Below are 72089 nucleotides of genomic sequence, written 5' to 3'. Positions count from 1 at the left end.
TTGAGCATGTATTGACTAGTTCTTACCCTATTTGAATAGTTTTGGATCGTTCGGCTCCAATTTGGAGGTTTGAGCGCGTTCTTGAATCGCGATATAGGCTTCGGAGCGAGGTGAGTCTCCTTTCTAACCTTGTAAGAGGGAATTCTCCCCATAGTTGAATTAAATTAATATGTGCTGCTATTTGTGGGGGCTACGTACACACGAGGTGACGAGAATCCGTGCATAGCTACTATTATGCTATGTCCGGGTAGTCTAGGATCCAAAAGCATGCTTTACTTGCAATGTTTGATATCTCGTTGTCTATTTAATAGTGGTTAAAACATATCGAATGTGTAAATGAATATCAAAAAGACTAGTCATCGTCTCCTTGATTTTTAAAAGCGAAATTTGCCTTTTTCTTGGATAATTGCTCCTTGATGAACTCTTGATTGACTGTTTGGATGTATTTGTATATTGTGGAGCGGGCCGAACGCCTCGGCAGATTAAATAGATGCATCTATGGTTCGCGCCATTCGACCCTCTAGCTGTGCACAGTTTAAATATTGTTGGATCGGGCCGTACGACCTCGGCATGATTTGCACATGCTTGTATTGCTTGCCTTGAAATTTATTGAAGTTGATATTGTTTCTTCCTGGCTTGAGAATATATGTAGAAATGATGAAAAGGAATTTGGGAATTTCCTATAAAAGAAAGAATTGTTTACTTGCTTCATTCTATTGAATTACAATCATGTTTATAAAAAATGCTCGACTTATTATATTATTGACGTATCATTACTGGACCACTAGTAAGTGTCGAAGTATACGTCTCGTCACTACTTCTTCGAGATTAGACGGGATACTTACTGAGTACACGTTGTTTTCGTACTCATGCTACACTTGCTGTGCATTTTTGTTGCACAGGCACAGGTATTTCTAGTGGCATACTGGGCGTAGCAGTGTGGATGATACGAAGACTAGATGAGCTGTATTTCTAGAGGCGGCCCGCAGCCAGTATAGTCTCGTTCAATGTATTCCATTTACTTTCTGTACAATTTGTATTCCGGATATTTATTGTACTTTATTCGATTCTCTTAGTAATTGCTCGTGCACTTGTGACACCGGGTTCTGGGATGTCTATGGAATTATTCAGTATATTGACATTGTTAAGAATGTTATTATTTATTCAGTGGAACATATTCTTTATTGTTTAAATGTATAAAAGAAGTAAATCCAGAAATATCTAAAAACAAGAAGTTACTAGTTATTTAGTGTTGGCTTGCCTGACAATGGTGTCCGGCGCCATCACGATCTTGTACGACGTGAAGCGCTTATTATAAATCAGTAATTGAGAAATTTTAAAGGTACTACAGCGGTGGTGCGGGATACTTCTCCTGGCGTAGTTGATTTGACTATTGTCATCTCCTTGTGGAAAGATATTCTGTCATTTCAGCTCAGTAGTCGTACTTCTGAGAGCTCTGAGGGTAGGCACAAGTTGCCATGATGCTTATGAACGGTTGTCGCGCAGTATTGATGTGATGGTAGGATGCTTGCCTACGTGTCAGGGAAGTGAATGACTTGAAGGGAGGTTTACTCAGTGCATGATTTGGAGATTCGGTATTTTATTTCCGGCAGGGGAAAGGCAATCGGGCTAAGAATGTTCAGATTTGGGTTGATGGAGTAACGAGGCTTGGTATTTGCGAGCGTGGTGGAATTTTTCATCTATGATGAGGTGTCGTTGTCCTTGTTGAATGTACTAAGTTCGCCGGTGTTAAGACCTTCCATAATTCGCCTTTGGGGTAGGATATTGTAAGATAGCAATAGAGAAGCGGCTGTCAGAGATCGCGGGGTGAGGTGGTTCATGACGGTATCGATGTTTATAATGTCGATGGCTCGAGAAGAGATGATCTCCGGAGAGGCTTAAAGTTAGTAGTGGTCTATCGGTTCAAGAGCTAGTGAGTTAGATTTTTTATCTAAGGCATCAGCTGAGCAGCCAAGGATGAGGAAGGACATGTGGGAAGTGTTATGCGGTGGTTAAAATTTCTAGAAGGCTAAGTGTAAGAAGCGGAGGTCGAATAGTTGCTTAAAGAAGAGGGTTTGGCCAATGTGGGAGAGTGCCAGAGCAGCACGTGGATGCAGTGGTAGGATAACTCTACCCTTGAGGAAAGTTTGGAGTGATTTGGGAATTTTTAGTGGACGGTGATTTTTTCTACGAGCTTAATTCGAAATATTAGCTAGCATAACGGCGGAAGATTTGATATGACGGAGAGGAGTTGTTTGATATGAAGAAGGATACAACATAACATTGAATTGGAAGATATTGTCGCACATTTAGTTAATGTCCACGAGGAGTGAATGGTCTTGTGCAGCTGGTGGATAAGCATGGGCTCAGGATGGGTTATTGATGTCGTAGTAATTGTACCTCGTGCAGCATCGTTGGAAGATGTCGGTGCGTAGTCTCCACGTTTGGGGATGTCTCCTATGAGCAGATCAGCGGTCGCGTGGTTGGCAAAGCTTCGGTGAAGGATTCTATTAACTCCCTGGTAATAGGTCTAATATATGAATGTTGCTAGAGATTCAGAGTGTTCATGAAATGAAAGGAATGATTTCGAGGAATCGAGCGGTTTAATTGCGCAAGGTCATGTCAGTAAGAGAAAAAGAATCTTGGTGGGTTCCAAAGTTGTATAATAGTGCCTCCAAGCTATGTGGGAGAGTACCACTGCCTACGGTTGGATTACCTGGTCGCCTATTTGTGAGATTTCTAGTTATCGACATAATTGATGGGTTACCGCAACTAAGCAAAGAGAAAATTAGTAGTAATTTGAGCAAAGGAATTGGAGAATGTGTTCTATAATTGGCATCATCCATTCTTGTTCAAGCTTCGGGAAGACTCAGGAATTACGCTTTGCGTAGAAGTGAAATTGCAAGGAAGGTGATTCGACCGGGTGTTTCTTTAAGAGGGTGGTCATGTGCTAGTGGAGCCTTGCAGTTGATTATATTCGGGACCATGTCAGAGTGGGTGACTCTCAATAACGGTCCTAGTGAATTCAAAGGTCAACAAAGTGCGGTGCCTATGGGTTCAAGCCGCAGTATGGTTAAGAATCAAGCTTTTGTAGCAGCTTATGATAAGAGGCTCAGAATGTTCTATGATGTTTTGACTTGTAGTGTAGCATTTGGATTTGTAACGGAATTATCAGAACGGGGGTATCAGTTGAAGATGCGTATGTGTGTGCAAGGAGTGTATGAAACGATTCATAAGCTTGGAGACAGGGTGGTCTCGTGGAATGGGCTCACTCAAGATGAGTGCGGATTCAGGTTGGTGATGTAAGGAATGGAGCTATTATTATCTCTAAGGCAAGTTATGGATGAATTGGAAGAAGATAGATTGGTTAACCATGGTTGAATTGGCATAGTGATGGTTGTGCGTGAGAGGCTCGACGGCCTCCGTAATTGATATTGTTTGGTAATATACAAGTATTATGGCTTGTTATATGTAGGCGGATCCCGGAATGGGTTGTGGTGGCTTAGGCCACTACTTGAGGATTTGAATGTTCTACAGTTATGAGAATTCACTCGTGTGTTGCTATGTTTCTCTTGGAATGACCTAAGTAAAAAGTTCCCATGTGAGGAAGTGTTTACCATGTTAGTGGTTCAGGAGTTGTGATGAAATTCTTGTACTATCGCATGCTCAATTGTTAGGTGCAGTGAGCGGTATGAAATTTGAAAGTGAGGATCAAGGTTGCGGTTTGGTGTTGACAAGGATGTCACAAGCTCGGATGAGCATGAAAGGGATTTGAATGTTTAGAGTAAGCTGGCATTGTCTTCAGCATCACTTGGGATCGGTGTTTTGTGAAAGAGGCCTCGCATCCTGGTTATGGATTCTTGATCGCTTTTCAGCGTTAGTGCGGCCGGTGGTATGGATGTGTAGACTTATTATCTATTACGGAAGGTCGTAGGAGCGTGCCCCACGGGAAGATTGCATAATCGTGGCATGTAGTCACTGGATTGATTGAAGAATGAAACCAAGTGTGAAGATTGTGGTGATATCGTTAATCTGAGAATTTATGCCTGGAGGGCACTCAGTTTATTGGGTTGTGGACTGTGGAGGATTACTTTGTTTATGATGGTTGTTCTTGTGTGTTATGGGAAGAAGGGGTTATTATGGACCCAGAAAAGATTACTGGCCTAGTTCGGTACGATCAGAATCGGCTTGAGGTATGTGGATGGATTTAAATATGAATATGGGCTCTATATAAGGCTGAACGTGTTCATTTCAGCATAGCTCTCCTTATGGAGGAGTATTCGAACATTGGATGTTATTTCATCGTCTGCCATTTCATGTAATGCTATATTGTGCCGTGTGAGTTGCGAAACGGCTTGGTAAATTTCTTATGTGTTGAGGTTCCGCATAGCGATGGTGTTATGTGAACAGGATGGCTCTTTAGTTTTAGAACATTTATCGCACCTCAGCTAAGCTTGAGTTTGTTAGCTTATGGAGCTATATGTCCCCTCAGGGACGGTATATTGCACTTAGCGTGCTTGTGGCCGATATTCGGTATTGTGTTGTAATGAGAAATTTAGCTCGACGTGTATCTCCTTATGTGAATTTTATGTGTGGATCGGGTGGCACGCCGCCATGGGTATGTTGTTTGGATAGGGTTGCACGCCGCAACAGTGTGATGATGATTACAGTCCCTTATATTCTATTCTGTGTGATTTGTTTCCATCTTCTGAGGAAAGTTTATATTAGCTGCGTGAGTGGAGTAGTCCCTTCCAGGGCTCGTCTTTCTTATGTATCACGTTCAAGTTGGTAGCCTATCGGCACATTGTGGCTTGTAGCCTAAACAGTTCGTACTGGGTGAGACAAGGTTATTGGATCTAGGATAAATGCAATCGGATTGTGTGAAGTATATTAAAGAGCAAAGGTTATTATTTGGTTCAGAATGAGGTAATGTTCTTGTCAGAAGTATAGACTCAATGATTTGTTGACCCGGCAGTTGGTTATGAATTTCTACATGTCTCTTCCGTCGTGGCAATATTGTAGGAGTTCGGACAAGACTTATACATGTCATGCGATGCATTGTGAGCATCAGATTCGGGGAATGTTGGTTATTATGATAAGAGAATGTTATTATGGTCCTGTGTATGACATGGTGCATGGTGAGAATTCAGCAAAGGTATGCAGTTATGTTCTGGTACCTCGTGTACTGATTGATACAGTGTTCATATATTGGAAATAGGCCTAACGGAGAATTTCGGGTGTTGGAATTGGGTTCTAAGCTTAATTGTTTGAATAAAAAAGAATATCTTCAGATTTGATCGAATTATTGTGCTCAACTGAGCTGTGGTAGAACAGGTAGGTGCTCAAGGTGTTAAACAGTAAATTCGGACCACTCCAGTGCAGTTCTCAGCACGTTCGAGGACGAATGTATGTTTAAGTGGGAGAGAATGTAACGACCCGACCGGTCGTTTTGAGCTCTAGCGCGTCGTTCAGCGGTTTGAAGCCCTGAGTAGCTTCATTTCAAGTATTATGACTTGTACGCGTGGTCGAAATTGAGTTCCGGGAAGTTCGGAGTGGATTTTGAGAGAGAATTCTCATTTCGGAAGCTTTAAGTTGAAAGAACTGACTGAGATTGGATTTTTGAGTAATCGACCTCGGAATCAGGATTCGAAGGAGGTTCGTATGATGATCTGGGACTTGAGCGTATGTCTGGACCGGGTTTTGGAAGGCCCGGGAACGTTTCGGCGCCTATTGTGGAAGTTAGCATTTTTGGAAGAATCTCATAAGTTTGGGTTGAAGTGCAATTCAGTGTTATCGATGTCCGTTTGGGATTCCGAGCCTGGGAACAGCTTCGTGTGGTGATTGTGGTATTGGGAGCGCGATCGGAAGTGAATTCGAAGGTTTGTGGGTCATTTTGGAGTCATTTGGCTAAAGATAGAAATTTGAAGGTTTTTGGGAAGTTTGACCGAGAGTTGACTTTTTGATATCGGGGTCGGATTCCGATTCCGGCAGTTGGAGTAGGTCCGTAATGTCGAATATGACTTGTTAAAAATTTGAGGTCAATCGGACGTGATTTGATAGGTTTAAACATTGAAAGTAGAAGTTTGAAATCTTAAAGTTCATTAAGCTTGAATTGGAGTGCGGTTCATAGTTTTTGCGTTGTTTGACTTGATTTGAGACTTCGAGCATGTCCGTGTTATGTTATGGGACTGAGTGGTGTGATTGGACGGGGTCCCGGGGGCCTCGGGTGAGTTTCGGACGTGCGGGAGGAGTTAGAACACACCAGATTTTCTGGTGTTTTTGGCAGCAGTTGCAGGTCTCGCAAATGCGAGAAATAGTTCGCATTTGCGAACGTCGCATTTGCGAGTGAAGCTTCGCATTTGTAAAGAATCCTAGCCTGAGGCAGAGTTCGCATTTGCGACAATTTGGTCGTATTTGCGACCTCAACAGGGTTCGCATTTGTGAGTTCTTGGTCGCATTTGCGACCTATGCAGTTGGATCTCAGGTTTCGCATTTGCGATATTTTGGTCGCATTTGTGACCTTGGAAGGGGAGGCCCATGTTCGCAATTGCGATGGTTGGGTCGCATTTGCGACCGTCGCATTTGCGAACTAGGTGTCGTAAATGCGACATCTGAGGCCTGTGCACAGATATTAATTTCGAGACTTAGACCATTTAGCTCATTTCCTTCATCCTCTTAGGCGATATTTGGAGCTTTTGGAAGAGGTTTTTCACCTAGCACTTTGAGGTAAGTAAATTCTACACAACATGAGTTAAATACATAGATTATGGGTAGATTAACATGTGAAAATTAGGGAAAATCAAGGGTGTAGACGAAAAACCTAGAGTTGATAAAAACAAGATTTAACCACGAAATTTGTGATGGAATGAAATTGAAATTATATATTAATTATCCTTACGTTATGGGTAACAACTTTCTTCAAAAATTTCTGGAATCCGGGCACGTGGGCCTGGGGATGAATTTTAGGAACCTTGCATTTAGGGTTGGGAAATTCGTTTAATAACTAAAATATGAACTTTTGAGCATGTATTGACTAGTTCTTACCCCATTTGAATAGTTTTGGATCGTTCGGCTCCAATTTGGAGGTTTGAGCGCGTTCTTGAATTGGGATATAAGCTTCGGAGCGAGGTGAGTCTCCTTTCTACTCTTGTAAGAGGGAATTGTCCCCATAGGTGAATTAAATGAATATGTGCTGCTATTTGTGGGGGTTACGTACGCACGAGGTGATGAGAGTCCGTGCGTAGCTACTATTATGCTTATGTCCGGGTAGTCTAGGATCCAAAAGCATGCTTTACTTGCAATGTTTGATATCTCGTTGTCTATTTAATAGTGGTTAAAACATATCGAATGTGTAAATGAATATCAAAAAGACTAGTCATCGTCTCCTTGATTTTTAAAAGCGAAATTTGCCTTTTTCATGGATAATTGCTCCTTGATGAACTCTTGATTGACTGTTTGGATGTATTTGTATATTGTGGAGCGGGCCGAACGCCTCGGCAGATTAAATAGATGCATCTTTGGTTCGTGCCATTCGACCCTCTAGCTGTGCACAGTTTAAATATTGTTGGATCGGGCCGTACAACCTCGGCATGATTTGCGCATGCTTGTATTGCTTGCCTTGAAATTTGTTTAAGTTGACATTGTTTCTTCCCGGCTTGAGAATATATTTATAAATGATGAAAAGGAATTTGGGAATTTCCTATAAAAGAAAGAATTGTTTACTTGCTTCATTCTATTGAATTACAATCATGTTTATAAAAAACCCTCGACTTAATATATTATTGACGTATCATTACTAGACCACTAGTAAGTGTCGAAGTCGACCTCTCGTCTCTACTTCTTCGAGATTAGACGGGATACTTACTGAGTACACATTGTTTTCGTACTCATGCTACACTTGTTGTGCATTTTTGTTGCACAGGAACAGGTATTTCTAGTGGCCTACTGGGCATAGCAGCATGGATGATGTGGAGACTAGATGAGCTACATTTCTCGAGGCGACTCGCAGCCAGTATAGTCTCTTTCAGCGTATTGCATTTACTTCTGTCCAGTTTGTATTCCGGCAGTTATTGTACTTTATTCAATTCTCTTAGTAATTGCTCATGCACTTGTGACGCCGGGTTCTGGGATGTTTATGGGATTATTCAGTATATTGACATTGTTAAGAATGTTATTATTTATTCAGTGGAACTTATTCTTTATTGTTTAAATATATAAAAGATGTAAATCCAGAAATATCTAAAAACAAGAAGTTACTAGTTATTTAGTGTTGGCTTGCCTGACAATGGTGTCCGGCGCCATCACGACCCTTAGTGAATTTTGGGTCGTGACAACATGGTATCAGAGCACTAAGTTCCCTTAGGTCTCACGAGTCATGAGCAAGTCTAGTAGAGTCTCGCGGATCGGTACGGAGACGTCTCTACTTATCTTCGGGAGGCTACAGGGCTGTTAGGAGCACTTCCCCTCTTGATTTCCTCATCGTGCGACTTGATTCCTTTGAGGCTTACGCCTTTGTTTCCTTCCCAATCGATCTTGTACGACATGAAGCGCTTATTATAAATCAGGAATTGAGAAATTTTAAAGGTACTGCAGAGGTGGTGCGGGATGCTTCTCCCGGCGTAGTTGATTTGACTATTGTCATCGCCTTGTGGAAAGATATTCTTTCATTTCAGCTTAGTAGTCGTACTTCTGAGAGCTCTGAGGCTAGGCACAAGTTGCCATGATGCTAATGAACGGTTGTCGCGCAGTATTGATGTGATGGTAGGATGCTTGCATACGTGTCGGGGAAGTGAATGACTTGAAGGGAGGTTTACTCAGTGCATGATTTGGAGATTCGATATTTTATTTCCTGCGGGGGAAAGGCAATCGGGCTAAGAATGTTCAGATTTGGGTTGATGGAGTAACGAGGCTTGGTATTTGCGAGCGTGGTGTAATTTTCATCTGTGATGAGGTACCGTTGTCCTTGTTGAATGTACTAAGTTCGCCGGTGTTAAGACCTTCTACAATTCGCCTTTGGGACAGGATATAGTAAGATAGCAATGGAGAAACCGCTGTCATAGATCGCGTGGTGCGGTGGTTCAAGACGGGATCGATGTTTATAATGTCGATGGCTCGAGAAAAGATGATCTCCGGAGAGGTTTAAAGTTAGTAGCGGTCTATTGGTTCAAGAGCTACTGAGTGAGATTTTTTATCTAAGGCATCAGCTGAGCAGCCAAGGATGAGGAAGCACATGTGGGAAGTGTTATACGGTGGTTAAAATTTCTAGAAGGCTAAGTGTAAGAAGCAGAAGTCGAATAGTTGCTTAAAAAAAAGGGTTTGGCCAAAGTGGGAGAGTGGAAGAGCAGCACGTGGATGCAGTGGTAGGATAACTCTACCCTTGAGGAAAGTTTGGAGTGATTTGGGAATTTTTAGTGGATGGTGATTGGGTCTACGAGCTTAATTCGAAATATTGGCTAGCATAACGGCGGGAGATTTGATATGACGGATAGGAGCTGCTTGACATGAAGAAGGATACAACATAACATTGAATTGGAAGATATTGTCGCACATTTAGTTATTGTCCATGAGGAGTGAATGGACTTGTGCAGCTGGTGGATGAGCACGGGCTCAGGATGGGTTATAGATGTCGTAGTAATTGTACCCCGTGCAGCGTTGTTGGAAGATGTCGGCGCTTAGTCTCCACATTTGGGGATGTCTCGTATGAGTTAATCAGCGATCGCATGGTTGGCAAAGCTTCGGCGAAGGATTCTTTTAACTATCCGGTAAGAGGTCTAATATGTGAATGTTGCTAGAGATTCAGAGTGTTCATGAAATTCTAAAGGAAGGATTTCGAGGGATCGGGTGGTTTAATTGGGCAAGGTCATGTCAGTAAGAGATAAAGAATCTTGGTGGGTTCCAAAGTTGTGTAATAGTGGCTTCAAGCTAAGTGGGAGAGTCCCACCGCCTACGGTTGGATTGTCGGTCGCCTACTTGTGAGATTTCTATTTATCGGCATAATTGATGGGTTACCGCGACTAAGGAAAGAGAACATCAGTAGTAATTTGAGCAAGGGAATTGAAGAATGTGTTCTATAATTGGCATCATCGATTCATGTTCAGGCTTCGGGAAGACTCAAGAATTATGCTTTGCGTAGAAGTGAAATTGCAAGGAAAGTGATTCGGCCGGCTGTTTCTTTGAGAGGGTGGTCATATGCTAGCGGAGCCTTGCAGTTGATTATATTTGGGACCATGTCAGAGTATGTGACTCTCAATAACGGTCCTAGTGAATTCAAAGGTCAACAAAGTGCGGTGCCTAAGGGTTCAAGCCGCAGTATGGTTATGAATCAAGCTTTTGTAGCAGCTTATGATAAGAGCCTCAAAATGTTCTATAATGTTTTGACTTGCAGTGTTGCATTTGGATTTGTAAAGAAATTATCAGGACGGGGGTATCAGTTGAAGATGCGTATGTGTGTGCAAGGAGTGTATGAAACGATTCATAGGTTTGGAGACAGGGTGGTCTCGTGGAATGGGGTCACTCAAGATGAGTGTGGATTCGGGTTGGTGATGTAAGGAATGGAGCTATTATTATCTCTAAGGCAAGTTAAGGAAGAATTGGAAGAAGATAGATTGGTTAGCCATGGTTGAATTGGCATAGTGATGGCGGTGCGTGCGAGGCTCGACGGCTGCCGTAATTGATATTGTTTGGAAGTATTCAAGTATTATGGCCTGTTATGTGTAGGCGAATCTCGAAATGGGTTGTGGTGGCTTAGGCCACTACTTGAGGATTTGAATGTTCTACGGTTATGAGAATTCACTCGTGTGTTGCTATGGTTCTCTTGGAATGAGTTAAGTAATAAGTTCCCATGTGAGGAAGTGTTTACCATGTTGGTGGTTCAGGAGTTGTGATGAAATTCTTGTATATCGCATGTTGGCTTGTTAAGTGCAGTGAGCAGTGTGAAATTTGAAAGTGAGGATCAAGGTTGTGGTTTGGTGTTGACAAGGATGTCACAAGCTCGGATGAGCATGAAAGGGATTTGAATGTTTAGAGTAAGCTGGCATTGTCTTCAGCGTCACCTGCGATCGGTGTTTTGTGAAAGAGGCTTTGTATCCTGGTTAGGGATTCTTGATCGCTTTTCAGCACTAGTGCGGCCGGTAGTATGGATGTGCAGACTTGTTATCTATTACAGAAGGTTGTGGGACCGTGCCCCATGGGAAGATTGTATAATCGTGGCATGTGGTCACTGGATTGATTGAAGAATGAAACCAAGTGTGAAGATTGTGATGATATCTTTAATCTGAGAAATTATGCCTGGAGGGCACTCGGTTTATTGGGTTGCGGACTGTGGAGGATTACTTCGGTTATGATGGTTGATCTTGTGTGTTATGGGAAGAAGGGGTTATTATGGACCCAGAAAAGATTACTGGCCTAGTTCGGTACGATCAGAATCGGCTTGAGGTTTGTGGATGGATTTAAATATGAATATGGGCTCTATATCATGCTGAATGTGTTCATTTCAGCATAGCTCTCCTTATGGAGGAGTATTTGAGCGTTGGATGTTATTTCGTCGTCGGCCATTTCATGTAATGCTATATTGTGCCGTGTGAGTTGCGAAACGGCTTGGTAAATTTCTTATGTGTTGAGGTTCCGCGTAGAGATGGTGTTATGTGAACAGGATGGCTTTTTAGCTTCAGAACATTTATCGCACCTCAATTGTGCTTGAGTTTGTTAGCTTATGGCGCTATATGTCCTCTCAGGGATGGTATATTGCACTTAGCGTGCTTGTGGCCGATATTCGGTATTGTGTTGTAATGAGCAATGTAGCTCGACGTGGATCTCCTTTTGTGAATTTTATGTATGGATCGGGTGGCACGCCGCCATGGGTATGTTGTTTGGATCGGGTTGCACGCTGCAACAGTGTGATGATGATTATAGTCCCTTATATTCTATTCTGTGTGTTTGTTTCCATCTTCTGAGGAAAGTTCATATTAGCTGCGTGAGTGGAGTAGTCCCTTCCAGAGCTCGTCTTTCTTATGTATCACGTTCAAATTGGCAGCCTATCGGCACATTGTGGCTTGTTGCCTGAGCAGTTCATACTGGGTGAGACAAGGTTATTGGATCTAGGATCAGTGCAATCGGATTGTGTGAAGTATATTAAAGATCAAAGATTATTATTTGGTTCAGAATGAGGTAATGTTCTTGTCAGAAGAATAGACTCAATGATTTGTTGACCCGGCAGTTGGTCATGAATTTATACATGTCTCTTCCGTCGTGCCAGTATTGTAGGAGTTGGGACAAGACTTATACATGTCATGCGATGCATTGTGAGCATCAGATTTGGGGAATGTCGGTTGTTATGATAAGAGAATGTTATTATGGTCCTGTGTATGACGTAGTGCTTGGTGAGAATTCAGCAAAGGTATGCAGTCATGTTCTGGTACCTCGTGTAGTGATTGATACAGTGTTCATATATTGGAAATAGGCCTAACGGAGAATTTCGGGTGTTGGAATTGGGTTCTAAGCTTAATTGTTTGAATAAAAGAGAATATCTTCAGATTTGATTGAATTATTGTGCTCAACTGAGCTGTGGTAGAACGGGTAGGTGCTCAAGGTGTTAAATAGTGAATTCGGACCACTCCAATGCAGTTCTCAACACGTTCGAGGACGAACGTATGTTTAAGTGGGAGAGAATATAACGACCCGACCGGTCGTTTTGAGCTCTAGCGCGTCGTTCAGCGGTTTGAATCCCTGAGTAGCTTCATTTCAAGTATTATGACTTGTACGCGTGGTCGGAATTGAGTTCCGGGAAGTTCGGAGTGGATTTGGAGAGAGAATTCTCATTTCGGAAGCTTTAAGTTGAAAGAACTGACTGAGATTGGATTTTTGAGTAAACGACCTCGGAATCAGGATTCGAAGGAGGTTCGTATGATGATTTGGGACTTGAGCGTATGTCTGGACCGGGTTTTGGAAGGCCCGGGAACGTTTCGGCGCCTATTGTGGAAGTTAGCATTTTTGGAAAATCTCATAAGTTTGGGTTGAAGTGCATTTCAGTGTTATCGATGTCCGTTTGGGATTCCGAGCCTGGGAATAGCTTCGTGTGGTGATTCTAGAATTGGGAGCGCGATCGGAAGTTAATTCGGAGGTCCGTGGGTCATTTTGGAGTCATTTGGCTAAAGATAGAAATTTGAAGGTTTTTGGGAAGTTTGACCGAGAGTTGACTTTTTGATATCGGGGTCGGATTCCGATTTCGGCAGTTGGAGTAGATCCATAATGTCGAATATGACTTGTTAAAAACTTGAGGTCAATCGGACGTGATTTGATAGATTTAAACATTGAAAGTAGAAGTTTGAAATCTTAAAGTTCATTAAGCTTGAATTGGAGTGTGATTCATAGTTTTTGGCGTTGTTTGACTTGATTTGAGACTTCGAGCATGTCCGTGTTATGTTATGGGACTGAGTGGTATGATTGGATGGGGTCCCGGGGGCCTCGGGTGAGTTTCGGACGTGCGGGAGGAGTTAGAACACACCAGATTTTCTGGTGTTTTTGGCAGCAGTTGCAAGTCTCGCAAATGCGAGAAATTGTTCGCATTTGCGAACGTCGCATTTGCGAGTGAAGCTTCGCATTTGCGAAGGAGCCTAGCCTGAGGCAGAGTTCGCATTTGCAACTATTTGGTCGCATTTGCGACCTCAACAGGGTTCGCATTTGTGAGTTCTTGGTCGCATTTGCGACCTAGGCAGTTGGAGCTCAGGGTTCGCATTTGCGACCTTGGCGGGAGAGGCCCATGTTCGCAATTGCGATGGGTGGGTCGCATTTTCAACCGTCACATTTGCGAACTAGGTGTCGCAAATGCGGCATCTGAGGCCTGTGCACAACTATTAATTTCGAGACTTAGACCATTTAGCTCATTTCCTTCATCCTCTTAGGCGATTTTTGGAGCTTTTGGAAGAGGTTTTTCACCTAGCACTTTGAGTTAAGTAAATTATACACTACATGAGTTAAATACATAGATTATGGGTAGATTAACATGTGAAAATTAGGGAAAATCAAGGGTTTAGACGAAAAACCTAGAGTTGATAAAAATAAGATTTAACCACGAAATTTGTGATGGAATGAAATAGAAATTATATATTAATTATCCTTACGTTATGGATAACAACTTTCTTCAAAAAATTTCGGAATCCGGGCACGTGGTCCTGGGGATGAATTTTAGGAACCTTGCATTTAGGGTTGGGAAATTCGATTAATAACTAAAATATGAACTTTTGAGCACGTATTGTCTAGTTCTTATCCCATTTGAATAGTTTTTGATCGTTCGGCTCCAATTTGGAGGTTTGAGCGCGTTCTTGAATTGGGATATAGGCTTCGGAGCGAGGTGAGTCTCCTTTCTAATCTTGTAAGAGGGAATTGTCCCCATAGGTGAACTAAATGAATATGTGCTGCTATTTGTGGGGGCTACGTACGCACAAGGTGACGAGAGTCCGTGCGTAGCTACTATTCTTCTTAATCCGGGTAGTCTAGGACCCAAAAGCATGCTTTACTTGCAATGTTTGATATCTCGTTGTCAATTTAAAAGTGTTTAAAACATATCGAATGTGTAAATGAATATCAATAAGACTAGTCATCGTCTCCTTGATTTTTAAAAGCGAAATTTGCCTTTTTCTTGGACAATTTCTCCTTGATGAACTCTTGATTGACTGTTTGAATGTATTTATATATTATGGAGCGGGCCGAATGCCTCGGCAGATTCAATAGATGCATCTATGGTTCGCGCCATTCGACCCTCTGGCAGTGCACAGTTTAAATATTGTTGGATCGGACCGTACGACCTCGGCATAATTTGCGCATGCTTGTATTGCTTGCCTTGAAATTTGTTGAAGTTGATATTGTTTCTTCCTGGCTTGATAATATATTTATAAATGATGAAAAGGAATTTGGGAGTTTCCTATAAAAGAAAGAATTGTTTACTTGCTTCATTCTATTGAATTACAATCATGTTTATAAAAAATCCTCGACTTATTATAATATTGACGTATCATTACTGGACCACTAGTAAGTGTCGAAGTCGACCTCTCGTCTCTACTTCTTCGAGATTAGACGGGATACTTACTGAGTACACGTTGTTTTCGTACTCATGCTACACTTGCTGTGCATTTTTGTTGCACAGGCACAGGTATTTCTAGTGGCCTACTGGGCGTAGCAGCATGGATGATATGGAGAGATGAGCTACATTTCTCGAGGCGACCCGCAGCCAGTATAGTCTCTTTCAGCGTATTGCATTTACTTCTGTCCAGTTTGTATTCCGGGCAGTTATTGTACTTTATTCAATTCTCTTAGTAATTGCTCATGCACTTGTGACACCGGGTTCTGGGATGTCTATGGGATTGCCTGAAAATGGTGTCCAATTTCAATTATAGGTCGTGATGGCACCCAACACCATTGTCAGGCAAGCCAACGCGGAAAAATCAATAAGTGTTTATTTTACTTTACCGAAATAAGTACCACAATTTCTAAACTTGAGGTTAAAAATAAGTGATAATCAGTAATGTACCAAAATAATTATACAATTCCAAAAATAAATGTTTACTATTGTGTGTGCCAAAATCTGGTATCACAAGTGCGTGGGCAACTAGTAGAATATATAAAAGAATAACACAATCCTACTATCTGAACTAGAGTAGACAGCCAAAAGTAAAGAAAAGACTCCATCGGGCTGCTGAACGGCATAGGAAGGGAGCAGCTCACCGTGGAATCTCGGCCGGATCAAGGGTATGCACCAGCCTGGTAACCAGATGTGCCTACCTCAGATCTTGTACAATTAAGTATAGAAGTGTAGTATGAGTACATAGACAATATGTACCCAGTAAGTATCCTGTCTAATCTCGAAGAAGTAGAGACGAGAGGTCGACATAACACTTACTAGGGTCAAATAATATGATAAGTGATATACTAAGCATGGATAGCACAATGATTGACAATATACAGCATGAGGCAACTGGTCCTTTACTAGATGATATCACAGTTAACCACTACATTTCAGGGCATATAACAAAGTTCTGTCCACAGCAATATACCAATCAATAAGCATACGCAAGTAGTGCCGAGGTCGTACGGCCCGATCCAACATAAAAATAAAGTGTGCACTGCCGGAGGGTCGAACGGCGCGAACCATAGATGCATCTATTACCCCGCTCGCGAATCATCCATGCGACGCGGTCAAATGTATTTAAACACAACAACAGACAGACAAGAATATATATCAGGAGAGCAGTTACTCACGAAAATATCAAATTTCTCTTTTAAGGGCCAAGAAAAGATGTTCTTCTTATTAGAGTCATCTATCACATTCAACATGATTTAAGAAATCCCCAAATTAATCATAGAGTCACAAGAACATCACATAAAGCATGTTTTCGGGTCCTAAACTACCCGGACTTAAGCGTAATAGTAGCTACGCACGGACTCTCGTCACCTAGTATGTACGTAGCCCCCGCATTTAGTGGAAAGTTATTCAATTATTACACCTATGGGGACAATTCCTTCTTACAAGGTTAGAGAGGAGACTCACCTCGCTCCAAAGCGTACTTCCAATATCAAGAACGTGCTCAAACCCTCAATTTGGAACCGCACGATCGGAAACTCAAGATGCTATGTGGAAATCCTCTCTCAAAAGCTCTCAAAATCGCCCAATGGGTGAGTAAAAATGGCCGAATGACTTAGAGCCCATATTAAATGAGCTCACTGCTTCAGTGATTTCCACATCTGCGATTAGGGGACCGCATCTGCGGTCCCGCTTCTACGAGAGGAAGACCTCATATGCGGAATTGGCCAAGCGAGCTGGGACCGCTTCTGCGGTCTTGAAGCCGCTTCTGCATAGACGCTTCTGAAGCTAAGGAGCCGCTTCTGCGGTTTTGGCTTGGCCTGCCTTGGCCGCATCTGCGAGAGAGCTACTGCTTCTGCGGTCTCGCAGCTGCGGCTGACCAACCGCAGGTGCGGTTATGACAGCAACCTGAAGCTTCAGCTCTTCCCAAATTTTCCAACTTCACTCGAGCCTCGTCCGATTGACGTTCGGGGCTCCCGGGCCTCCCCCCCCCTCCCCCCCCCGAACATACCGACAAGTTTGAAATCATGAAACGGACTCGCTCTAACCTTCGGGACACCCGAAACAACGCTAAATCTAAGAACCTCCCCCTAAAACCAATTGAATCAAACTTATGAACTTCAAGTTCTTAATTCACTTCTAATGTGCCGAAACGTGCTTAAGCTACTCGGATTGACACCAAATTTTGCGGGCAAGTCTTAAATGTTATTTTAGACCTGTATCGGGTTCCGGAATCAACATACGGGCCCGATACCAATATGATCAAGCATTATCAAATTTCATTAAATCCTTAGAATTTCAGTTTTAACAATTTCTAATAAAAATTCATTACTCGGACTAGGGACATCGGAATTCGATTACGGGCATACGCCCAGGTCCCATTGTAATGACCCGGCCGGTCATTTTTGGAATTTACGCCCTGATCCCCTATTAATTGCTTTCCCCAAGTTTATTTCTGCTATTTTGATTTGTCGAGATGTTCGGTCTTGAGTTTCGGAGAGTTTTGGGACACTTAGTCCCTAAATGAGAGCTTAAGTGTTGGAAAACTGACCATAGTCGAAACAGTATGAAGACGGCCTCGGAATGGAAATTTGATGGTTCCGTTAGCTCCGTTAGGTGATTTCGGGGTTGGGAGAGTGTTCGGAATGTGTTTTGGATGTTCGTAGCTAATTTAGGCATGAAATGCCGGAGTTTGAATTTTTGAAGTTTCCGATCCGATAGTGAGATTTTGATCCGAGGGTCGGAATGGAATTCCGGAAGTTGCAGTAGTTTGGTCATATCATTTGGGATGTGTGTGCAAAATTTATGGTAATTCGGACGTGTTTTGGTTAGGTTTTTTATCGAAAGCGTATTTTGAGGGAATTTGAAGTTCTTAGGCTTAAATCCTTGATTAATTCGAGTTTTTGACATTGTTTTAGGTGGTTTAAGGATTGGTAAAAGTTTGAATGATGTTATGGAATATGTCCGTAGGCTTGGTTGAGGTCCCCGGGGGCCTCGGGTGTGTTTCGGATGCTCAACGGGACATTTTGAGTTGTTAGAAAACTGTAGAATTTTGCTTCAGCTGTTGTAGACTTTTTCTTCTTCGCAATCGCATCCCTCCCTCCGCGTTCGCATAGAGCAATTCCGGAGGGGGTGGTTATTGTTCTACGCGATTGCATTCACTTGTTCGCGATCGTAGAAGTCAACCTTTCTCCTTCTTCGCGTTCGCAATTGATTTTACGCGTTCGCATAGTGGAAATCTGGAGCTGGTAAATTCCTTGCATTTTCCTCTTCGCGATCGTGTGGTCCTGTTCGCGATCGCGTACGTCTGTTTCTTTCTCTTCTGCGATCGCAGGCCCTAGGATGTGTTCGCATAGGCTATTCTGGCCTTAAAAGTTTTACCCTTTGCGATCGCATATGCCTTCCCGCGATCGCATTGAACAAAATATCTGGGCAGTTATAAACTTTCAAAAACCGAGGGTTAGCCATTTTTATCAAAAACACAAGCTTGGGAGCTCGGATTTGAGGGAGATTTCGAGGGTTTTTCAGGGACAATGATTGGGTAACGATTCTATACTCCTATTTGCTTATAACCCACTAATCTAATCATGAATTCTTCCTTTAATTTCGGATTTTGAATGAAAAAAAATTGGTAAAGCTTCCTAGACCAAATTATTGAGTTTTGAGTGGGTGGTTGACCTCCGATTTGAGAGATTATTACGTGGTTAGACTCGTGAGAGTACGAGGGTTCTGAATATGTTAATTTCATCCGATTCCGAGATGCTGGTCTGAGGGGCGTTTTGGTTATTTTACCTAATTTCGCGTCTTAGCTTTGAATTAAATCGCAGAATCAGTTGCTTGAGATGTTATTTACGATATGTAATTGAATTGAATACATTTGGGCCATTTGAAGTCGGATACTAGTGGCAAACGTGTGGTTTCGAGTTGATTTTGGAGCCGGTTCGAGGTAAGTGGCTTGTCTAACCTTGTGTGGGGGACCCTCTCCCCTTAGGATATGATATTTGGTAATTGAATGCCTTGTACGTGAGGTGACGAGCGCGTACTTGACCTAATTGTTGAAAATTCGATTTTACTTTAAGTACTTGAACTGAGTTCTTTTCTTACTTCTTTTATTCTACATGCAAATATAGCATGTGTTAGTTTAGAGGAGTATGATTAGTTGAATTAATTGCTTATTTGCTTAAACTGCCTTAATTGCATTACGTGAAGCCTGTTAGGCTAGAATTTACTGTTTACTCATTACGGACTTAGTATTTATTTTGATGTCCTTGAGCTATTGTTGTGTGTTTTAAATTGGGACTACGGGACGGCATCCCGGGAGATCCCTGTGCGTAATTATGGTCTGGATTGAGGTGCGGGATACCAAGAGATCCCTGGCATGTGTATTGAGGATACCAAGAGATCCTCGGGATACCAAGAGATCCCTGGCATATGTATTGAGGATACCAAGAGATCCTCGGGATACCAAGAGATCCCTAGAGTGTATATTGAGGATACCAAGAGATCCCGATTATTTATCTTGCTGGGAGGGGTATTCCCTTGTAGTTGTTTTTATCTCTGTTTCCATTATTGCACTATTAATATACTGTGTAGATCCTTATTATCGATTCTCAGTTTTACTGCTTATTGCCCTGTCATTACATTATATATATATATATATATATATATATTTATCTCAGTAGGACCCTGACCTTCCTCATCACTACCCAATCGAGGTTAGGCTTGGCACTTACTGAGTACCACCGTGGTGTACTCATGCCCTTTCTGCGCATGTTTTCATGTGCAGATCCAGGTACTGCTGCATAGACTTATCACCCTTGAGGTAGGGAGCATTTCGGAGACTTCGAGGTACATCTGCCGCGTCCGGAGACCGAAGAGTCTCCTTCTTTACTCTATCTGTAGTGTTAGCCCTTCTATCGTACTATTGATGTAGACGTTTCTGGAGATTAGAGCACTTTACTGTATTCCTCTTAGCTTGTGTTCCTGTGAGTTTCCGGATTTCGGGATAGTAATGTAGGATGATGTGATGTGGAGTTGTATATGCCGAGCGACATTTTATATACTGTTTCTCCTTTAAATTGTTCAGTTTTGATTATTATTCCGCAAGTTAGTTATGTTTCCGCATTGTTAGGCTTACCTAGTTGTAGAGACTAGGCGCCATCACGACATGTTCACGGTGGGTGAACTGGGGTCGTGACACCCATATTTTCCTACGCACCCTCCGGGACCGTCAAATCTCGAGTCCGGGTCCGTTTACTAAAAATGTTGACCAAGGTCAAACTTAACCTTTTAAAGAATCAAGTGTGCTTATTTCAACCCAAACTCCTCCAAATCCCGAACCAACCATCCCCGCAGGTCGTAAATTAGTTAAGGCAAGCGCGGGAAGTCTAATTTAGGAGAACGGGGTTCTAAAAAGCGAAACGACCAGTCGGGTCGTTACATTGTTCTTCCACCCAAGAACTTGAAAATACAAGTATTGGATGACCTACTAATATTTGTATTCTCTTCATCTAATCCTATAGGGAAAGAAACATCGAATTGAACCCCAGAAACTTCTTCTCCTTGTGATTAGACATTCTTCTCTTCGGAAAAATAATCATGCAATCTTGGAGGAAAGCAAAACAAGTCAGTTATGTTATACACTTTTGACTAGCAAATATATTAATTTTAGCCAACAACCAATTTTGTATGTGCATTCATTATTGACATCATCTTTGTTAAGATTATTGAATTTTGAGCTTGTAATTAAGTTTGAATTATAGGAAACTGTAATATATTTTTATATTATATTTTAACTCTTTCTTGCTAAAATAATATATCTTTATCATTTTTTTATATAATATTTAAAAAAAAAAAGATTCAACAATTACAACGAATAAAAGAAAAAAATATTTAACAACAAGAGAGAGATGATTGGCAAAGTAGCCTTTCGTCGCCCTACCAAACGAAAGAAGAAAGTTAACCATCCCACTAAATGATTCGAAACTGAAATATTCATCGATATTTTACCCTTTAAAAATAAGTTTTGTTGGACAAAATTATAATTATGCTTAAATATTTAAAAAAAATATGATGGACTAATATTAAGAATATGGGTGTTCATGGATTGATTTTTCCCAAAAAAGAAACCAAACCACGTAAGTCGGTTTTTCAAATATTAAAATCAAACCAAACTAATTAAGTCAGCTTTTTATCAATTCGGTGTATATCGGGTGTTGCAGTTTTCTTTATTATGAGACATAAACTACAAACACATATTCCAGTGACTACGTTTTCAACGTAATACTATCAAACCAATTGCTCTTTGAGAAATCCATCATTTACCAAGATATATTGATGACAATTGAATCAAATAGTGAAGAATAATTTAAGCACTCAATTATTTTTAACATGAAATAGTATCGGTTCTTTTTGGTCGGTTTGGTTCGATTTTGGTTTGGTTTGGTTTTCGGATTTTTATGATCACCCTTATTTAAGAACTTGAATCAACAAAATAACTTAATTTTTTTAATATTAAGAATAAACTATTAAGAATTTAAATTAACTAATTAGAAAAAGAATCTGATTCAGATTTTCTAAATTCATCATACGAGTAAAATCATTTTTAAGTTAAAACAACTCTCAAGATATATAAATTTATTTTCAAATGAATGGCACTGCGGTAAAAAAATCATAAATTTTGTATAACCACTTATACTATAACATTAAGAGTCAAAATGATTAAAATAGAAGCTCGAAGGAATGCATAAATGGTGCCCTATTTCGAAGTAATATTGTCTTATTGTTGTGGTTTTCATTTTACGGTATATTAATTTGATTATATAGGTATACAATAGTAATTTCTTTGCCCTTTAAATTAAATACACCTTCTATATATAGAATTTACATACAAAAATATTAAATAGTACATTAAACTATACTATATTATATGTAAATTTTTGGCACTACCATCATTATAATCTTAAAAACAACATTAAATTATAGAAATACTTTTGAAATGGCACGTTAATTGCATGTTAAATATACATTATTTAGTTATATTTAAATAATTTTTAAAAAGTTTTATATTCATTATTATGGTAATGTCACGACCCGAATTTCCCACCGTCGGGATCGTGATGGCGCTAACTCTTAGAATGCTAGGCAAGCCAACAAATACAGTTCTAACACATTAATCATTAACCAAAATAGTAATTAATAATATTTTAATCTAAACAATTAAGAGGTACGGAAATTTTATAACAGTTTAAAACACTAATACATGGCTACCCGAAGATCTCGTGTCATAATCCACAAATGTCTAAGAACTTCTACAAATACCGGTTTACAAGTAAATATATCTGTTCTTGAAATGAAGGAAAACAGGAAATCTAAGATAGAGGGAAGGGGACTCCAGAGTCTGCGAACGCCAGCAGATCTACCTTGGGTCTCCTGATGGACTGAAGGCAGCAACCCAACTCTAATCACGAGGTCCGGCACCGAAATCTGTACAGAAAGTGCAGAGTGCAGTATCAGTACAACCGACCCCATGTACTGGTAAGTGCCGAGCCTAACCTCGGCGAAGTAGTGACGAGGCTAGGACACGACAAATAATATGAACCTATGCAGTTAAATCATATACGAAGAAATAACAATAACGGAAGTTTAACAGATAATAACGGGAAGTGTGAACATGCTGTGGGGAATATCAACTTCTGAAAATAACACGGTACAGAAACTCAGTAAATGTCATGCTGGAACCAACGGAAATATTAACATAACAAACACGTGCACGGCATCACCCTTCGTGCTTTTACTCTCGTCCTTACCATAAGAAATAACAGAAACGGCACGGCATCACCCTTCGTGCATTAACTCTCTCATAACATGGTACGGCATCACCCTTCGTGCATTATCAATATCTGAATACGGCACGGCATCACCCTTCGTGAATTAACACTCACAAAATATGACACGACATCACCCTTCGTGCTTTATCACTCTCTCACAAAACATTGCACGGCATCACCCATCGTGCTTTACACTCTTCCTCACCCAAACAACAGAAGCAATAACAACCCGGCAAGGGAATCGTTAATAACAACCTCGTTTCATCATTTAACTTCACAATATAAATCTCAACTTGAGTCAATACTCAACCAACATCCAAAACAGGGAAAAACATAATTAAACTTGTTTAACATGAAGATTTAACCAGCTAAAGCATGAATAGTACGTAATAAGAAATACGACAGTCACAGGTATAAGACTCACTCGCATGATATGACCCGACAACAACGCATAGATACTCGTCACCTCACCTATACGTCGTACTCAACAACTAAACACGTAGCAAATAAGGCAACAACACCTAATCCCTCAAGCTAAGGTTAGCCACAACACTTACCTCAATTCCACGGCCAAAATCAAGCCTCAATTACCGCTTTACCTCTCGATTCCACCTCCAATCCACACGTATCGAGCCACAATCAACTCAATATCATCAATTATTGCTAAAGGAATCAACTACAATGAATAAATTTAGTTTTCCCAAACTTCCCCCAAAAAGACAAAAACTGACCCCGGGCCCGCTGGGTCGAAACTCGAAGTTCGGACCAAAACCCGATTACCCATTCACCCCCGAGTCCGAATATACAATTGGTTTTGGAATCCTACCTCAATTTGAGGTCTAAATCCTTAAATTTCGAAATTCCTAAGTTCTACCCAAAAACACCCAATTCCACCATGAAAAACCCTAGATTCTAAGATAAAATTTTGTAAAAAGATGAAATAGATTGAAATAACTGGGTTAAGAATCATTTAGCTATGATTTGGGGAAGAAATGGTCTTTGGAAAATCGCCTCTTGAAGTTTAGGGTTTGAAAATTTGAGATATGAATCAAAAATCCCGTCCAAAATCATTTTTGAACAGTTGCAGTTATCGCATTTGCGATCAAGGGTTCGCAAATGCGAACATTCCATCGCAAATGCGAAGAATGTCCAGGACCTGCTACTATCGCAAATGCGAACATTTGTTCGCAAATGCGAACATTTGTTCGCAAATGCGACCTGTTCCTATCGCAAATGCGATGTTGAACTTCGCAATTGCGAAGGTCCCCTCCCAGCGCTACTGATCGCAAATGCGAAGCTTGCATTTGCGAGCCAGGTTTTGCAATTGCGAAGCCTGCAGACCTGAAACATACCAGCAATTTTCTTAAGTTTCAAAACACTCTGTAGCCTATCCAAATCTCACCCGAGCCCTCGGGGCTCCAAAACAAACATGCACACAAGTCTAAAAATATCATACGGACTTGCTCGTGTGATCAAATCGCCAAAATAACATCTAAAACAATGGATTTAACACGAAAACTCATGAAATCCTTAAGAACACTTGAAATTTCTATTTTCACCACCGGACGTCCGAATCACGTCAAATCAGTCCTATTTCTCACCAAATTTCACAGACATGACTTAAATACCAAATTAAACCTGTACCGGGCTCCGGAACCAAAATATGGGCCCGATACAAACGAGATCAAACATTATTCAATTTCTAAAAACCATTATATTTTTAGTTAACAATTTTCTTCAAAAATTTATTTCTCGGGCTAGGAACCTCGGAATTCAATTCCGGGCATACGCCCAAGTCCCCTATTTTACTACGGACCCTCCGGGACCGTCAAATCACGGGTTCGGATCCGTTTACTCAAATGTTGACCGAAGTCAACTTAAATTAATTTTAAAGGCAAAAACTCAATATTTTTCTCAAATTTCACATAAAGGCTTTCAAGAAACGCGCCCGGACTACCCATGCAAATCGAGGAGAAAGAGAATGAGGCTTTGAAGACCTCGGAACCCTGAATTGGGTCCTAAAACACGAGACGGCCTTTTGGGTCATCACATTCTCCACCTCTAAAACAACCGTTCATCCTCGAACGGTCGTAGAAAAGTACCTGAGCTAGTGAAAAGATGGGGATATGTGCTCCGCATATCGGACTCGAACTCCCAGGTAGCTGCCTCGGCAGGGTGACCTCTCCACTGCACACGAACCGAAGGATAACTCTTCGATCTCAACTGACGAACCTGCCGGTCTAGAATAGCTACCGGCTCCTCCTCATAGGTCAAATCCTTATCCAGCTCGACAGTGCTGAAATCTAATACGTGGGATGGATCGCCGTGATATTTCCGAAGCATGGACACATGAAACATTGTTTGTACCGCTGATAAGCCTAGTGGCAACGCAAGTCTGTAAGCCACCTCTCCCACTCGATCAAGAATCTCAAAAGGCCCGATGAACCTAGGGCTTAACTTGCCCTTCTTCCCAAATCTTATCACACCCTTTATGGGCGACACCCGAAGCAACACTCGACTCTCCGACCATGAATGCCACATCGCGAACTTTACGGTTGGCATAACTCTTTTGCCTAGACTGAGCTGTACGAAGTCTATCCTGAATGATCTTAACCTTATCCAAGGTATCCTGTACTAAATCTGTACCCAGTAACCGAGCCTCCCCCGGCTCAAACCATCCAACCGGCGATCGACACCGCCTACTATATAATGGCTCATAGGGAGCCATCTGGATGATCGACTGATAGATGTTGTTGTTGGCAAACTCCACTAACGGCAAGAACTGATCCCAAGAACCTCCAAAATCCATAACACAGGTGCGGAGCATATCCTCCAAAATTTGAGTAGTACGCTCGGACTATCCGTCCGTCTGAGGATGAATTGTTGTGCTCAACTCGACCCGCGTACCCAACTCACGCTGTACTGCCTTCCAAAAATATGAGGTAAACTGCGTACCTCGGTTAGAAATGATAGACACGGGCACACCATGGAGACGGACGATCTCACGGATATAGATCTCTACCAACTACTCCGAAGAATAGGAAACTGCCACAGGAATGAAATACGCTGGCTTAGTCAGCCTATCCACAATGACCAATACTGCATCAAACTTCCTCTGAGTTCGTGGGTGTCCAACAACAAAGTCCATATGATACGCTCCCACTTCCACTCAGGAATCTCAATCTTCTGAAGCAAACCAACAGGTCTCTAATGCTCGTACTTTACTTGCTGACAATTCAAACACCGAGCTACATATGCAACAATATCCTTCTTTATCCTCCTCCACCAATAATGTTGTCGCAAGTCCTGATACATCTTAGTGGTGCCCGGATGAATAGATTAACGGGAACTGTGGGCCTCCTCTAGAATCAACTCACGAAGCCCATCCACATTAGGCACACAAACACGACCCTGCATCCTCAAAACTCCATCATCTCCAACTGTAACCTGCTTGGCATCTTCGTGTTGCACTATGTCTCTAAGGACAAGCAAATCAGGATCATCATACTACCGCTCCCTGATACGCTCAAACAAGGAAGACCGAGCGAGTGTACAAGCTAGAACACGACTGGGCTCAGAAACATCCAACCTCATGAACTGATTGGCCAAAGCCTGAACATTTAATGCAAGCGGTCTCTCACCGACTGGAATATACACAAGGCTGCCCATACTAGCCGACTTCCTACTCAAAGCATCGGCCACCGCATTGGCCTTCCCGGGATGATACAAGATGGTGATATCATAGTCTTTCAATAGCTCCAACCATCTCCTCTGCCACAAATTTAGCTCCTTCTGCTTGAACAAGTATTGCAAACTCTTTTGATCCGTGAACACCTCACACGACACGCCATATAAGTAATGCCTCCAAATCTTCAGCGCGTGAACAATGGCTGCTAGCTCCAAATCATGAATCGGATAGTTCTTCTCGTGAATCTTCAACTGCCATGAAGCATATGCAATAACCTTGCCATTCTGCATCAACACCGCACCAAGTCGAATACGAGATGCGTCACAATATACTGTATAGGGCACTAAACCCATGGGCAATACCAACACCGGTGCCATAGTCAAAGCTGTCTCGAGCTTCTAAAAGCTCACCTCGCACTCGTCCGACCACCTTAACGGGGCAGCCTTTTGGGTCAACCTGGTCATCAGGGCTGTTATAGATGAAAACCCCTCCACAAACCGACGGTAATAAACAGCCAAGCCTAAGAAACTCCGGATCTCTGTAGCGGATGTGGTTCTAAGCCAGTCCTTGACTGCCTCAATCTTCTTAGGATCCACCTGAATACCCTCTACTGATACAACGTGATCCAAGAATGCAACCGAACTCAACCAAAACTCACATTTCGAAAACATAGCATATAACTGGTTGTCTCTCAGAGTCTGAAGAACGACCCGAGGATGTTGCTCATGATCCTCTCGACTGTGGGAGTAGATTAAGATATCATCAATAAAAACAATCCCAAATGAGTCCAAATAGGGCTTGAACCCTCGGTTCATCAAATCCATAAATGTTGCTGGGGCATTTGTCAACCCAAATGACATCACTAGAAACTCATAATGCCCATACCGAGTTCGAAAAGCTGTCATAGAGACATGGATGCCCTAATCCTAAACTGATGGTAGCCACACCTCAAATCAATCTTCGAAAACACCTTGGCACCCTGAAGCTGGTCAAATAAGTCATCAATCATCAACAATTGATACTTGTTCTTGATGGTGACTTTGTTCAACTGCTGATAATGTATGCACATCCTCATCGATCCATTCTTTTTCTTTACAAACAACACTGGCGCATCCCAAAGCGAGACACTAGCCTAATGAAGCCCTTATCAAGCAAAGCTTGCAATTGCTCCTTCAATTCTTTCAACTCTGGCGGGGCCATACGGTATGGCAGAATAGAAATGGGCTGAGTGTCCGGAGCCAAATCAATGCAAAAGTCAATATCCCTGTCGGGCGGCATCCCTGGCAGGTCTGCAGGAAATACCTATGGAAACTCACGAGCCACTGGTACGGAATCCATGGAAGGAACCTCGCAATGGAATCACGAACACAAGCCAAATAAGCCAAGCACCTCTTCTCGACCATACGTCGAGCCTTCATATAAAAAATAACCCTGCTGGTAGAATGACCAAGAGTCCCTCTCCACTCCAATCAAGGCAACCCCGGCAAGGCTAAGGTCACGGTCTTGGCGTGACAGTCTAGTATAGCATGATAAGGTGATAACCAATCCATCTCCAAAATAACATCAAAGTCAATCGAGAAGTAGGAGATCTACACTAGTCTCAAGGCCCCCAATAATAACCACACACGAGCGATAAACACGATCTACAATAATAGAATCACCCACCGGTGTGGACACATATACAGGAGCATTCAAAGAATCACGAGGCATAACCAAATACTTAGCAAAATAAGATGACACATAAGAGTATCTAGACCTTGGATCAAATAGAACTAAAGCATCTCTAATGCAAACTGAAACCGTGCCTGTGATAACAGCAACGGATGCCTCAGCCTCAGGCCTGGCTAGGAAAGCATAACATCAGGGTTGGGCCCTACCACTCTGAACTACATCCCTGGGACGGCCTACTGCAAGCTGGCCTCCACCTCTAGCAGCCTAACCTCCACCTCTAATACCTCGACCTCAACCTCTGGTTGCGTGACCCCTACCTCTAGCTGGCTGAGCGGGCGGTGCTGCCAAATCCATGGCACGAGAACCCTGATACTGAGAACTGCTCGATGCTCGAGGACAAAATCTAGCAATGTGCCTCGGATTGCCACAAGTATAACAAGACCTCGGTTGTTGAGACTGCTGACCCTGAAACTGACCCTAACAGCCTGAGTAACCATCCTAAAAACTCTGAAGCGGAGGTGCACTGATAGGAGCTGGTGATGCACTGTAGGGTAGCTTATCAGAATATTGCATATGAGGTCCACGGCCACCTGAAACACCATGAGAAGCCTGAAGTGCTGAATGAAACGGCTTGGGAGGATGGCCTCTACCAAAAGAATCCCTGCCTCCAGATGAGGCACCACTGAACCTACCAGAATGACGAGGCCTCTTGTCAGACCCCTGACCACTCCCCTAAGCTAAAACTATCTCAACTCGCCTGGCCGCATTGGCCGCATCCTAAAAAGAAATCTCGCACCATGTCTCCTTAGCCATCTATAATCTAATAGGTTGAGCGAGTCCCTCTATAAACCTCCTCACCCTCTCTCTCGGTGGGGAGTATAAGAAGAGCATGACGAGAAAAATCAACAAACCTAGTCTCGTACTGAGTGACAATCATAGAACCCTACTGAAGAAGCTCGAACCACCTACGGTAGTCCTCTCTCTAAGTGACAAGAAGGAACTTCTCGAGAAATAGTTGACAGAACTGGTCCCAAGTCAAAGCAGGCGACCCAGCTGGTCTGGCCAAACAAAAATTCCTCCACCATTTCTTGGCGGAACCTGATAGACGAAAAGTAGCAAAGTCAACCCCATTGGTCTCCACTACCCCCATGTTACGTAACACCTCATGACAACTGTCCAGATAGTCCTGGGGATCGTCTAAAGATGTACAGCTATAGTGAGTGGTGAAAAGCTTGGTAAACCTATCCAACCTCCACAAAGCATCAGAGGACATAGCTGATCCATCACCGGTCTGTGCTGCAACACCCGGCGAAACTACCTCAACTGGCTGAGCTACTTCTACTAGCTGAGCTGCTGGAGTCTGAAACTGAGGAGCCATCTGCTCCGGAGTGTTGGTAGCGGGAGTCTAGGCTCCTCCCCCAACCTGAGAGACGGTGGGTGTTACAGGAAATATGCCAGCCTGAGTAACACTCTCCATAAGGCCCACTAGATGGACCAAAGCATCCTGAAGTACCGGGGTAGAAATGAACCCCTCCGGAACCTGAGTTGGCCCTGCTAGAAAGATCTGGGCCGGAACCTCATCATCAAACTATACTTGAGGCTCCGTCGCTGGTGCCGCTGCTCGAGCTTTGGGCTGAGCCTTGCCCCTGTCTCGGCCTCGTCCTCTGCCCCTCGTATGAGCTGCCACTAGGGGCTCAGGCTGCTGATCAGCTGATGAAGCGATACGTGTTCTCGCCATTTGCAAAAGGATAGATTAGAAGTTCAGTTAGCATTAAGAAATCAAACCGCACGATAGAGAAGAATCGATGTGAAGTTATTCCTAAACTCTATAGCCTCTGGGGATAAGCAATGACGTCTCTGTAACGATCCCTCAGACTCTACCTAGCTTGTTCGTGAATTGTGAGACCTAGGCAACCTAATGCTCTGATACCAACTTGCCACAACCCGAATTTTCCACCATCGGGATCGTGATGGCGCCTAACTCTTAGAATGCTAGGCAATCCAACAAATACAGTTCTAACACATTAATCATTAACCAAAACAGTAATTAATAATATTTTAATCTAAACAATTAAGAGGTGCGGAAATTTTATAACAATTTAAAACACTAATACACGGCTACTCGAAGATCTGGTGTCACAATCCACAAACGTCTAAGAACTTTTACAAATACTGGTTTACAAGAAAATACATTTGTTCTCGAAATGAAGGAAAACATGAATTCTAAGATAGAAGGAAGGGGACTTGATAGTTTATATGAGTCCACCAACTGAATAGAAACTTGGTCCTATATCAGTTCCCTCAGTGCTAACTACTGAAACAGTATGTAAATAAGACACAGGATTTTTACGTGGAAAAATCCCAACTCAAGGGGACAAAAAACCATGACCTACACTGGTAGGATTTCAACTTCACTAACTTGTAACTACACTATTACAAGCCACTTTGTAATGACTCTATTACAAAGACTTCAATCACTCTAACTTGTAATACACTTATCACAAGCCACTTTGTCACTCACTAGTTACAAAGACTTCAACCTATGACTAACTCTAGTCACAACACAAACTCAGATGGTTTATGATTTTGAGTTTCCTAACACAAAGCTTCTAAGAAAGCAAGATAGGAGTTACAATGAAGAACAGAAAAACAAGATTACAACTCAACTAAGGACACACATAGACTCTTAGTGAAACTGGTCCGTAGTGGAGTTGTCTTCTTGTTCTTCACACACTTGTGACTTCAATGCTGGATCAGATCTTCAATGCTTGAGAGAATATCACTAAATGCTTAAGTAAATATGTTGTTGCCTTACACCATGTTATTATTCTTCAAAAGACATCCCAAGGATGATGTCTATTCTTGGTTGGTACACGCCTCTTCCCAATAGGAAGTGACTGCTGCACTACAGCGTGCACAGTTGCAGGTAGTCACTTTCTGTAGTTGCTTTCCAACTTTAGAGTTGACTTGTACGTCTGTCAGAGAAACACCAAGGGATCAGGTCCCTAAACTGGTTCTTGTGAATCCAAAGGCACACTGCCCAGATTATCTTGAGTCCATTGCTGAATGATTGTATCAAGCATGCATCATGTCCTTTATCTGGTTCTATACAGAAAGTTTGTTAGATCATCAAAACATAAGACTAAGAGACCTTAAGCCCATCAATTTCCCCCTTTTTGATGATGACAAACTTTTAAAATTGATGACTGTTTTTGGAGCTTAGCTTAACCAGATAAAGTACCAGTAACCTCATATGTTCCCCTGACTCTATGCTTCCCCCTTGATCACCTGCTTCAATTTTTCAAGTTAACTAACTCTTCCCCCTTTTGGCATCACTAAAAATGCATAATCAGGCAAAAAAGCATAAAGAAGTCTAACACAGCTAACTCATGCCCCATATGTGCACACAATATAATAGAAAAGAGAAGCAAAAGGAAAACAAGCATTGTCCTAGCAAAAGAAGAGATGTTTAATTGATAATAATTTTTGCAAAAACTAAATTGGACTGTTTCAAGGGGAGCAGTAACGGTGGAATCCAACATGCCAACACAAAAAAAGCAAAAAGAAAACAATAGCCACAAAACATCAGAACATAAGACAACTAGTCACTGAGAGGATCCTAGGGGGAACTAGAGTAGGGAGGCTTGGAAGAGGAGGCAATGGTTTTGAGAACCAGGTCCATGCGGGCATTTGCAGACATCTGTTCCTCAAGCAGTTTCTTCCGCAGGTTCTCCACCTGTTGCCTAAGCTCAGCATTCTCCTTAATCAAGCGGGCAACTTCTTCATGGGAAGAATTAATAGAACCAGGTGCCCCAACAGCTTGACTGAGCTAAGTTTCCAGTATGGCATTCTGAGCCTTCAACATTCTGATTTCTTTAGTAGCAGCATTCTGAGCATTTATCAGCTGAGAAATTGTCAAAGTGCTTCCCCCAACCTTGTCTACACACTCACACTCTTCCAGAGTTGTTTTGGAGAAGGTTTGCTTGTGGGTGCCTACTTTTGGATTGGCCAAAGGTACCTTGTAAAACTGGAACACTCGAGTGAGGAGAAAGCCGTATGGAAGTCCGTGATTTCCATCTTGAAAGTTCGCCACCTTTTACATGTGTTCTATCATAATTGCTGGCAGATCTATCGGTGTGAACTCATCAAGAGCCTCCATTAAGACCAGATCAGACTTGGAAGCAATAGACCTCCTCTTAGCACGAGGTAAAAGAACCTTATTGACCAATTCAAAGAGAAGATGATACACCGAAAGTAGTGCCTTTTTATGCACCCGGTCCCCCTGCTGGATAGCCTGCTCCTTCACAATGGCGCTCCTAAAGTTAGCTCCACAAGCACCCTTGACTGAGGACCTCCCTTCACATGGAACTTGGAGAACTTTCCCCAATGCTGAAGCATCAAGCACAATGTCAACTCCATTTACAAGCACGCAGATATGGTCCCCTTCAACAGTGAAGAGAGATGCATAAAAGTTTTGCACCTCATCTTCATATACCTTAGGCACATCCTCTTTAAACAAATGACCCCATTGCTGAAATTCCACCATCTCCAGAACTTGCCTCATTCCTGCCATCTCCGAGATTGCCGGGTCAAACATGCGACCCCACAAGACTTTCTGAGTTCTCAATCTCTCCTGCCCAAGTCCACTGTCACTGGGTATGGTCTTCATTGAACCAGGTCCTCCCACAGTTTCCCGCTTTAGTTTTCTAGACGTTTTAACAGAATTCCCTGTCCTACTTACCACAGCCACAGTATCACCTTCAGACAAATCTTGCTCAACCACAACCTCCTTAGATTTACCACCACTCTTCGCAGATGTTTCACGTTGTTTCTCCACAGCTTCCTCAGAAGCTTCAACCACAGACTTTTGAACTTTTGTAGATCTTTTCACTAAGGAACTAGGTTCCTCTACAGCATCTTCATCAATCTCAACCACTGGAATGTTTTTATCAACCACAACTTCCCCCTGTTTCATCAACCTCTTCTACTTTTTCTTAATACTCCGCTTACTCTTCTGCAAGGCAGACTCAAAGGCCTCTTTCTTCTACAACCTGGTAGTGGGTCGCTTGGAAGAAGACTCAAGAATAACTGCTGGTTTGTGTATCTAAAAATGGGCACTGAGATCCATGTCATCTTTATCATCTTCATCAAAAGGAATAGCAATAGGGGGAATGGACTCCAAAGGCTTAGTATAGAAGATGGTCTCCTGGTTTGTTTCGGCTGAAGGATAATCAGGTGATCCAACAGGTTTTTCTGTGACTGTGTCATGAACCGGAGACTCGAAAAGCACCATAGTCCCTTCATCCCCTAAGAATGGAGTTTCTTCCCCCTAAGACTTAGGCAGAGGGGAGGCTCTTTCATTCGTAAGACTCTCAGCAGCGATAGCCATGATATTTTGCGCCGCTTTTATTTCTGGTGACTCCAGGGGACCTACAAAGTCTAGAACGGAGTAGTTCAAGTACTGATCAGGATCTTCCTCAGAGACCTCTGACGCCTGAGGGGTAGTGCGTTCCAAGTGTTCTTGGGTTTGATCAGAAAAAGGAGGAGAAGTAGGGTTAACCTTTGGGGAGTCGGAGGTTGCAACACATGGGAGTGAGGCAGGGTTTGACGGAGGAGTAAGGGTCATCGGAGATGAAGAGGAAACAGGTGTGGGTATAGTAGTATCAGGGATAGTGGAGGAGTGGGTTTCTGGTGGTGATGCTAAGGAAGGTGGAGATGTGGGAGTTGTGTTGATGGCAGGAAAAGGAGACGATTGTTCGTTGGCCATTGTGAGAGAAACGGTAGAGGGTTCTGAAGAGAAAGAATTACAGAGATGCAATGGGAGATAATGGTTTAGAACTGATAGGAGTGAAAGGGTTTTATGGAAAGACGGGCTAATAATGATAGGGGAGAGGAACGGGTATTGAAGGATTTCAAAACGACGGTAGGTTTGTGGGAATACGTAACGTGCAGAGGAAGTGAAGGGATTTGAGAGACAAGACGTGTTATACAGGCTCAGAAAAGTCGGATGATGTGGCAGTTGAATTAATTTTGTTGTCTTTTGAAAAAGCATGAGAAAAACACATTACTACTAACCTATGGTACAGGAACTAGGTTCTTGACCTACTTTTGTAAAAGCATTTTGCAGCTCTCTTTCGCAGTTCAATGTCGTACCTTTAGCTTCTATAATTATCATGCATGTTTACCAACAATGGTATAGATGTGAGTTGGTCCTGGTCAGAAAACACTTTAGCTAATTTTACCTTAGTATGACTTTCATAGCCATATGATCAGAACCAGGTTCTCAATTAGGTTTAATTAACCCCAGTTCCACCCTATTTCTCTCAAAGTGTTCCCTGCTCAAAGCTTTGGTGAAGATATCTGTAATTTGATCTTCCGTGCAGCAAAATCTCATACAAATAAGTCCCTTTCCACATTGTCTCTGAGAAAGTGGTGTCTGACATCAATGTGTTTGGTTCTCTTGTGTTGAACCGGGTTCTTTGCCATGTTAAGAGCACTGGTGTTGTCACATAGAAGTGGTACACAATCAATGTATACTCCAAATTCATCCAATTGTTGCTTGATCCACAGTAACTGAGCATAACACGAGGCAGCTGCAACATATTCTGCTTCAGCTGTTGAGAGAGCCATTGAGTTTTGTTTCCTTGTACCCCATGAGATTAGACATGATCCAAGGAATGAGCCATTCCAGATGTGCTTTTCTTGCCCACCAGATAACCTGCATAATCAACGTTAGCATAACCAATAAGGTTGAAATTGTCACTTGAAGGATAATATAGAACCAGGTCCTGTGTGCCCATAAGATGTCTCAGAATTCTCTTAGCAGCCTTCAGATGAGATTCCTTAGGATTTGATTGAAACCTTGCACATAATCCCACACTAAATACAATGTCTGGCTTGCTGGCAGTAAGGTAGAGTAGAGATCCAATGATTCCCCGATACATTGTTTGATTTATAGGTGATCCAGAATCATCCATGTCTAGCTTAGTAGCAGTAGCAATAGGGGTATCGATCACCTTTGATACTTCCATATCAAACCTTTTCAGAAGTTCTTTGATGTATTCCCTTTACGGACTGCTTCACTTGAAGACCCAGGAAGAAGTTCAGTTCGCCCATCATACTCATTTCAAACTCACTTCCCATGATTTTGGCAAATTCTTCACATAAAGAGTCTGTTGTAGCCCCAAATATGATGCCATCCACATAAACCTGAACAATGAGCAGGTTCCTTCCTCGTTTCTTCAAAAATAATGTATTGTCAATCTTTCCTCTTGTGAAACCATTTTCCAAGAGAAACTTGGATAGCCTTTCATACCATGCTCTAGGGGCCTGCTTCAATCCGTACAGTGCCTTATCCAATTTGAATGTATGTTCAGGATGTACATGACATTCAAAGCTTGGAAGTTGCTTGACATAGACTTCTTCCTTAAGAAAACCATTCAAGAAGGCACTCTTCACATCCATTTGGAATAAGGTGAATTCCATTTGTGATGCAAAGGCAATGAGGATCCTAATAGCTTTCAGGCGAGCAACTGGGGCAAAAGTCTCATCATAATCGATCCCTTCCTCCTGATTGTATCCTTGGACAACAAGCCTTGGTTTGTATCTTGTAGTATTTCCATGTTCATCTAGTTTATTCCTAAATAACCACCTGGTCCCTATGATGGTTCTATCTGAGGGTCTAGGTACCAGGTGCCATACCTTGTTTCTTTCAAATTGATGTAGTTCCTCTTGCATTGCCGTAATCCAGTCTACATCTTTCAAGGCTTCCTTGATATTTTTGGGTTCTATTTGGGATAGAAATGCTGAGAAGGCTAGGGAATTTCTGGTTTTTGATCTGGTCTGAACTCTAGAATCAAGGGGGTGATTATATTATCAAGTGGATGGGAGCTTTTGTGTTTCCAATTTGGGACTAAAGTTTGATTGGTAGAGCAACTGGGCAAATTGGATGGATTTCTCTACACTCCTCGTTCTTCTATCTGTGGAGTGCCTTGCACTGCATCCCCAACTCTTTCTTCAGCTTCAGTGGTAGTGATTCGAGTACCAGGTCCTCTTGATAAGTGGAAGAGGATGTTACATTGTCTTTACCTGCCTCCTTCATCTGGCTCATCATATCAGCCTTGCCATTTGAAACATCAGATATTTCCCCAGGAACCAAAAGTGGTTCATTGTCTTGATCATCACCATTCCCTTCCTTGCTAGAAGAGGGTGTCTCGTTAAACAACACATGAACACTTTCTTCCACACATTATGTCCTTTTGTTGTAGACTTTATAGGCTTTGCTTTGAGAGGAATATCCCAGAAAGATTCCTTCATCACTTTTTGCATCAAACTTCCCAAGCTGGTCCTTCCCGTTGTTGAGAACATAACATTTGCATCCAAAGTTTCTCAGATGAGTTATCTTTGGTTTTCTTCCATTGAGTAGCTCATAAGGGGTTTTGTTCAGGAAGGACCTGATCATGCACCTGTTCACCAAGTAGCATGTAGTGTTTATTGCCTCTGCCCAGAAATTTTTGGCAATTCCACTGTTAATAAGCATTGTCCGTGCCATGTCTTCCAGAGTTCTGTTCTTTCTTTCAACAACACCATTTTGATGTGGAGTCCTTGGGGCTGAGAAGTTGTAAGTAATCCCATTTTCATTGCAAAATTCATCAAATTTTGCATTGTCGAATTTTGTCCCATGGTCAAATCTGATGTAGGCTACTTTCAATTCCATCTTTACTTGGATTTTCTTGACAAAGGCCACAAATACCTCGAAGGTCTCATCTTTTGTTCTAAGAAACAGTGTCCAAGTGAATCTTGAATAGTCATCCACAATCACAAAAATATACTTCTTTCTACCTCTGCTTGGTATTCTCATAGGACCACACAGATCCATATGAAGGAGTTCGAGTGGTTTTGATGTGCTAACATCCTTCTTTGGCTTAAAAATGATTTCACATGTTTTCCTCTAGCACATGCATCACACACTCTGTGCTCCTTGAATTTTGAATTTGGTAGACCACGAAGCAGGTTCTTCTATATCAATTTATTCAGAAGTGAGAAGCTTGCATGCCCCAATCTTCTATGCCACAGTTCTGCATCATTATCAACTGCCTTCAAGCAGCTCATATCACCAGCTTGCAGAGATTCAAAATCAGCAACATAGATGTTCTTGTATGTTTTGGTTACTAAAACCACTTCACCAGTTACCAGATTAGTAACTGTGCACACTTTAGACAAGAACTCTACTTTGTTCCCCTTATCACAGATTTGAGAGACACTCAAGAGACTGCACTTCAAGCCATCCACATAGTACACGTTCTCAATTGAGTGTGAAAGAGACTTTCCAACCTTTCCAACACCGAGAATGTACCCCTTTTTCCATTTCCAAAGGATACATTCCCTCCCTGCAGGGTTTTCAGTGAGAGAAAATCCATGGTGTTTCCAGTCATGTGCTTTGAGCATCCCCTGTCCATGATCCATTGCAGTCCGCTTTCTCTCACTATTCCCTGAACATATAAATTATGGGTTAGATTTAGGAACCCAAACTAGTTTGGGTCCCTTGTAGTGAGTAAAAGGGTGGATAAGAGCTGTTCTACTTCATGCAGGCAAGATGCGATTTTTGCGAGTGGTACCTGGTCCCCCTTTAGTAGTCACTTTTTCAGCAAACACTTTGTTTTTCTGAACAGATTGAACCCTGGTCTGGCAATTTTCTTTGAAAGTGCCCATTGTTCCCACAGTGGGTACAAAGCCAGTTATCAGGAACAGTGAAGTACTTACTGTGAGGGTTGTAAGGAATTTTCCCCTTTTGGAACCCGATTCCCTGCCTGTTTCCGCTATTGTTGAAGTATATGGCAGTGACAGCATCTGAGGACCAGGTCCACTTAAGAGATTTCTCAAGATCAATTTTTACTTTCTCTAATTCAGCTTGAAGTTGCCTATTTTTCTCGAGTTCACCACATAAACTAGTTATTACATCATTTAATTCCCTTTCAAGCTTGATGTGTGTCTCACTAGCTACTTCCTTACCTTTCTCAATACTTACACGCCTATGTTCTGATTTAAGTCCCTCAATTGTTTCCTCTAGGTCTGTGATTACCACCAAAAAGTCATCCCTTTCTTGCTCAGTAGCTGCAATTCTCTCTGCTAGAGTATTATTTTCTTTGCTAAGGTTCTCTATGGTTTCCTTCAAGTCAACAACCACTACCATCAGATCATCTCTCTCATTACACTATTAATCTTTCCAGCTAGCACTCCTTTTTCTTTCTCAAGGTTGTTTATAGTCTCCTTTAAATCAATAACCACTACCATCAAGTCATCTCTCTCATTTTCTACACTATTTATTTTTCCAGTTAGAACTTCTTTTTCTTTTTTAAGATTGCCTATGGTCTCCTTTAAATCAACCACACAGACCACCAGATCATCTCTAGATTGTTCAGCATCCCCTAGCTCTATGGTCAAGGCATCCTTATCATTAACAAGATTATAGTATGCATCAATTAGAACATTTGCCAATAACATCAATTTCTTAGAAGAGTAAGACTTCAGATTTCTCTGAACATCCCTAAAATTTACACATCATTGTCATCCTGTTTATCATCATCGGGTTGAGCCATCAATGCAAACAATGAATCATATTCCTTTGCTTCATTTTCAACTTCCATCATAGAACTGTTTCCTGCATCTGGTTCCCCTTATGAATCACTGGAGGAGTCTCCCCATGCAGCAAGAGCTTGCTTCACAACATTGTCAGCTGCACTTTTTTGGCTGAATCGTTTGTCAGGAACCGGTTCCTTTTTGCTGCTTTGTCAGAGTTGTGTTTGTAATGCTCCTGTTTCAGAAGTGGGCAGTCTTTGATGAAATGCCGTGGCTTTCTGCACTTGTGACAGAGATCGTAGTTCCTTTGTTTACTTGAACTGCCCCTCTTTGGTATACCACGATTTCTTCGAACCATCTTTTGATATCTTTTAGTGAGATAGGCCATATCACTATCTTCTTCACTTGAGTCATTGTTTTCAGCCTTGAGCACCAGGTTCTTCTCCTTCTTTGGCTCTCTTCTTTCACTGTCTTTCTTTCTTTTCATCTCGTATGTCTTCAGATTTCCAATCAGCTCATCCATGGTTAGAGTTTGTAAATCTTTAGCTTCAGTGATGGCATTCACCTTACTCTCCCAAGAGTTAGGTAGAACACTGAGAACCTTCCTCACAAGTTTGTTTCTAGGAATAATTTCTCCAAGTGAATGAAGCTCATTTATGATAGATATGAATCTAGTGTGCATATCTTGTATAGACTCATCATCTTTCATTCTGAAAAGCTCATACTCGGTGGTGAGCATATCAATCTTGGACTGTTTAACCTGAGTAGTTCCTTCATGTGCCGTTTGCAATGCTTCCCATATTTCCTTAGCAGATTGACAGGCTGAGATCCTATTGTACTCATCAGGTCCTATACCACATACCAAGATCTTCTTGGCACGAAAGTTCTTCTCAACAACTTTTCTGTCAATATCGTTGTATTCTTTTCTGGTTTTCGGCACCATCACTCCAGATTCTCCAACCTTCTTCATAGGAACATGTGGACCATCACAAATGACGTCCCATAGCTCAGAGTCTTCTGCCATTATAAAATCAAGTATACGAGTCCTCCACCAGCCGTAATACTGACCATTGAATCTAGGAGGTCTGTAGGTTGATTTTCCTTCCTCAAAGTTAGGTGGAGCAGCCATTGAGATCCTTTCTAGGTGTTAACCTTTTAGAAAGAACCTGCTCTGATACCAAATGATAGTTTATATGCGTCCACCAACTGAATAAAGACCTGGTCCTATATTAGTTCCCTCAGTGCTAACTACTGAAACAGTATGTAAATAAGACATAGGATTTTTACGTGGAAAAATCCCAACTCAAGGGGACAAAAAACCACGACCTACACTGGTAGGATTTCAACTTCACTAACTTATAACTACACTATTACAAGCCATTTCGTAACGACTCTATTACAAAGACTTCAATCACTCTAACTTGTAATTCACTTACCACAAGCCACTTTGTCACTCACTAGTTACAAAGACTTCAACCTATGAATAACTCTAGTCACAACACAAACTCAGATAGTTTATGATTTTAAGTTTCCTAAAACAAAGCTTCTAAGAAAACAAGATAGGAATTTCAATGAAGAACAGAAAAACAAGATTACAACTCAACTAAGGACACACATAGACTCTTAGTGAAACTGGTCCGTAGTGGAGTTGTCTTCTTGTTCATGACACACTTATGACTTCAGTGCTGGATCAGATCTTCAATGCTTGAGAGAATATCACTAAATGCTCAAGTAAATATGTTGTTGCCTTACACCATGTTATTATACTTCAAAAGACATCCCAAGGATGATGTCTATTCTTGGTTGGTACACGCCTCTTCCCAATAGGAAGTGACTGTTGCACTGTAGCGTGCACAGTTGCAGGCAGTCACTTCTGCAGTTGCTTTCCAGCTGTAGAGTTGACTTGTACGTCTGTCAGAGAAACACCAAAGGATCAAGTCCCTAAACTGGTTCTTGTGAATCCAAAGGCACACTACCCAGATTATCTTGAGTCCATTGCTGAATGATTGTATCAGGCATGCATCAGGTCCTTTATCTGTTTCTATACAGAAAGTTTGTTAGATCATCAAAACATAAGACTAATAGACATTAAGCCCATCAAGACTCCAGGGTCTGCGAACGCCAACATATCTACCTCGGGTCTCCTGATGGATTGAAGGCAGCAACCCAACTCTAATCAAAAGGTCCGGCACAAAAATCTACACAGAAAGTGCAGAGTGCAGTATCAATACAACCGACCCCATGTACTGGTAAGTGCCGAGCCTAACCTCGGCGAAGTAGTGACGAGGCTAGGACACGACAAATAATATGAACCTGCGCAGTTAAATCATATACGAAGAAATAACAATAACGGAAGTTTAACAGATAATAACGGGAAGGGGGAACATGCTGAGGGGAATATCAAATTCCGAAAATAATACGGTACAGAAACTCAGTAAATGTCATGCTTGAACCAACAGAAATATTAACATAACAAACACGTGCACGGCATCACCCTTCGTGCTTTTATTCTCGTCCTTACCATAAGAAACAACAGAAATGGCATGACATCACCCTTCGTGCATTAACTCTCTCATAACATGGCACGGCATCACCCTTCATGCATTATCAATATCAGAATACGGCACGGCATCACCCTTCGTGCATTAACACTCACAAAATATGACATGGCATCACCCTTCGTGCTTTATCACTCTCTCACAAAACATTGCACGGCATCACCCTTCGTGCTTTACACTCTTCCTCACCCAAACAACAAGCAATAACAACCCGGCAAGGGAATCATAAATAAACAACCTCGTTTCATTATTTAACTTCACAATATAAATCTCAACTTGAGTCAATACTCAACCAACATCCAAAACAGGGAAAAACATAATAATACTTGTTTAACATGAAGATTTAACCAGCTAAAGCATGAATAGTACGTAATAAGAAATACGACAGTCACAGGTATAAGACTCACTCGCATGCTATGACCCGACAACAACGTACAGATGCTCGTCACCTCACCTATACGTCATACTCAACAACTAAACATGTAGCAAATAAGGCAACAACACCTAATCCCTTAAGCTAAGGTTAGCCACAACACTTGCCTTGATTCCACGGCCAAAATCAAGCCTCAATTACCGCTTTACCTCTCGATTCCACCTCCAATCCACTCGTATCGAGCCACAATCAACTCAATATCATCAATTATTGCTAAAGGAATCAACTACAATACATAAATTTAGTTTTCCCAAACTTCCCCCCAAAAAGACAGAAGCGACCCCGGGCCCGCTTTGTCGAAACTCGAAGTTCGGATCAAAACCCGATTATCCATTCACCCCCGAGCCCGAATATACAATTGGTTTTGGAATCCGGCCTCAATTTGAGGTCTAAATTCCTAAATTTCGAAATTCCTAAGTTCTACCCAAAAACACCCAATTCCACCATGAAAACCCCTAGATTCTAAGATGAAATCTTGTAAAAAGATAAAATAGATTGAAAGAAATGGGCTAAGAACCATTTACCTATGATTTGGGGAAGAAATGGTCTTTGGAAAATCGCCTCTTGAAGTTTAGGGTTTGAAAATTTGAGAAATGAATCAAAAAATCTCGTCCAAAATCATTTTTGAACAGTTGTAGTTATCGCATTTGCGATCAGGGGTTCGCAAATGCGAACCCCGCAAATGTGAAGAATGTCCAGGACCTGCTACTATCGCAAATGCAAACACTTGTTCGCAAATGCGACTTGTTCCTATCGCAAATGCGATGCTGAACTTCGCAATTGCGAAGGTCCCCTCCCAGCCCTACTGATCGCAAATGCGAAGCTTCTTCGCAAATGCGTTGCTCGCATTTGCGAGCCAGGTTTCGCAATAGCGAAGCCTGCAGAACTGAAACATACCTGTCACAACCTAAAATCCACTAAGGGTCGTGATGGCGTCGGACACCACTAACAGGCAAGCCAACACCAATTTACTTGAAATTTCTTGATTCAACATTTTCGAAATCGTTCCTTTTTATACATTAAACAATAAGTAATAAGTTTTACTGAATAGATACTGATGTATTTAACAAACTCAATATTTAACAATCCCATAATCATCCCAGAACCTAGTGTCACAAGTGCATGCGTTATCTCTAGGAAACAAAATAATACAACAACTGTCCGGGAATACAAATAGGACAGATAATAAATATGGAAATCTGAAAGAGACTCTGCTGGTTGCGGGTCGTCTCGAGAAGTGCAGCTCGCCTAAGTCTCCTTATCAACCATGCTGCTACGCCCACTAGGCCGCTAGAGATGCAGGTGCCTGTGCAACAAAAATGCACAGCAAGTGTAGCATGAGTACGAAAACAACGTGTACTCAGTAAGTATCTCGCCTAATCTCGAAGAAGCAGAGACGAGAGGTCGACTTCGACACTTACTAGTGGTCCAATGTTGATACATCAATAATATAACAAGTCGAGGGTTTATATAAACACGAATGTAATTCAATAGAGTGAAGCAAGTATACAATTCTTTCTTTTATATGAAAATTTCCAATTTCCTTTTTCATCATTTAGACATATATTCTCAAGACGGGAAGAAGCAATATCAACTTCAGTAAATTACAAGGCAAGCAATGCAAGCATGCGCAAATCATGCCGAGGATGTACGGCCCGATCCAACAATATTTAAACTGTGCACTGACAGAGGGTCAAATGGCGCGAACCATAGATGCATCTATTACCCCGCTCGCGAATCATACATGCGACGCGGTCAATTATAAATAAACACTCCAAACAGTCAATCAAGAAACCATCAGGGAATCAACCATCCAATAAAAGGAAAACTATCTTTTTAAAAGTCAAGAAACGAATGTCTAGTTTTTATAAATTCTTTTATACATTTCAATATGTTATAAGCATTTCAATTTGACAGCAAGATTTCAAAAATTACAAGTAAAACATGCTTTTGGGTCCTAGACTACCCGGACTTAAGTATAATAGTAGCTACGCACGGACTCTCGTCACCTCGTGCGTACGTAGCCCCCACAAAATAGGATCACATAACCAATTAACTCACCTATGGGGACAATTCCCTCTTACAAGGTTAGAAAGGAGACTCACCTCGCTCCGAAGTTCCATAACCGGCAATCCACGTCCTTCCGAAGACTCAAATCGATGCAAAATGCTCCAACACTAGCCAAAATTATGTAAACCTATTAATATGAGATCAACTACCCATTATAATCCAATTTATAACAATTCCTAACCCCGATCGAAATGTTGACAATATCGCCCACGTGCCCGGATTCCGAAATTTTTCAAAGATAAACTTTACCCATAACCTCATGAACTCAAATATATAATTTACTCTCAATTCCATGACCAAAATCGTGGTTAAAGTCCAAGAATATGAATTTTCTAGGTTTTCCTCAAACCCCCAAATTTCTACCAATTTACATGCTAAAATCCATACATAATCAATATATTTAACTCAAGATAGGTGGGGTTAGCTTACCTTGTCGTTGATGATGAAAAACCCCCACTTGAAGCTCTCCAAAGTCGCCCACACTAACTGAAAATGGGAGAAAAATGACCATCTCCCGATTTTAAAAGAACACACTGCCTCCAGCCTTTCCGCACCTGCGCTGCATAAGACGCACCTGCGGCCCTCGCTTCTGCGGCGCACGTGCCGCTTCTGCGGTCCCAGGCTCAAGGCCAAAAATCGCTTCTGCGGTCTCCTCAATGCAGGTGCGCTCTCGCATCTGCGGTTAAAGTGCCGCACCTGCGGTCACTGCACCCCTTCGCCCAAACCGCATATTCGACCCCTTGGCCGCTTCTGCGGCTCCGCACCTGCGGCCAAAACCTCACAGGTGTGGTTACACCAGATATCAGCTATCTCAATTCTTCTTCAAACACCAAAATAGATCCGTTAACTATCCCGAATTCACTCGAGGCCCCCAGGACCCCAACCAATCATGCCAACCAGTCCCAAAACATGATGCGGACCTACTCGGGGCCTCAAATCACAACAAATAATGCCGGAATCACAAATCACACATCAATCCAAACTTCTACATTCGATGCCGAAACCTATCAAATCACGTCCGATTGACCTCAAATTTTGCACACAAGTGATATTCGACATTAGGGACCTACTCCAACTTCCTGAATCGGAATTTGACCCCGATATCAAAAAGTCCACTTCCGGTCAAACTTCTCAAAACCTTCAAATTTCTATCTTTAGCCAAATGACTCCAAAATGACCTACGGACCTCCGAATTCACTTCCGATCGCACTACCAATACCAGAATTACCATACGAAGCTATTCCCAGACTCGGAATCCCAAACGGACATTGATAACACTGAAATTCACCTCAACCCAAACTTATGAAATTCTTCCAAAAATGCTAACTTCCACAATAGGTGCCGAAACGTTCCCAGGTCTTCCAAAACCCGATCCGGACATACGCCCAAGTCCGAAATCATCATACAAACCTGCTGGAACCTTCGAATCCCGATTTCGAAGTCGTTTACTCAAAAATCCAATCTTAGTCAATTCTTTCAACTTAAAGCTTCCGAAATGAGAATTCTCTTTCCAAATCAACTCCGAACTTCCCGGAATTCAATTCCGACCGTGCGCACAAGTCATAATACTTGAACTGAAGCTGCTCATGGCCTCAAACTGCTAAACGACACGCTAGAGCTCAAAACGACCGGTCGGGTCATTACATTCTCTCCCACTTAAAACATACGTTCGTCCTCGAACGTGCTAAGAATTGTGCTGGAGTTGTCTGAAATCACAGTTAAGCACCTCGTGCACCTATCCGTGCTACCACAACTCAGTTGAGCACATTAGCCCGATCAATTCTGAAGATATTCCCTTTTATTCAAGCAAATAAGCTTAGAGCCCAATTCCAACATCCGGAATTCTCTGCCAGGCCTGCTTCCAATATATGAACACCATATCAATCACTACGCGAGGTACCAGAACATGACTGCATGCCTTTGCTGAATTCTCACCATGCATCACATTATTCACGGGACCATAATAACATTCTCCGATCATAATAACCAACATTCCCCGAATTTGATGCTCGAAATGCACCTCATGATATATATGAGTCTTGTTCCAACTCTCGCAATACCACCACGACAGAAGAGATGTGTAGAGATTTATAACCAACTGCCAAGTCAACAAATCATTAAGTCTATACTTCTGACAAGAACCATTACCTCATTCTGAACCAAATAATGATCTTTGCTCCTTAATATACTTCATATAATCCGACTGCACTAATCCCAGATCCAATAATATCGTCTCATCCAGTACGAACTGCTCAGGCAATAAGCCACCCCGGTCATGATCAAAAGTCCCATATGATGTCGTAACGTGCCAATAGGCTACAAGCTCGAACGTGATACATAAGAAAATGAACTCTGGAAGGGACTACTCAAATCAAGCAACTAATATGAACTTTCCTCAGAAAATGGGAAACAAAACACACAGAATAGAATATATAAGGGACTGTAATTATCATCACACTGTTGCGGCGTGCAACCCGATCCAAACAACATACTCATGGTGGCGTGCCACCCGATCCAGACATAAAATCCACATAAGGAGATACACATCGAGCTAAATTGCTCATTACAACACAATACCGAATATTAGTCACAAGCACGCTAGGCGCATAATACCATCCCTGAGGGGACATATAGCGCCATAAGCTAACAAACTCAAGCACAACTGAGGTGCGATATATGTTCTAAAACTAAAGAGCCATCCTATTCACATAACACCATCGCTACGCGGAACCCCAACACATAAGAAACTTACCAAGTCGTTTCGCAACTCACGCAGCACAATATAGCATTGCATGAAATAGCCGACGACGAAGTAACACACAACGTCCGAATACTCCTCCATAAGGAGAGTTGTACTAAAATGAACACATTCGGCCCGATATAGAGCCCATATACATATTTAAATCCATCTACAGACCTCAAGCCGATTCTGATCGTACCGAACTAGGCCAATAATCTTTTCCGGGTTCATAACAACCGTTTTTCCCATAACTTACAAGAACAACCATCATAACCAGAGTAGTCCTCCACAGTCTACAACCCAATAAGCCAAGTGCCCTGCAGGCATAAATTCTCAAATTAATGATATCACCATAATCTTCATACTTGGTTTCATTCTTCAATCAATCAAGTAACTACATGCCACACTTATACAATCTTCCCGTGGGACACGCTCCCACGATCTTCTGTAACAGATAACAAGTCTGCACATCCATACCACCGGTCACGCTAATGCTGAAAAGCGATCAAGAATCCATAACCAGGATGCAAAGCCTCTTCCACAAATCACCGATCCCAGGAGACGCTGAAGACAATACCAGCTTACTCTAATCATTCGAACCCCTTTCATACTCATCCGAGCTAATGACATCCTTGTCAACACCAGACCGCAACCTTGATCCTCACGTTCAAATTCCATACCGCTCACTGCACCTTAACAAGCCAGCATGCAATAGTACAAGAATTTCATCACAACTCTTGAATCACTAACATGGTAAACACTTCCTCGCATGGAAGCTTTTTACTTAACTCATTCCAAGAGAACCATAGCAACACACGAGTGAATTCTCACAACCGTAGAAGATGAAATTCTTCAAGTAGTGGCCTAAGCCACCATAGCCCTTTCCGGGATCCGCCTGCGCATAGCAGGCCATAATAGTAGAATACTTCCGAGTAAATTCAATTACGACGGCCGTCAAGCCTCACACGTACCATCACAAATCACTTGCATAACTTAAATCACGCTGAAGGAACTGATCACTGCCACCAGTATGCCAACTCAACCATGGCTAACCAATCCAACCTCTTCCAATTTATCCTCATTTGCCTTAGAATAATAATAACTTCATTCAACATATAATGCACTCAACACGAGTGGCCTTGTAACACGAAACCATGCTATCTCAAATCCCACGGACCACCTCATACCTTCCTTGTGCGCATATTCGCATCTCGACTGGTACATCCATTCTGATAATTCCTCTACGAATCCGAAGTCTCTTTCTCCTTTTTACTCCCAATGCTACACTGCAAGTCAAAACATCATAGAACATTCTGAGCCTCTTATCATAAGCTGCTACACAAGCCCGATTCCTAAACACATTACGGGCTTAAATCCTTAGGCACCGCATTTTTAACCTTTGGATTCACTAGGAGCGTTATTGAGAGTCACCCACTCTGTCATGGTCCCGAATATAATCAACTGCAAGGCTCCTCTAGCCCATGACCACTCTCTCAAGGAGACACCCGGCCGAATCACCTTCCTTGCAACTCACTTCTACGCTAAGCATAATTCTTGAGTCTTCCCAAAGCTCGAACATGAGTCGATGATGCCAATTATAGGACAGATTCTTCAATTCCTCTGCTTAAATTACCACTGATGTTCTCTTTCCTTAGCCGAAACAACTTACCAATACGTCGATAACTCGAAACTTCACAAGAAGATAATCATGCAATCTAATCGTAGGCGGTGGGACTCTCCCACTTTGCTTGAAGCCACCATTACGTAACTCTGGAATTCAACAAGATCCTTCCTTCATTGTTGACATGATCTAGCACAACCAACCCGCCAAGCTCCTCGAAATCTTCCTGTAAACCATTTATGCATACCCTGAGTCATTAACCATATTCACATGTCCGACCTCCTTACCAGATAGCCAGTAGGATTCTTCGCAGAAGCTTTGCCAACCACGCGACGGCTGATCTGCTCACAGGAGATAACCCCCTGTGGAGATTACACGCCGACATCTTCCAACGCCGCTGCACGAGGCACAATCACTACGTCATTCATAACCCATCATGAGCCCGTGCTCATTTACCAGTTGTACTAGTCCGTTCACTTCTTAGAGACATCAACTAAATGTGCGACAATACCTTCCAATTCAAAGTTAGGTTGTATCCTTCTTCATATCAAGCAGCTCCTTTCCATTATATCAAATCTCCCGCCGTTATGCTAGCTAATATTTCAAATTAAGCTCGTAGACTCAATCACCGTCCACTAAAATTCCCAAATCACTCCAAAATTTCCTCAAGGGTGTAGTTATTCCGCCACTGAACCCACGTGCTACTCTGCTACTCTCCCACTTTGGCCAAACCCTCTTCTTTAAGCAACTATTCAACTTTTGCTTCTTACGCCTGGCCTTCTAGAAGTTTAACCACCGCATGACACTTCCCACACGTCCTTCCTCATCCCTTGCTACTCAGTTGATGCCTTAGATCAAAATCTATCTCGGTAGCACTCGAACCAATAGACCGCTACTAACTTTTAAACCTTTCCGAAGATCATCTTTCCCGAGCCGTCAGCATTAGAAATGCACATTCAATCCTGAACCACTGCACGCAGCGATCTCTGACAGCCACTTCTCCATTGCTATGTTACAATATCCTGCCCCAAAGGCGAATTATAGAAGGTCTTAACACCGGCAAACTAAGTACATTCCACCACGCTCGCAAATACCAAGCCTTGTTACTCCATCAACCCAAATTTGAACATTCTTAGCCCGATTGCCTTTCCCCCGCCGGAAATAAAATACCGAATCTCCAAATCATGCACTGAGTAAACCTCCCTTCAAGTCATTCACTGCCCCGACACGTAGGCAAGCATCCTACCATCACATCAATACTGTGCGACAACCGTTCATAAGCATCATGGCAACTTGTTCCTAGCCTCAGAGCTCTCAAAAGTACGACTACTGAGCTGATACCATATTGTCACGACCCAAAATCCAATAAGGGTCGTGATGGCGCCGGACACCACTGTCAGGCAAGCCAACACCAATTTACTTGAAATTTCTTGTTTTAACATTTTCGAAATCGTTCCTTTTGTACATTAAACAATAAGTAATAAGTTTTACTGAATAGATAATGATGTCTTTAACAAACTCAATATTAAACAATCCCATAATCATCCCAGAACCCGGTGTCACAAGTGCATGAGCTATCTCTAGGAAACAAAATAATACAACAACTGTCCAGGAATACAAATAGGACAAATAATAAATATGAAAATCTGAAAGAGACTCTGCTGGCTGCGGGTCGTCTCGAGAAATGCAGCTCACCTAAGTCTCTGTATCAACCATGCTGCTACGCCCACTAGGCCGCTAGAGATGTAGGTGCCCGTGCAACAAAAATGCACAGCAAGTGTAGCATGAGTACGAAAACAACGTGTACTCAGTAAGTATCCCGCCTAATCTTGAAGAAGTAGAGACGAGAGGTCGACTTCGACACTTACTAGTGGTCCAATGCTGATACATCAATAATATAACAAGTCGAGGGTTTATATAAACACGAATGTAATTCAATAGAGTGAAGCAAGTAAACAATTCTTTCTTTTATATAAAAATTTCCAATTTCCTTTTTCATCATTTAGACATATATTCTCAAGATGGGAAGAAGCAATATCAACTTCAGTAAATTACAAGGCAAGCAATGCAAGCATGGGCAAATCATGCCGAGGACGTACGACCCGATCCAACAATATTTAAACTGTGCATTGCCAGAGGGTCGAATGGCGCGAACCATAGATGCATCTATTACCCCACTCGCGAATCATACATGCGACACGGTCAAATGTAAATAAACACTCGAAACAGTCAATCAAGAAACCATAAGGGAATCAACCATCCAATAGAAGGAAAACTATCTTTTTAAAAGTCAAGAAACGAATGTCTAGTTTTTATAAATTCTTTTATACATTTCAATATATTTTAAGCATTTCAATTTGACAGCAAGATTTCAAATATTACAAGTAAAACATGCTTTTGGTTTCTAGACTACCCGGACTTAAGCATAATAGTAGCTACGCACGGACTCTCGTCACCTCGTGCGTACGTTGCCCCCAATAGGAGCATATAACCAATTAACTCACCTATGGGGACAATTCCCTCTTACAAGGTTAGAAAGGAGACTCACCTCGCTTCGAAGCTCCATAACCGGCAATCCACGCCCTTCTGAAGACTCAAATCGATGCAAAATGCTCCAACACTAGCCAATAATTATGTAAACTCATTAATATGAGATCAACTACCCATTATAATCCAATTTATAACAATTCCTAACCCCAATCGAAACGTTGACAAAATCATCCACGTGCCCGGATTCCGAAATTTTTCGAAGATAAACTTTACCCATAACCTCACGAACTCAAATATATATAACCTCACGATTTCATGACCAAAATTGTGGTTAAAGTCCAAGAATACGAATCTTCTAGGTTTTTCTCAAACCCCCAAATTTCTACCAATTTACATGCTAAAATCCATACATGATCAATATATTTAACTCAAGAAAGGTGGGGTTAGCTTACCTTGTCGTTGGTGATGAAAAACCCCCACTTGAAGCTCTCCAAAGTCGCCCACACCAACTGAAAATGGGAGAAAAATGACCATCTCCCGATTTTAAAAGAACACACTGCCTCCAGCCTTTCCGCACCTGCGGTGCATAAGCCGCACCTGTGGCCCTCACTTCTGCGGCGCACGTGCCGCTTCTGTGGCCCCAGGATCAGGGCCAAAAATCGCTTCTGCGGTCTCCTTAACGCAGGTGCGCTCCCGCATCTGTGGTTAAAGTGCCGCACCTGCGGTCACTGCACCCCTTCGCCCAAACCGCATATACGACCCCTTGGTCGCTTCTGCGGCTCCGCACCTGCGGCCAAAACCTCACAGGTGCGGTTACACCAGATATCAGCTATCTCAATTCTTCTTCAAACTCCAAAATTGATCCGTTAACCATCCGGAATTCACCCGAGGCCCCTGGGACCCTAACCAATCATGCCAACCAGTCCCAAAACATGCTGCGGACCTACTCGAGGCCTCAAATCACAACAAACAACGCCGGAATCACAAATCACACCTCAATCCAAACTTCTACATTCGATGCCGAAACCTATCAAATCACGTCCGGTTGACCTCAAATTTTGCACACGTCATATTCGACATTACGGACCTCTTCCAACTTCCGGAATCGGAATCCGACCCCGATATCAAAAAGTCCACTTCCGGTCAAACTTCTCAAAACCTTCAAATTTCTATCTTTAGCCAAATGACTCTAAAATGACCTACGGACCTCCGAATACACTTCCGATCGCGCTCCCAATACCAGAATCACCATACGGAGCTATTCCCAGACTCAGAATCCTAAATGGACATTGATAACACTGAAATGCACCTCAGAATCCTAAACAGACATTGATAACACTAAAATGCACCTCAACCCAAACTTATAAAATTCTTCCAAAATGCTAACTTCCACAATAGGTGCCGAAACGTTCTCGGGTCTTCCAAAACCCGATCCGGACATACGCCCAAGTCTAAAATCATCATACGAACCTGCTGGAACCTTCGAATCCCGATTCCGAGGTCGTTTACTCAAAAATCCAATCTTAGTCAATTCTTTCAACTTAAAGCTTCCGAAATGAGAATTCTCTTTCCAAATCAACTCCGAACTTCCTGGAATTCAATTCCGACCGTGCGCATAAGTCATAATACCTGAAATGAAGCTGCTCATGGCCTCAAAATGCTGAACGACGCGCTAGAGCTCAAAACGACCGGTCGGGTCGTTACAATACCAGTAATTTTCTTAATTTCAAAACACTCCGTAGCCTATTCAAAACTCACCCGAGCCCTCGGAGCTCCAAACCAAACATGCACACAAGTCTAAAAATATCATACAGACTTGCTTGTGCGATCAAATCGCCAAAATAACATTTAAAACAACGGATTTAACACCAAAACTCATGAAATCCTTAAGAACACTTGAAATTTCTATTTTCACAACCGGATGTCCGAATCACGTCAAATCAGTCCCGCTTCTCACCAAATTTCACATACATGACTTAAATACCATATTAAACCTGTACCGGGCTCCTGAACCAAAATATGGGCCCGATACAAACGAGATCAAACATTATTCAATTTCTAAAAACTATTATATTTTTCAGTTAACATTTTTCTTCAAAAATTTATTTCTCGAGATAGGGACCTTGGAATTTGATTCCGGGCATACGCCCAAGTCCCATATTTTACTACAGACCCTCCGGGACCATCAAATTATGGGTCCGGGTCTGTTTTCTCAAAATGTTAATCGAAGTCAACTTAAATCAATTTTAAAGGCAAAACTCAATATTTTTCTCAAATTTCACATAAAGGCTTTCCGAAAACGCGCCCGGACTGCGCAAGCAAATCGAGGAGAAAGAAAATGAGGTTTTGAAGATCTCGGAACCCCGAATTGGGTCCTAAAACACGAGACGACCTTTTGGGTCATCACAGGTAACAGGCTTCAGTTTAGATATTCTATTCGTCAACGGGGTTATGCTTTTTGAGTGAGATAGCGTTGACCGTAAATCACCTTCTTGGAATTCAGAGAGGTCTGGACCGGATTGTCGTAAAATTGAGATTATTTCATCTACTTCCTTATCAGAGAGGAGCCCGCGGAGCTTATTTATTGAAAAAGGGGGAGTGAGGGGGCACAAAAACACGTATCGTAAGACTAGTTTACTAAAAAGCGCCTCCCAGAAGCCAAACTTGGTACAATGAGTAAGGATCATTTTAAATAGGCCAAATACATATACAGCGCATTCAACTTGGTACTATTTTTTATTTTGGCACTCTATCTCTACCTTGTTCCATTTTAGCCTCCAACTCTATTTTATATGTTCCATTTTGGCTCTCCATCTCTATCTTATGTTCCACTTTAACAGAAAAGCTGAAACCAGTGCAAAAAATATAGCGCGTGTGTATAGAGGTGTAATAAATATCCAATTAAATATTGCTACCTGGTTTTTTCATGAAAATTTTACCTCTTATAGCAAAGCTTTACGCCCTATTTTTTATAAATAAAAACCCTTTTAAAATATTATTTTCTATGGCTACCTTTTAATTTTTATAGCAAAATATGTATTTATGGTCATTTCCTACAGTTAAGCCATTAAATACACTGTCTAATATTTTTCTCTCTCATTCTTTCAGTTTATTCTCTCCCAAAATCACCGCATAATATCTTATTTCTCTCTACACGATCTCTCTCTCACAGCGCCATTGTCTTCCCCATTGTTGAACCACGATTCTCTCCTTTATTTGCAGGTTCTCTCTCTAGATTGTTCTCAAACCCTAGAGTAGATTTTGCGGATGGGTGATGGCGAAAATTTGTTGACAAATCCCTTATAAACTTGCACTGTAACAACAGCAGCATATCAAAACTCCACCTTGATTTCCCCTTCAAACGTTGTTTCTCATCCGCTGTTATTGTCTGGGTCCTTTTCACCATCACCCATAAAGTCAAAGAACTCAACTTGATTTTATCCAGTGTATTGACAGAGGAGATTTTATCCAGTGTACAGTGTTTTGCTGAATTAATTTTGAATGCTGACATGGGAGAGGAAAGGACAGAGGAGACGGTGGCAGCGGCTAATGAGATTAGGATTAGGTTTGGAATTTTTAGTTTGTACAGTGGGTTTCTCTTCTTGTATTTATATGTATTCGATAAGGCACATACTTATACAATGGTTTTCTCTTCTTGTATTTAGATGTATTTATATGTATTCGATAAGGTATACACTGATTTTTATTTTGCACAGTGATTTTTGACTATTGTATTTAGATGTATTTATATGTATTTGAGTTCATACAACAACATTTTTAAATACATTGTTAGTTCTACCATTTTGATGTTATTCATTAATTAGTTATGCATTAAATCTAACTGTATTCATCTGTATTTTCAACCTAGCTGTATCCATCTGTATTTAAAATAACAAATACAATGAAATAAATAAATACTCTCAATATAAATAGAAAATCAATGAATACAATCAGTGAAATATACTCAATAAAGCAGTAATACCATGTATTAGAAATAAACAAAATATTGTGAATACAAAATAAACTTGAATGCATCGAACAATGTCGGATGAAGAAAAAACTCTTGAACTGTATCAGGAAAAAAAAAGGGACTGATACTCTGAAGAATACTCTGTTTTTTGGTGTTTAGCGTCTGATAAATCTTCTCATTAATTAGATTGATAATGTTGTGTGTTATAATTGATTTAGGTGAGTTATATTAGGAGTGTATCCCGTTAAATTAGCAGCTTTTCGTTATTAAACAACTGAAGAGACCTATTATTACGTTGTATTCATGAATACATGACATAAATACATGTGAATACAACGGCTGAACAGCTGGACTGCCCTGTTTTTTAGCCGATTTTTACTACTGTCTTCATGAATACAATAGCTCGAATACATTACCATGGCAACTGAAAGGTAGCTACGGAAAGTAATTATGTGTATGGTAGCTATAGGAAGTTAATAGGCACTAAACAAAAGTCATTTCTGAAAATTCCTCTTTTTTCATCCATGTCAAACGGGTCAATACTAAAATATCCGAACCCGACCGTATTTTCATCCATTGTTGACCCATCTTCATTCTCTAAGTTCCAAAGCTTTCATCTGTCGATTTCGTACTTGGCCCGTTTAGATGAGATAAACCCACAAAAAATATGGTCGGCAGGTATGAAATCGGTAGATGAAATCTTTGGAACTTAAAGAATGAAGACAGGGCTACAGTGGATGAAAAAATACAGTCGGGTTCGGGTATTTTAGTATTGACCCGTTTGACGTGGGTGAAAAAATCAGGTGGCAATATGTAATTGGATATTTATTACACCTCAGATTTGTATATACACACGCACTACATTTTTTGCACTGGTTTCAGCTTTTGTGTTACAGTGAAACATAAGAAATAGAGTTGGAGAGCCAAAATAAAATATATAAAATAGAATTGGAGGGCCAAAATGAAACAAGGTAGAGATAAAATGCCAAAATAAAAAATGGTGCCAAGTTGAATGAGCTATATATGTATTTGGCCTTTTAAATAAAAAACCGAGGATGTAATAGACATGATAAAAAGAGTTGGGGACCTAAGCAAACATTTGCAACTTACAGAAAAGTCCGAAAAGTTCCACTTTTGTGCTGGATGAACGTTAAACTCACGCAGTTCTATGCAAAAGCAAACTTTGGAGAAAGCAGAAGAGAAACACAGTGTGCGTGTGTGTGTGAGAGAGAGTGAGAGAGAGAGAGAGAAGGATGTGTGAGGTGAAAGGTATAGTGCTGGACGCTTCAGTTCTGTTGGCAGCCGATAAAAATGATGATGAAAATGGAAGTGTCTCTCTTGGGCCTGGAGCTGATTATGTTCTTTGCAAGCTTCGATACTCCAAAATCCTCACGGTATGTGAAAACTCCTCTATATCAACCTTTCTTTTGTTGCATTTTATTGTCCTCTTTCAGATTCTTGCAATATATTGTGGAATTCCCAAAAATTCATTCTTGATTGGCCCGAAGTCACAAATCATGATTAATCATTTTGTAATTATAAATTTAGGTGTGTTATGAATTTTCTGTATGCATTATGCTCTATTCAGTTCAGTTACTATAGTTGGACTACATTTTTTGGATTGGTGCGATCACAGGCAATCATTCTATCGATCAATTAATCAACTAAGGGTGTGTTTGGTACTAAGGAAGTAAGCAGAAAATAATTTTCTGGTGACAAATTAACTAACTTTTGGAGGTTGGAGTGGGGGTGGGTACGGGGGTAGGGTGTGGGTAGGTGGGGATGAGGGTGGAGGGTGAGAGTGGGACGTGGCGGGTTGAGCAGGGTGGGAGTGGCAGTAGGAGGGTGGGAACCAACAGGTGGATATGGCATGAGAGAGTTTCTTGTCATTTTTGAGAAATCAGAAATTAGAGGAAAATGTATTCTTAAGGAAAATATTTTCCAAAACATTACAACCAAACATGGGAAAATTGGATTCGTCCACACCAAACACACTCTAAGTCTCAATCTCAAATACTATATGAATCATATGTATTCATTTTGCTTTATCGGGTTATCTCTTCCACCCCTCATTCCTTATCTAGGTTTGTAACTCACATAGACATAAGTTGTCAGAACTCAGAAGTTACATGCCCAAAAGGAGACTTTCATTTGTCTTCTTTGTGGTTGTATGCCTTCTGAGTGCTTTCTTTACAATAGCTTGATACTAATTACTGTTCTATCTAATTATGTCATATTGGTTATTTTGTGTTATTCTGAATTGGGTAAAGTTGATTCTTTTATGGAAAAATGTTGCATTGCTGAAATAATTAGATTTGTGGGTTGTGAGAATTGTTTTTCTCCCTTTAATTATTTGTGGTAGTGGAGGAATTGTTTGATTGTATGACTGAAATGTTATATATTTCAATTTATGCAGGGTATATCTTATGGACCTGATCTTTCTGCTTCTAAGGTGATGGCCTTTCTGTTTTTGTATTGCTTTCTTTTGTATTTTTTGGTGCAATATTCTTTAACTGAGATGGCTTTGTGCAAAGAAATGTTTGCACTTTGCGCCTGCTGTCTCATACTTTCCCTGCCTATCGAAGTGGTTTGAAATGTCCTCATCAATAGCTTTTATATCCTTTTCCTTCTATTTCTTCATTTTACTCCAAAGTTTGGTCCTTGCTATATTTTCTTTAACTTCTCAAATCCCAATTTTGTTCACCTTATAAAGTGGCACTAGTGTAATGATGTGCACTGTTTTTCAGAAATATTCAAACTCAAACAGTTGCAACTGCTTGTTATAGGTGCACCTGCTCCAAGAAAAAGCAAGATTATATTCCTACAATTGTTTTGTCTTCCAGTCAACAGCCATAGACAACTTTGTAAGTGAGGTTTCACTAGCATGGGGCGATCATTCTGGAAGTTATATGCATGTAGTTTCCAGTTACATGGACGAGGAGATTTCCCCATTGATAAGTTCTGACTGGCTGTTCACCGTTCTTCGTGAGTTCCAATGCCATGAAAAGTTTGTGCTTTTTTCTTTTTGATAAGCACTGATAACTTATAGAAAAAGGAAAAGAGAATTAAGAAGAAACCACATGAAGTTTACTGAGAAAAAAGTTTAAGATGTTTCCTATAATTGTTACTAAATGATTGATAGTTTTTAGCTTTTAAGCAACCTACTTTCAAATGTATTTCGCTCCAAACCCTAGCACTTAAAATGTTCCTTTTGAAGCTCAGATTGGATTTCAAATTTGTTCTCCATGAAAAGGTTCCAAAACTCTCAAAGGCTGCACTTATCTCAAAGAAGTTAAGATCCCTTACGTTACCGAACTAAATTCTTTAATCTTTACCAACATATGCATGATTTTTTTGATTGAGATGAGTGGGTATGATAATTATTGACCAAAGGTTTGATATCTGTAGTAACTGTGGGTGGAAAGTTTGTTCTCATTCTTTTAACGTACTGTGCTTTCAAACATCTCATCACCTGACCTATTTTTGCAGGATCTCCGGGAAAACCGTCAGGTATAAGCTCACAACTATCTTCCCTTCAGACAATTAGTTTCAAGCATATTAAGGGATTTTCCTTCTCATTCTCTAGGGAACTCTTTCATTCTAGCTTGTGAATTTCTGTTGCAATGCCATATTGAGGAAATTTGTTGACTTCTCTCAAGTGGTAAAATTGTTATCTTCTTTTGAATCTTAAAATTTCTACATTCATGTCAGATGTTGAATATAGTCCTGGAACTGAAAATCCAGGGAAGATTTTCATTAACAAACTTGAAGAATTGCCTCTGACTATCTGCAGTTTGAATAAGAAGGTGAGAAGAAATACTGTGTACTCATTTGCATTTGGCATCCTTAAACTGCTTAAACAAAGTTTTGCTGGGAAACTGCATAATCACTTCACCATAATGGCTTCTCTGAAACTGTTGGTTTTTTAAAAGATGGGGCAGCAAAAATATTAAAAGTATTGATTGAAAATGTCTCTCAATAATTTTATTAAGCATAACAAGGCTTTAAATAGCCAAACAGGAACATAATCTGCAGAAAAATCTGCATAACAAGAATTCAAAAAAAACTAAAATATCTCAACAAACCTAAAAAATCAAACTAAAATTTAAATTCAAAAAAGTAGATTTATCCTAAAATTAAGCTAACTTATTATGCTAAAAAAATGCAATAGTAACTGAAGCAAATCATCAACAGAAACATTTGGGCATTTATTCCTTGCTGAAGCTACTGTTAGTTTGTATCATGAAATTTTCTCCAGGCCAGCTTCCATGGCATCCTCTGGCTTTCAACAGGAACTTTTTTACCTTTATTAGTAAAGTAATAATTTTATTAATGTGGCAGGAGAATCCCGCTATACAAGTGGCATACAAAAGTACAGAGCCTACATAGAGGTGTGGATGTATGGTTCTATACAAATAACCCCTAATCATCTATACTAATGTGAACCTCATGTTGTATCACGGATGTTTGGTTCTATACAACTAACCCTGGATCATCTATACTAACATGAAGCTCATGTTGTACCAAAAATTGACAAGAAACAAAAGACAGTTCCTCATTTGTAGAAATATCAATTTTCACACTTTGAAATTTTTTAGTTTTCACTTCCGAAGTACTGACATGATGGTGAAAGGGGTTACATCTACGTCTTCTTTCCTTCTTCTAAAAAACCTACATGAACATCACATCCTTGGTTATAACCGACATTGCCTACTGTATTCCGAACAGATTCAGTACCGTCCACCATAAATGACTAGAAACCTGGTAGTTTAACAACTAGTGGTCGACGTCTTCTCCCGAGCGTCTACAATGTAACACCCCATGTATCACCAGCTAAGATATGTTATCTTTCTTTTCCCCGTATTCAGATGTAAGAATGCCCCCTCAACATCTATAAAAAGCCCTTTCCCCTTAATAATAAGGTAACCATAAGAACCTGCGGAATTGCCCAATCCTTTCTTTGCTTGAAGTCAGTCTGGAGCAGGAGCTACTTCTACAGCAAAATCATAACAAGGCTTTAAATAGCCAAACAGGAACATAATCTGCAGAAAAATCTGCATAACAAGAATTCAAAAAAACTAAAATATCTCAACAAACCTAAAAAATCAAACTAAAATTTAAATTCAAAAAAGTAGATTTATCCTAAAATTAAGCTAACTTATTATGCTAAAAAAATGCAATAGTAACTGAAGCAAATCATCAACAGAAACATTTGGGCATTTATTCCTTGCTGAAGCTACTGTTAGTTTGTATCATGAAATTTTCTCCAGGCCAGCTTCCATGGCATCCTCTGGCTTTCAACAGGAACTTTTTTACCTTTATTAGTAAAGTAATAATTTTATTAATGTGGCAGGAGAATCCCGCTATACAAGTGGCATACAAAAGTACAGAGCCTACATAGAGGTGTGGATGTATGGTTCTATACAAATAACCCCTAATCATCTATACTAATGTGAACCTCATGTTGTATCACGGATGTTTGGTTCTATACAACTAACCCTGGATCATCTATACTAACATGAAGCTCATGTTGTACCAAAAATTGACAAGAAACAAAAGACAGTTCCTCATTTGTAGAAATATCAATTTTCACACTTTGAAATTTTTTAGTTTTCACTTCCGAAGTACTGACATGATGGTGAAAGGGGTTACATCTACGTCTTCTTTCCTTCTTCTAAAAAACCTACATGAACATCACATCCTTGGTTATAACCGACATTGCCTACTGTATTCCGAACAGATTCAGTACCGTCCACCATAAATGACTAGAAACCTGGTAGTTTAACAACTAGTGGTCGACGTCTTCTCCCGAGCGTCTACAATGTAACACCCCATGTATCACCAGCTAAGATATGTTATCTTTCTTTTCCCCGTATTCAGATGTAAGAATGCCCCCTCAACATCTATAAAAAGCCCTTTCCCCTTAATAATAAGGTAAACATAAGAACCTGCGGAATTGCCAAATCCTTTCTTTGCTTGAAGTCAGTCTGGAGCAGGAGCTACTTCTACAGCAAAATCAGACTAAACTCGATCGCTTGGCGGGGGTTTAGGAGGTCTTTTTGAGCACATGTTTATCATATCGATAAAGCGGGTTTCGTCTTATTTTCCGGAAAGCCAGTCATACTATTCCACTTTAGCTAATGATGAAAGAGAATCTGGATTTTTCTGCAGATGATGATAATGTCCACTCCTGGTTCAATGCGCTTAACGAAAAGGAACTCCCTAGATTAAGAAAGAATTTCCTTCGTAATTAACCAGCATCCTTTAAGTGATTTTTTTTTTGGTTCGGGGGGGGGGGGGCTGTATAGATGGGTGCCCTTGCAGAACCCTTGTTATTGGCCAAGTGAGAGATTTTCCCTTCTTCGGTGCTGGGAATCTACATGGATGGGTGTGGAAACATTGTATCTTTTGTCCTTAATAGTTGGTGGAAGGACTTCATCGAACTAATTTCGCTTCCCCTCCCATTTCATTTCTAGGCATCCTGGTCTGCATGTAATGCTTTGCTTGTATAGTAATTCCATGACATTTGTAACTCATATATCTCCCTATCCTATAAGTTTCTCTAGAATCTTAAATTCGAAAAGTTCCACTGTCTATCAACCAAGGGTGTGGCCTAGTGGTCAATGAAATGAGTTAAGAACCATGAGGTCTCAGGTCCAAACCCCAGCGGAGGCAAAAGCACTAGGTGATATCTCCATGTTCAAGCCTTGTTAGACAGAGTTACATGTTGCTGGTGGGAGGTGGGAGGTAGCAGGTATCCCGTGGAATTAGTCGAGGTGCGTGCAAGCTAGCCCGGACACCGTGATCATAAAAACAAAAGAAGCTCCACTGTTTTGTGCCCGATGTACTGGAGTGATTGCAATAGCTTTCTAGCTCAATTTGCTAAAGATTGTCGGAAGGACATGACCGAGGGTGTCGTTACTACTCCAAGTATGCTTACAAAAAGTCAAACTTATGTTATTTCCAGTTCATGCTTTAAATGATGTCGTTACTAAACACCCCCACCCCCTTCCCCATAATATTTCTCTATAATCCTCACTCATATGGTGATATGATGATGTCGGCCCTTCACCCTCCCTCTTGGAGATCGTACTAGCTACAGTTACTTTTCTCCGAAAGGCTGCACCTTGTTGCCAAATCTCTGTTGTATTTCCCTCTTGGCTCTCAGCATGGAGTATACTATTATGTCATTTGCTAGACCATTTGATCCACCATTTTTTTCAGAAAGTTGGTGCTACTATGCGTACATATGAGCCAGATTCTGTCACCATGACGAACAGGCCATCCTTTTGCTTTCTATCTCCACTTTTCCCCAATATCTGCAGCTATAGTGCATGAAATTCTTACCTCCCTCTCCTTTTCACTGTGGTCAATGAGGGTTATGCAGTTGTTTATTGGACTGGAAAGGACGTCTAACTTGATCAATGTATTTTGTTGCTGATTACTTTAGTGTCAGTTTTAGTTTTTTCTTTTCATCTTTTTGGGTTGGATGGTTGGGCTATGGTGATTATTTAGTGTTTATGGTGAAAGCTAAAAGTAAAGCAGTCATCAAGCCAGAGCTAGTTTCACAGCTACCGATTCGCACCCGCGGGTCAAAGAGCTGGTAGGTTCATTCGCATGGGTACATGATGACCACGACCCTCCAATTTTTGATGAATTTATGGAATGGTGGTGCATGTCTTTGGATAAACACAAGATTTGCTAAAAATCCCCACCATTAATTACTTTTGCAGCTCTCTTAAATTCCATATGAATTGGTTGCTCATGATTAGCTTAACTGCTGATCATTATGGCATCCGATTAATTCTTGAGGGGCTTTTTTAAGATGGCTTCAGATTTTGCTGAGGCTTTTGATTCCTGGTATGATCCTCGTATATGGTTAGTCTAGAGTAGAAAGAATGCAAATTGGAGGAAGAGGATATGTCCAGATATGTGGAAGAGTTTGATTTCTAAAAGTTGTTAACATAGCTTCTGCTGCAGCTGGATGAATCCTATCCAAAGCAAGCATCAAAAAATAATCTTTAGTGGGAAATCGCAGCCGATTAAAATGCTGTTACTGATGCATAAGAAACATATTTCGTGAACAGATTCCTTTTATTTATTTATTCACGGGCAAGCACACTAGAGCCATTTTAATTCCATATAAACCATACTGAACTCTTAAATTACAGTTAAATACTGGAGAAATAAATTTGTATCCCTTAGGAATTGTTTGACAGAGTGAATATTCATCTTCTAAAGGTTTCAAGAAACCAAGAATCTTTATTGGGAAATTGCAGCTGATTAAAATGCCATTACTGATGCATAAGAAACATATTCGGGCAACAGATTTCCTTTTATTTATTTGTTCACTGGCAGGCACTCTAGAGCCCTTTTAATTTCATCTAAACCATACTAAACTCTTAAGTCATAGATAAATACAGGAAAAAAGACTTGTATCCTTTAAGAATTGTTTGACAGAGTGATGATTAATGTTCTAACGGTTTCTTTATTTGCTGTTGGAAGAAGCAGGCGATGGGCAAGGAAGTCAAGATAGTTGGTTACTTGATGAAGCCTTCTCGTGAAGAAGATTTTGCCAAGGTCAGTTCTGGTCGTCAGGCATCCAAACTTCTTGCATCTTCTCAAATAATCGATCCCTTGTATATGTCTTCTCCATGACCCGGCTTCAAATATTTAAGGGCAAAGGGTCAAAATTGCCCCTCTACTATTATTTATTGGTTGCTTGTGCCACCCGTTACACTTTTCGGCCATTCTCGTCCCTACCGTTAACAAAGTTTGCAAAAATTACCCCTAATCCTAACGTCCCTCCACTGTGGCAGCTGACCCCTCTAATATTTTGTCCATGTCAGCAGCCAAGTCAGCAGGTCCCACCAAATAAAATGCCATGTCAGCATGGGAAGTAATTTAATCCTCAAATAAAATGGGTCAAGTCAGATGACACTATGTCATTCACCATAGAATGGGTCAAGTTTATGGGGCCATTCACTCACCCTTAAATTTAATACCTGATTCCAACTTAAAATCCACCATTTTTTAATCCATAGACCATACCAGACCTATTTCCCTTCCAAATCCGTTTATTTTTCATTTTTACTTCTATTTTTATTCCACCTTCTTTCTCTTTTACTTTACATCTCTTTCTTCCTCATCAAATCACCATGTCACCTCCTTCATACCAATTTCAACCTGAACCAGAAAATCCAACAAACAATCTAGCCAAAATGAAATAACATGATTATATTTGAATTTTCAGATTTTGAATTAAATTCATGTGTCATTACTGATGGGTCAGATTCAAGTAAGAGATTTGGAAGCCCATTATCGAAAATTTAAAGCCTCATCCTGGGTTGGGATTTTATGCATATGAGGTTGAATTAAAATTTGAGGATTGATTTGGTAACTGTTATAGGACTGAAATTTTGTAAAACCCAGTTGAAAATTAACTTTAAACGTGGTTCATCGGCTTCACCATTGTTGAACTTTAAGAGTTTCATATTTGAAAATTTCTTTTAGAAGTTGTTCTAATATTGAATGGTCGTAGGTTTGAAAATTATTTGTATCAATCATGAGAATGTTTCTTGAAAGATTCTGAGGGAGAATGAAGGGTCTTTGTCTGTGTGAGTTGATTTGAATTTCTTGCCGGAGAACGGGGTTGCTGTTTGAATGACGAAACATGAAGAAGGAGAAAGGAGATGAAGAGGGGAGCCAGTACCGTGGAGGTTAGTTCTGCCCGTTGAAAATTTTCCGGCGAAATGCCATGGTTTCCAGCGATTTTGGTATGAGGTGAGGGAGAGAAGATGAGAGAGGGTGGAGAGGTGAGGAGTGGGGGGGGGGGGGGGGTCTTTTATGTTAGGGTTTTAATTTGGTGGGGTCGATGACATGGCAGCTAACATGGAAGCTGATGTGGATAAAATTGATGGGGTCAGCTGCCACAGTGGAGGGACGTTAGGGTTAGGGATAATTTTGCAAACTTTGTTAACGGTAGGGACGAGAATGGCCGAAAAGTGTAAAGGGTGGCACAAGCAACCAATAAACAATAGTAGAGGGGCAATTTTGACCCTTTTCCCAATATTTAAAGTAGGATTTTTAAGCTGGTGTAAATGATGGAATATTACTAGTGCTTTGTACTTGACTAAGGAAGGATCCTAATGTGAAGCTTTTTCACCCTATGTTATACTTGGAAATTGACATGTTCTTTATGCTTTGCAGAGAGGTGCATTCCCCTTAAATCCTACACCAAACGGGTTAACTTTTGTGGCTCTTAACTACGAGCTCCCTATATCATGGCAGTTAAAAGAAGTTGACGGCGTTCTACATAAATCAACTGATGACATCATTGCTGTTGAAATGAGCAGCTCTTCAGATTTTGAAAACAAAGTTACTTATACAGAGGGCATGGAACAGTTACAAAGGTGACTTCCTGCTATTAACTTATTATCGGTTAATAATTTACTGCAGAATAGAAAAAAGGGTGAACATTCCTTACTATCTCTCCTTTAATCACCTTAAAACTTCTGTTGCAACTACCTGATTAGAATCTCGATGATTTTTGTCATTTCTTTCTGTGAATCGCCTTAGCACCATCTATTTTGACAACTGAACGAGATAAATTTCATAGTTATATACCAGACATTGGAAGTCTACCCAACTAAGCTCATCTTTAATCAACATGTCGAAGCTTTAAGTTGTTCAAGGAAATCAATGGAGCCTACAGAGGACTGCTATGAGTGCAAAGAAACCCTATTGTTTGAGCTAGAACTAAGAAGCCAAAAGATAAATATTATTAATAAGAAGAAGCAGATGTTAAGAAAGTTGTAGCTAGCTCTAACTATTTGCCCCTAGTCCATGTTTAGATCAGAGAGCTATATGCCCTTTCAGTTAAAATTTTTTTCTCACTTTACCTTAGAACTGCTCTGCAAGGGTCATGATGACTTGGAGCAATCAAAAAGATTTAATGCTTTCATTCATTCTCTCATAGCCTCTTTGATATTGATTCATCTGTTGATAACAAAATGTGGATGCTGTTCGTAGATCCTTGTACTTTCTTGATGGAAATGACTTTCTTCCGAAGCAGCCGAATGACATCTTTAATATTTTTGCATGTTCTTTTTTTGTCTGATTGTTTATGGCATCTGTCTCTATATCTGAAACATGCATTGCGCCACGTTGTTTTCAGCTTGAACTGGTGATGATGGTTGAAATAATTTCTGTAAATTGGATGCAAGTTTGTGAACTTTTTAGAAACTCTGTTTGAGTTTCATGCCAGAGAGTTGGTTTAAATTTCACTAAAACTCCTGCAATTATTTTCTGCTCAGGTACATCAGATGCCATCCTGACTGTTGTGTGATTGACCCATTCAGCAACATTTATCCTGTTCTTGATAGGTTGAAAATACAGCAGATTCTAGGTGGTTTGGAAAATCTTAACACCAAAAGCTGCAGTAAAATCAGGGGTCCCCATTTTCTAAAGGTCCTTTTTGCTAAATGTAACCCATGTTATGCTTATATTATCTTTAGAAAAACCTGTGAAATCTTTGAGACTTCAATCCCTAATCTTTTCCTTATTGATCTTTCATGATTGCTTCATCTGTTTCTTAATTTTCTTCATTCAGCAGCCTACTTTCCAGAAGCTATGTTAAGCAAGGCCCTATTTTGGGGTCTCAATTCCCACAAGCATATGACCACAGACCAGGAGTCATAATTTACAGTTATCAGGATCTTATTTTAACAATGTGTTTTGAGTGGGATCAAGTGATATAGAGTTTCTGCAATCTGAGGTGATGGAGTTTTTAAATGGAGATAACATTAGTGGATCAGTGTGGTTGGTCCAGGAGTCAGTTTAAGGCTTTTCCCACTTTCTGTGAGAAAGATTAGTCAGCTTTTTGGCTTGTAAAAGAAAGCCCAATCTGAATCAATCTTGCTTTGTTGGGATAAAATTGCTTTTACAATGGAATTTGACCAGACAAGTAGTTGATATGGTTATCATAGGGCCTTACCTGACAATAAAACCAGTACAATAGGAAGGAAACGTTATTCTACGAAGAATCATTTTAATTGCATTGTATGCCACAGGTTTTATAATCCCATGACTCTCATTTGTTTGATATTCAACTATATAGTATGTAGATGTTTATGCATCTTTTTCAGGTTTTTGTTGTTTCTTCATTATGACCAATTTCTTTCTAGTTGAAATTTGCCCTGATGCATTTTGGTGCAATCTAAGAAATATAATTCATCTATATGAGGGGACAACATTCTTTTCTGTCATTATTAGGTTTGGAACACAGCGTTCAAGAGTTTGCCTTTTACTGTTTTTCTATAAAGTTAATCATTTTGTTCTGTTCTTATCACTGTTTAGCTCGGGTAGGTTAAATTTAAAGTTGAAAAATCTAATTAAACACAAAAATTTCAAGATTTTATTTATATCCCTATATAGCTTCAAGATTAGGATCTTCTTATGCGGTTGTTAATGTGAAGTTCCTTTTGCCTCATGATCTAATGCTCTAAAACCAAACTTAGAACCCAAACATAAAAGGAAATGCTGGAACACAAGTTCATGGTAATCCACTACTCATCTCATCATTTATCATATAAAACTGTGGGTATGTGAAAATTAGTTTTCTCTACTTGGTTGATATTTGATGTAACATGTGCTTCTTCGTGCAGGTTGTCGATTTTCGTGAGCCCAAATTGGAAGACAAGCTAGCCGATGCAAAACTGTCGCTTCCAAACATTGTAAAACCCCAAGTTGCTTGTGGAGTTGCTGATGCTCACAGCATGGTAATGCTGAGTTCTCAATCCAGCATGAATAATATTCTTGGTCTCCCCTCTTTCTTCTCTACATTTATATTTTAAACTTCTTACTCTGTAAAAGGTTTAATTTGGCATTATGCATTCCTCCGTTTGATGTTATAGAAAAATTTAATCTTGTATGGACTGTCTATGCTTCAGCTCTGAGCTTTGCCTTTATATATCTTCCTTTCTTTTTCATTTGTCATGTGAATTGTCGACTGATTTTGCAACTTTTTTTTAATTTGACAAGTGATTTGTCTATTATGGCAGTCTTATCTTGAATTCTTAATGGGCAGGCTATTGTCTTTAAGGCAGACAGCTACAAAGACCTCAATGTCCCTCTTCCAGCTATTGTGCAGGTAAGCAAAGGGCTATATCTCATTATCTTTTAATCAGCCACTTGAATGGTAGAACTGAACATTCTACATTAGTGCGTTTGTGAAAAGTATTGCATATTTTCTCACTGATATGTAAGACACTTTCATTATATGCAAATGGCAACGGGTAGGCAGCTTGATTGTATCAGATACTGATTAGATTAGCGAGAGTGTTTCGGAAGCACATTGTGTTGTGCAAAGGACAGTTAATTTGCATGTCCATTTTGGTTTGCATCGTTGTTGATTGTTGAAAGGATCTCCATATTTGTCATCTAGATGAATTATTTCCTGCTAATTTTAGCTTTCTCCTTCGGGTTAAATATGAACTCAAGTGTAACTGCAGGAATATGTGGATCATTCATCCACTATGTTCAAGTTTTACGTCGTAGGGAAGAAGATTTTCTTCGCAATTAAGAAGTCTACACCTAATGCAGATATCTTGATAAAGTTAGCTGAAGAAAAGGAGCTGAAGCCATTACTTTTTGATAGGTATTTTACCACCTTAAGCACTTTCTATGCACTTTCTATGCCTTAAGAAGACCTATTTTTGCAGCTTAAAATCTCTACCTGTTGACAAAGACAATCAGCAGAAGAGCCAACATGAAGATAATAATCGAATTGATCAGGAGCTAGTCACTGATGCTGCAAATTGGTTGAGAAGGGTGCTTGACCTTACCATCTTTGGCTTTGATGTTGTGGTGAGTACTTTCATATTCCTCACCCCTTGCAACCTATATTCTAGTTGATTAGTTTTTTGTTTTCATTTATTTTCTAAGAAGATAAATATATAAAAGATCCTCCATTGGTAGCTGTTAATGATAAAATTCATTGCTTAAATTTATGCTCTATAAAACATCCCTCTAAAATGCTTTTACTTGTGGTAAGACTGAATTGTCCAATGATCTTGCCAGAGCTGCATTGGCAAATAAGCCAGGTTGACCCTGTGATTGTGGATAAGCACATGATGCATATAGTTTATCCCTATCGTTTTGCCGAAGCTCTTAGTAGTAACAACCTCTAGATAGAGAAAGATCTCTCCATAACAAATGAATTCTTCCGCGACTCTCCCTTTTATAGTGTTGTCATTCTGCGTTTTGTCCACAGTAAAGAGAGGGCCTTGTGCTTTTCAATCAGCAATGTAGTGTTAAAATAAACAAATAAATAAATACTAGAAACAGACTTAACTCTATCAGCAGGCCCTCTTCTCTGCCTATGTTGCCCCTTTCGTGATTGGTTTTGTAGTTGCATATTAGTCTTTGGGATGTGGGGATGAATTTGTTTCACTCTGAACTAGAAGTTCCAAAATCTCAGCTCCTAAATCCTTGGTCCAAGCTGAGGATTTTACCCGAAATAACTAAAACGGAAGTGAGTGATAATGTCTAAAGAGAATATTGCTCGAGCAGCACACTTCGTGATATAACTTTTCAATGAAATTTCAGATCCAGGAAGGCACTGGTGACCATGTCATCGTTGATGTAAATTACCTTCCATCATTTAAGGAAGTTCCAGATGAGGTTGCAATACCCACATTCTGGGAAGCCATAAAGGAGAAGCTGACTGGAAAAAAGAGCACAGAAGCAGCAATCCTATTGTAATATTCTTAGTAGCATCACTAGTAAAAATGTCATCTTACAGATGCTGATTACCAACTTTTCTTTTGTTAATTCATGGTAACAACTGTAACTTATTCTGTAAATTTGAAATCCTATTTCATTCTGTTCAGCTTATTTGAGGTATGCATACACTGTCTCAATGAAGTTTAAAGTTTGAACTAGGGGTGTACATAGGTCGGGTTGATTCAGATTTTACAATTACCAAACCAAACCAAACCAATTGTGTCGGGTTATTAATTCTAAAGACCAAACCAAACCAATAAAGCTCGGGTTTTTCAATCTCGATTTTTCTCGGGTTATTCGGGTTTTTTCGGGGTTTTTCCGGTAAAATCTTCGTAGAACAAAACATATAACTTGTGCTCAAAATATTTCTTTAATCCTAGTAAGATACAACTATATAAAGTGCTTTCTAAGAAAATAATACAAAATATGAGATGTGTCATGGCATTATCCTAAAATATTCAACAATAAAGACAATAAAATTATGTAATATAAATATTGCTAATTAAAAAGTCATAATAAAAATAAACATAATCTAAAAGTACTAAGTCATGCTAAAATAAGTAGACTAATAAGGGAGTATTAATTACATGACTAAACGCTAAAGAAAAAATAAAAATAGGTTATGCATTTTTATCTAAATTATTGCAACAAAAATAGATATTCAATACATTCCCGTTAGTAGTATTGAATTGAATGTCTTTTGTTAGCATTATTATTGATTTGATTTTGGTTTGGGCTTTTGTTAGCATTATTTAATTTACTAATATTAATGGCTATAAAACTTATTGGAACATTCAAAAGTTTTAAGTCCAACCTTGAAATAATACCTTAAAAGATAAAATTATGAAACTTTTTAAGAAATATTTATAAATTACATCACAATAAGTATATTTATATATTAAATATATCTAAAATTTCTATATATATAATGTCGGGTTGGTTTGGTTTCGGTTTGACTTTCTTTAGTTAAAACCAAACCAAACCAAACCAATTATGGTCGGGTTTTTTTTCCAACACCAAACCAATTCAAACCAAACCATAGTCGGTTTTTTTTTCTCGGTTTGACTCGGATTATCGGGTTGGTGCGGTTTGTCGGTTTCCTTTGTACACCCCTAATTTGAACATTAGCTATTGGCAAAGTACTTAAACACCCCTTTAACTTGGCAACAATTTTCACAACTGAGGCTTGTACCTATTAGATACTCCAGTCTCACTTAACGTGTGCCTATTAAACACAAAAAACTGATATGACAAACTTTCTTCTCTTAGGTGCGTGAGAAATTCAAGAACCCTTTTTTTTAATTTAAGAAAAAAACATTTTAAACACCACCCTACTGCCATTCCACCCCACCACACACAAAAATCTTGCCACCACAATGAATTCAGCCACCACCTCCTCCCTCACCTTCTTCTCGTTTGCGGTGGCCACCACATCTTAGTCCTCTTCTTCTCAACTCAACACACCATCACAGAAAAGTTTGGCCACCATCAGAGATCTGGCCATCACATTTTCTCTTATTTTTATATCATTTTCAGAAACCACCATATCACTACGTACTGCCACAATCGGTAAACTACCTTGAAAACATAATGCTCGCGCCACATATAAAATGTGACGATGTTTCCTTTCTACTCTCCTATTTTGTTGGGTTATTCTATTGCAACATGTTTGAAAAACTATACCATCTATCTATATAGAATAACACAAGCAAAACAATGTTAGTCTGCCAAGTGGAATACCCATTATGCTAACATATGTAAAAAATTAAGATAACTCTCCAAAAAAGTTGGAGTTTGTTTCTTCTACCTATAAATCAGCTTAATCAACAAAATCAGCAAAATATAGTTAATTTTAGAAATTTAAAAAAATATCAAAACTCCCATCGTTTCCAATCCTCCCACGATTTTAGCTTTCCGGTTTTTCCTTCCCCTTAATTAACGTGGTTGTTATTAAAAACAAAAAAAACATTCCTCCCTACAAATCAGCAAAATCAGTACAGTTAATTTTACAAATCTAAAAAACCAACAATACTCCCACGAAATTGGTTTCCATTCATCCCACGATTTTTGCTTTCCAGAATTTTCTTCCCTTTAATTAACGCTGCTGTTATTAAAATCAAGGAAAAGATTCCTCCACTTTCTAAGTTGCCGTCTTTTACTCCATAACTACCATCCACAATTTGCAAGTACTTTTTTTTTAACTTTTTTATACATACGTTTTTTTTAAAAAGGAGGAATAATATCAGTTATTCCAACAAAACAGTCGGCATCTCAAAGGCAAGACAATCTCCATTATCCCACGACTGATCGTGCTCTCAAACGTGGTCTTCCAACTCAAAAATCCCGATTTTATATACACATCTATAACTCCATGACTTATGTGCTTTATATTTTCAAAACCTTTTCAACTTCATATTTCATCTACTACAGTCTGATTACAATTAGTTTGCAAGTATGGCCACACAAATTCATGATATCAAACAAATATCATCCAACTCGATGCAATGGAATCTCAAAGTTAGAGTCGTTCGAATGTGGATAATGCCGGATCGCTTTAACCCGCAAATACCGTATTCAATTGAAT

The 72089-nt window shown here is 40.5% G+C and overlaps 1 protein-coding gene across 5 annotated transcripts; it reads left to right on the top strand.

The window, feature by feature from the left end:
- The first annotated feature begins 55835 nt into the window (after positions 1-55835).
- LOC109207782 (inositol 1,3,4-trisphosphate 5/6-kinase 4) lies at positions 55836-69631 on the top strand. Of its 5 annotated transcripts, none has more exons than XM_019370772.1 (14): positions 55838-56115; positions 57138-57173; positions 57508-57706; positions 57944-58012; positions 58211-58231; positions 58433-58527; positions 63233-63301; positions 64931-65133; positions 66037-66190; positions 67387-67500; positions 67809-67871; positions 68233-68378; positions 68443-68587; positions 69329-69631. In XM_019370772.1, exons 1-14 carry the CDS (start codon positions 55975-55977, stop codon positions 69482-69484), a joined length of 1611 nt encoding a protein of 536 aa, XP_019226317.1. In that variant the 5' UTR covers positions 55838-55974; the 3' UTR covers positions 69485-69631. The 5 variants fall into 5 exon arrangements, with proteins under 5 accessions (XP_019226320.1, XP_019226317.1, XP_019226316.1 ...); XM_019370771.1 differs by having other exon boundaries at positions 63227-63301; XM_019370775.1 differs by lacking the exon at positions 69329-69631 and having other exon boundaries at positions 55836-56115; positions 63227-63301; positions 68429-68535.
- The last annotated feature ends 2458 nt before the right edge of the window (positions 69632-72089 follow it).

This window comes from Nicotiana attenuata, unplaced genomic scaffold (assembly GCF_001879085.1).
Source record: "Nicotiana attenuata strain UT unplaced genomic scaffold, NIATTr2, whole genome shotgun sequence".
NCBI lineage: Eukaryota > Viridiplantae > Streptophyta > Magnoliopsida > Solanales > Solanaceae > Nicotiana > Nicotiana attenuata.
The sequence above is the reverse complement of the archived record's forward strand: the minus strand, read 5'-3'. Positions and strand labels throughout refer to the sequence as shown.

Coding starts and splice junctions, on each gene's coding strand:
- LOC109207782 (XM_019370771.1), top strand. CDS start 55,975: ATGTGTGAGGTGAAAGGTATAGTGCTGGACGCTTCAGTTCTGTTGGCA. Junction 57,174..57,507: donor CTGATCTTTCTGCTTCTAAG/GTGATGGCCTTT, acceptor TGCTTGTTATAG/GTGCACCTGCTCCAAGAAAA. Junction 67,872..68,232: donor CTCTTCCAGCTATTGTGCAG/GTAAGCAAAGGG, acceptor GTGTAACTGCAG/GAATATGTGGATCATTCATC.